This window comes from Orcinus orca, chromosome 1, assembly GCF_937001465.1.
Source record: "Orcinus orca chromosome 1, mOrcOrc1.1, whole genome shotgun sequence".
NCBI classification, from domain to species: domain Eukaryota; kingdom Metazoa; phylum Chordata; class Mammalia; order Artiodactyla; family Delphinidae; genus Orcinus; species Orcinus orca.
Window position 1 is genome coordinate 15,599,504 of NC_064559.1, and position 72,089 is coordinate 15,671,592.

At 36.4% G+C, this 72,089-nt stretch overlaps 1 protein-coding gene across 4 annotated transcripts; it reads right to left on the reverse strand.

Annotated features, from left to right (window-relative positions):
* Positions 1-19,696: 19,696 nt before the first annotated feature.
* LYPLAL1 (lysophospholipase like 1) lies at positions 19,697-56,245 on the reverse strand. Of its 4 annotated transcripts, none has more exons than XM_033430455.2 (6): positions 56,115-56,240; positions 51,554-51,653; positions 37,213-37,382; positions 27,991-28,106; positions 27,136-27,184; positions 19,697-20,600 (listed from the first exon to the last, which is right to left on the reverse strand). In XM_033430455.2, the coding sequence occupies exons 1-6, from the start codon at positions 56,206-56,208 to the stop codon at positions 20,545-20,547; spliced, it is 585 nt and encodes a 194-aa protein (XP_033286346.2). In that variant the 5' UTR covers positions 56,209-56,240; the 3' UTR covers positions 19,697-20,544. The 4 variants fall into 4 exon arrangements, with proteins under 4 accessions (XP_033286346.2, XP_033286347.1, XP_049562355.1 ...); XM_033430456.2 differs by having other exon boundaries at positions 27,123-27,184; XM_049706398.1 differs by adding an exon at positions 55,356-55,401 and having other exon boundaries at positions 19,697-27,184; positions 56,115-56,221.
* Positions 56,246-72,089: the final 15,844 nt, after the last annotated feature.

Here is a 72,089-nt window from a genome sequence, read left to right on the forward strand (position 1 = left end):
GTGTGCGGGCTTCTCTTTGCAGTGCCTTCTCTTGTTGCAGAGCACGGGCTCTAGGCACGCGGGCTTCAGTAGTTGTGGTGCACGGGCTTTGTTGCTCCGTGGCATGCGGGATCTGCCTGGACCAGGGCTCGAACCTGTGTCCCCTGCATTGGCAGACGGATTCTTAACCACTGCGCCACCAGGGAAGCCCCTGACCTGACTTTTTATGTTGCTTTAGCCATTAATTTCCTGATTATCAATATACTCAGTTAACAGCATTAGTTTCTTGTTAGTATTTTCTATGAACCCATACAGTCTTAAGGTTTTAAAACTAAAAAGTTCTTTCTCTTATATTCAACTGGCATTTACCTGAAAATTCATAAAAAGTTCAAATGGATTATTTAACTGTAATTAAGTCCATTATTTCAGTACTTTACACTTTCACAGAAGACTAGGGAAGCTCTGGGGTATGTAAAAAGGATTGTTACTTGGGTTATTTGAATGAATGGACTGTTTAGGTAGAGATACATAAAGTTATTATACATTTTTGTTTATTAGGAGACTCTTTTATTGCTAGGTGTTTGATAAAGGTTTTAAATGAATGAATGTCGGAAACTATAAGTGAATGTATGAAATTAACATGAAGTCTGATGTAGACAACCATGCAGGTTTTTGTAAGATAACTTTTTTTTTTTTGTAAGATAACTTTTGTAAAATAACAAAAACCATGCAGATATTTGTAAGGTAACTTCACACAAAATAGAGGCACCATTAGTTGCTTTGAGATAATAGTGAATGCTATAATTGTTAATACTTCCTATGCCCTGACTCTCAGTATCCCATTACCCAATAAAACGTGTTGAACAAAACTGTGGTAACTGTTGAAAACTTTGCCCCACCCCTTTTTCCCTCCACAGGAAACCACATCTTCTCACTTGCAACACCCCCAGACAGTAAGAGCGGTCCCCTGCCTGAAAGGATCTTGCACTCCTAAGTGGATAGAATCCAGACACACATGTTAGTGGATGACTTCAATCATCTCACATGGGACCCATATAGTGCACATTTTCCTTTTTAAAATTTTTAATGTCCATATGTTTGTTTGGCTGGAAATCAAGTTTCATTACATGCTCCTATTATTCCACTGTATAACAATTTTATTTATAGGCCATTCACATAAGGACTAATTTCTTTGATAGAAAGACTGTTAATACTTACTTAAGCTCACTATAATGAAAACAACATTGTTGGAACTCCAAACAAATGCCGAACCTTAAAGCCACGTCCTTGGTCCTTTCCCTGAAAATGGAACTTCACAATGTCAACCTATTCTCTTGGCTCCATACACAAATGTGCCAAAGGTGGACAAGGACTTTATGAAATGCTGGCAATTTGCGTAAATCTTATATAAAATAGGCATGGTGTGCTTAATCTCCATACTGGCTTTGAGAAGTCTTCCTGATGCCAAGACTATGCTCGAATTCAGAGGCTCACATACGTAATGAATATGTCTTAGAAAACCATGTAGGAAGTAGGTAATTTTATTTTTGAATACACTCTGTATGTGTATGCATACATAGTAGAAGGGGCAAGCTTGATTTCTGTGCTACTCTGCAAAAACATTTTTGGTCAAGTCACACACTCACTCCAAGGCTGAATGTAAAATAGATTGTCTGAAATTTTAAAAGCGCATTGATGTCAAGTCAGATCCTGGCCCATTTTACCACACTGATCCTTAGGTAATTAGATTATGCTCTGTAAACAAAGGCTTGGCTTGACAACCTCACTTTCTCATGCAGCGTGGTCTGGTAGTAATCAAAGATGCCTCAGTATTAACTTTAGAAAGTGTATGTTCTCAGTGAAAGAAGTTTTCTGTTTCAAGAATGTCACCTTTATGTTTCAGATGTTTACACTTTTGCTTACCGATGTAGCCGTGAGCAAGTACACCGGTTAGTGTGTGATTTAATGGTGTGGTTATTTCAACCTCTGCAAAGTGTCTTGTCAGCCATCAAAAACCATATGTTCAGCAGTCAAAGCCAAATAATATGTTAATTAAATTAATCTTTTCTTTTCCTCAAGACATTTTGGTCAAAGTGAATTATGATATACACAGATATCAGATTACATTATATAAGAAGTACATAGAAAGCCAGTGTGAAAAATTAGTACTTTTAAAAAATCACTTTGAGTGACTTTGATCTTTGTTGTATTCTTATTTACATCAAGTAGAAGGATAAAGAAATAAGTAATCTTCAACATTTAAAGGAAAGATATAACCCTCATTCTACCTCCGACCTAGAGGCTGCATGTACATTATCCATCATCTGTTTGCAGATAGAACTTCCTTAGGGCCTCCACAATGTGGACTCAATAAATATTTCTAAGTGATACAAATACCAAGTCAGCAGTAATCAAATGCTGTGTTTTATAAAGGATCCAAATACAAGATATTTCAAAAATTAGTAAGAATTCTACAGTAAGAAGATGTCCGCAGCCTCCAGTTGTTTTGTTGCAGTAGGTAGGAAAGAAAGCCCATGGAGTTATGGACAGTTACTAACATAGAAGCAATTGTTTTCTTCTTGTTCAATGTGCAGATTTTCATTATTATTTTTATAACTTTCAATATTCTCTAATTTCAAATTTATAGCATCTCTGATTATCTTTAGTTTATTCTTTGTGCCTAAGTAAATGTGAGACACTTTACACTTAGAATTCTATGAGTATTTGTTATTTGATTAGGGAAAGATACTATTATTTAAGGAAGTTATGTAATATTTTATACATTTTTAGACTCATCAATAATTTATCAATTTAATAACTTAGGCATAAGATTCTATTAAATATAAGCTCTGGTATGTTATTTATTTTCCAAAGTTCAAAACAATGTTTACTTGAAGCAAAACATTTTGATTTGAAGAACAGTGATAATGATAGTAAAAGCAACAACAATGTATTTGTATTTTCCTTGTTCCAGGATAGAACAAGCACACATATATCAATTAATCTTCAAAATAATCTTATAAGGTTTGTATATTTGCCATATATATAAGAGAACCCAGGATCAGAACACTTAGTGACCTTGGCTCAACATAACAATACTTAGCATGGTCAAGCCCTAGTATGACTGACCCCAGGTGTGACAGTCTTTCCACTGTATTATTTACTGCTTTCCCCACAATTATGTCACATCTCTTCTTCAAAATGCCTTTCACAGCCTGTCCCCCTTTTACATGGCAGTGCTTATAGGCAGAGATTATCACTCACTTGGAAAGCATCTTCCATTGTTATATCTAGCTACATTTTGTTACACTTTTTTTATCTACCATCTTAAACATTTTAGTGTACAGTTTAGTAGAGTTAAGTATGCAACCAATCTTCAGAAATTTTTAATCTTGCAAAATTGAAAATATATATCCTTTAAACCAGCAGTCCCCAAACTTTTTAGCACCAGGGACTGGTTTCCTGGAAGACAATTTTCCACGGACCGGTGGTGGGGGGATGGTTTCGGTATGATTCAAGTGCATTACATTTATTGTGCACTTTATTTCTATTATTATTACATTGTAATATATAATGAAATAATTATACAACTCATCATAATGCAGAATCAGTGGGAGCCCTGAGCTTGTTTTCACTTGCCATTCACTGATAGGGTTTTGATATGAGTCTGCAAGCAATTGATTTATTATGGTCTCTGTGCAGTTAAACCTCTCCGTTAATGATAATCTGTATTTGCAGCCACTCCCCAGCGCTAGCATCACCGCCTCAGCTCCACCTCAGATCATCAGGCATTAGATTCTCAGAAGAAGCCTGTGACCTAGATCCCTTGCAAGCTCAGTTCACAGTAGGGTTCGTGCTCCTATGAGAATCTAATGCCACCGCTGATCTGACAGGAGGTGGAGCTCAGGAGGTAATGCGAGCGATGGGGAGCGGCTGTAAATACAGGTGAAGATTTGCTCGCTCACCTGCCACTCACCTCCTGCTGTGTGGCCCAGTTCCTAACAGGCCACGGACCAGTACCGGTCTGTAGCCCGGGGGTTGGGGACCCCTGCTTTAAACAACAACTCCTCAATACGCTCTCTCTCGGTCCTGGGAAAACCACCATCCTAATTTCTGTTTCTATGAGTCTGACTACTCTAGATTCTTCACTTAAGAGGAATCATACAGTATTTACTGTTTGGTGACTGACATTTCCTTAGTATAATGTCCTCAAAGTTCATTCATGTTGTGGCATATATGTCAGAATTTCCTTCCCTTTTAAAGCTGAATAATATTCCATTGTACATATATACCATATTTTATTCATCCATCAAGGGACAATTGGGTTGCTTCACCTTTTTGGGTATTGTGAACAATGTTGCTGTGAACATGAATGTACAAATATCTCTTTGAGACCCTGCTTCCAATTCTTTTGGATATATACCCAGAAGGGAAATTGCTGGATCATAAAGTAATTCTATTTTTCATTTTCTAAGGAACTGTCATACTGTTTTCCATAGCAGCTGCACCATTTTACATTTACACCAAGTGTACACAAAGATTCCAGTTTCTCCACATCCTTGCCAACACTTGCCTTCCTTTTTTTTCTCTTTTTGGTGATAGCAGCCATCCTATTGGGTGTGAGGTGATTGCTCGCTGTGGTTTTAATTTGCATTTCTTTAAAGACTAGTGATGTTGAGCATCTTTTCATATGCTTTTTGGCCATTTCTATAGCTTCCTTGGAGAAATGTCTACTTAAGTAAGTCCTTTGTCCATTTTTTAATGTTTTTATTATTGTTGTTGACTTGTAGTTCTTTATATATTCTGGATATTAACCCCTTATCAGATATATAATTTGCAAATATTTTCTCCCATTTCATAGGTTGCCTTTTCACTCTGTTGTGTCCTTCAGTGTACAGAAGTTTTTGATTTTGATATAATCCAGTTCATCTATATTTACTTTTTTACCTGTGCTTTTGGTGTTATATTCAAGAAATCATTGCCAAATGAAATGTCATGAAGGTTTTCTCTATGTTTTCTTCTAAGAATTTTATAGTTTAGCTATTATGTTTAGGTCTTTGATCCATTTTGAGTTAATTTTTGTGTATAATGTAAGATAAGGGTCCAACTTCATGCTATACTGTATTTTAAAAAATGTGTGTGTGTGTGTGTGCTTAAGTGAACAGTAATCAGGTTATCTTAGCTTGGGCATTACTGTTGAGTTAGCAAAGAGTAAAAAATACCACTTTATTCCAACTCAGTGTAATAAATATCTCCCTAAAACCTCACAGATTTTAGCTGATATGGGTAATACTTGCTTATATAAAAGAAAAAGTTTTGTTTCTGAAACAAACATCATGACAGAGAAGAAATAAAAATTTAGAATTTCAAGAGAAAATTTGTCTCCTGAAAGCTGACAGCCAGTTTCATGGAAATAACTGTGGTAGAAACATACAGAATTTCAATTACATATATATGGACAGCTTCCACAGTATCATGAAAATTCTGTACTAAGTATTCTCTATGTATGTGTTATGGGGAACATCAGAAAAATCTCTATTTCTGAGACAGCTTAGTATTTAGTGAAAATAAGGCAGCTAGTATATGGCACATAGAAATACTTACATATACATATTTATTGGTGATTGTTTGACATAGCCTTTACCCTTATGAGAATATATATGTAGTTGCCCATAGATATTGATGCTCAACAAGGAAGGGAAGCATGCCAAGCTTGTCAAGGAATGCCAGATAGTCTGCAAAGAAACTGATGCAGACAAAACATCAGTCTGGTTGTACTTCCCCAGAGAGTGTATTTCCCATCTGTTTAAAAAAAATGAAGATCCTTTTTATTTTTATATTTTCTTGCTTTGGTGGTGGTGTTAAGAAAATAAAGGTTTGAAAATGAACATTTTCCATCAATTACCAGTGACATCTGTCCTCTAAAAATCCTACATACATATGAATACATGCAAACATATATATACACACATACATGCAATGTATGTAATATATGTAACATGTTGCATAAATGTGTTTATTAACGTGCATGTTTGTCTGAATATATTTATATATTCAAGTTTCATCTCTTCTTGAAAGGAAACACAAATATTTTTCGTCCAGAGAAAGACTAAATGAAGATGCCATGGGTTTTGATATCTTCATATTCTTGCATTGTTTCAGAGTTAGGACAGTTGCTTACAATCACAGTGTTTGATGTTTTCAATGTTCTCCTCTAATATGTTTCAAACAACCCTTTCTATGTTCTCGTCATCTGGATCTCATCCTCATGCATGCAAGATATTCACCCACGTGGCCCTCCATCTGTACAAAATTGTTAAGGGATCTTAAGGATGATTTACTTAAAATTCCAAGCGTTTCAATATACTGGCAAGAGGGACTAATTTAAAAGTAGAATTATATTTCTTTAGAAATGCCTTCTACAAGTTAGCTGTCATTGTTAGTAGTTTTATGAGCTATTTTCAGGGATTTATACAACTAAATTTTGACAAGTAATTTTTTAAAAGGGCCTATAAAATAACTTCTGAATCAGAACAATGTACATTTGGGTGAGTGACCAAGTGTGACTCTGGCATAAAGATTGGATTGAGACTTGCCCTGGCATGGTTTTCCCACAGAATTAAACTTTTCATCTAGAACAGCCTGAGTGAAAGCAACTTTGCACCAGCACCCTAAAAAGCTTCTTTGCACCAATTATTGGGGATTTAAAGTGAACAAATGCGGATCTCAGCTGAACATTTAGATAATGTCTCAGGCATTAAAAACCAACTGAGGTAATAGAATAAGGTTAAAGGAGACACAGATGGAGACAGATTTTTTCATTTGGGGATTGGAGGTTGTCTGCTAAACTTTAATTGCAATTACACCTAAGATTTTTTTTTTTTTTTTTTTGCGTTACGCGGGCCTCTCACTGTTGTGGCCTCTCCCGTTGCAGAGCACAGGCTCCGGACGCGCAGGCTCAGTGGCCATGGCTCACGGGCCCAGCCGCTCCATGGCATGTGGGATCCTCCCGGACCGGGGCACAAACCCGCGTCCCCTGCATTGGCAGGCGGACTCTCAACCACTGCGCCACCAGGGAAGCCCAAGATTTTTTAAATGACATGAGATTCACTTCATACATATTTTGCTTTTAGACACTATTGAAAACATATGGTCCAGGACAATACAATCCTAGTTAAACTAATTTTCTTTTGACCAATGTATTGACATTGCTAAACCAATCAAACAGCAGCGAGAACCCACTCGGCGGTTATTAAGTGGTCACTTCTTGAGCATCCATTTCCTCTCCTTCCAGCTTCTTCTTTCCTAGCAGAATCCAATTTCATTCAGGTATCTGCGCTCCACAAAGCGTGTCATGAGAAGATGATCCAGTCCCCAGTGCTGGGAAATGGACCCTGATTTAAGCAAATCAGGAGAACCCCACTTCTTGCCAGCAACTGGTTTAGAAATGGGCATATGACCCAAGTCTGGTCAGTAACATGTGAGAGGGAGTCTTCTGGGGACCTTTAGGGAAGTTTTCTCACTTCCAAAAAAGAATCAGAAAAAAGGGTGGTTCTTCTTCTTCCTCTTGATGATGCTGCATCTGAATGGAATGCCTGGAACTTCTGAGGCCATCACTCGACCAGAGAGGAGTTGGCCTGAGAGTACAGTCAGCCCTCTTGGGATGGCGGTGCCATGAGATGGAATGAATCTGTGTCCCTAACAGCCTGGCTGCACGGTGGAGGAGCCTGTGCAACTTCTGGACTTCTTGTTTTGTGAAGTAATACATTTATTTCTTTACTCAGTTTAAAAATATACTATAGGCTAAATGTTTTTGCTTCCCCCGTCAACCCCATTCCTGGTGCAGTCAAACGCATATTTGGAAACCCTAATGCCCTACGTAATGATGATAGGAGGTGGGGTCTTTGGGGGTGATTAGGTCATGAGGGAGGAGCGCTCATGAATGGGACTAATGACCTTATAAAAGAGACCCTAGAGAGCTCCCTCGCCCTTTCCATCATGTGAGGACACACTGAGAAGTCGTCACAACCCAGAAGAGGACCTTCACCAGAACCCCGCCATGCTGGCACCTTGATCTTGGACTTCAGGCCTTCAGAACTGTGAGAAATAAATTTCTGTCCTTTATAAGCCACCCAGCCTGTGGTATTTTGTTACAACAGCCCAAATGGACTAAGACGGAGTCTGTGTTTTCTATTTCATGCTGTTCCAAAGCATCCAAACTGATAATATGTCCTTTTAAAATAGACATTAAGCAGTAAGTTATTATTTAGTTAAACATATACTGTTCTCTTCTAAGAAAAGCATATCATGGAGAAAGAGTGATATAATAACATTCCCTCTTTTCTTCTCTAAGGTGTCAAAATCCGAGGATTATTTTTTAATGTCATTCTTTAACCAATTATTTTCATTGCCAAGTCCTATACAATCAAAAAACAATCCTGTGGCAATTTTCCAAAGCCATATTGTACAGCAAAAGTTTCCATTTAAAGTATGAGTTTCTTCCCAAGTGGGACACACTAAATTTAAGGAAGAGTGGCTGTTCAAAGAGCAGGACTACAGAATTCTCAACACTATAATTGACCAAAATGAACAAAAAGATGCAAAAATAGCATTGCAAATGTTAGTACTTAAAAGTAGGAAGAAGCCCAAATTCATTTCACAAACTCAGAAATATCAGCCAGGAAAAATATAATTTAGGTCAGAGTCAAATATACACCAGAAATGAACAGCCGACTTCTGTTTTTGAAAGAGTAAAGCAGAGTGATAGGAAGTAAGTAAAGGTAATTCTGAGAAGTCTTTTGATCTCCTCTGATCTGGATTTAGATTTCCTCTAATGGAGCACGCCACTAGAATGCAAGCTCCTTCAGGGCAGGAATTTCATATTCTAGCGTTTACAATACTATCCAGTGAATACTCATTGAATTAATAAATACATATTCTGTCACCTTGGTGGAACTGGGTCCCTGCATTGGAGTGTCAACAAGTTTAGAAAGCACACAAGTGGTTTTCTCTACATATTCACCCAGCAGAAAGACAGAAGAGTTAGTGTAAACTTCAAACTAAAAATGTGTGTGTATATATATATATATATTGTTAACAAAGTCAGAAAACTTTGGCTAAGCATGACTTTTTTTCTAAGGGATCTGGGGCCATGTAGCATAGTTCTGAAAACTAGTATGGAAGGAGGAGACAGTTGGGAGATTTCTGGGAAAGACTATGTTGCTTGAGAAAAGACAGACAAGTGATGAAGTCTTTCTTGGCCATGCCTTCTCTTTCTTCTTGCACTGAATGCTGCACTGTGAGGATGCACTGTTTGGTTCTCTGGCAGCCATTTTGTGACCATAGGATAACAGATGTCAGGAAAAAGGCCAACATGCTGGGGATGACAGCGTGAATAAATGGAAAAGTCTGGGTCCTTAATGACAGCATTGGACAGCTATACCAAACCAGAGAGCACTTCTCCAACTTTTCTTTGTGAGATTTATAACAGTTTTTACTGTTTAAGTCATAGTTGATCAGGATTTCTGCAGCTAAAGTCACTCTGTACTGATTACTTTAACTTTTAATACGTTTCAGCAAAGTCAGAAGGTATTCCATTATCATACACTATCTCTCATTCATGTATGAACTCATTCCATATATGTATATATGTATTTATACAACATAAATACATGTAAAGGTATGTCTATTGTATAACTCATAGAACATACATATACCTAAATATCGTTGTTAATGTGTGTGTGTGTATATATATATATATACACATACATTTATCCCCAGTTCTTTCCACTAAGGGCCTGGGAACAGCAATACCCTAATAGAATGAGTCTATTTAGTGCCCAGATCTTGGTTTCTAAATTTCATGTTTCACTAAATAGGAACCAGGAGTCTTTGGAGAAATGATTGATTCAGTGGCTTGGGCAAGAAAAGTGCGAGATGCACCTGAAACATCTTTGTGAGCTGTAAAATAACACAATGTTCAAAGAATGAAAGGGACCTGTGAAAAGACCATTGAAGCCAACTCAAAAAAGGCACTAACTGGCCAATTCTGGGAAAATTTTGGTATCAAAAGGAAATGACAGAAGCATATTACAATCCATTGAATAAAATAGGAAGCCATGAGTTGATTCTGATATAATAAACAAATGAAAATTTTAATGAGGAATATGATACTGCCATAGTCTCAAAGTATGTCCTCACAAAATACTTATTAACTGCCAAAGGGAAAGGAGTAACTTTACAGTGAATAACACTTACGTTACTATCCTTACTGATAAAATGATCAAAATGAACATTTCTAGTACTGGGATATATTGAATCCATGAGCCACTTGATAGGATACAATGAGGAGTATACACCATCACTTCTATATTTCTGCACAAGAGGAACTAACCCAAAGGTAATTGTGAGGAAACATCAGAATAATTCCGTTTACAAAACTAACTGGCCTAAAAGTTTCAAGAGTATCAAAGTGATAGAAATCAAGGAAAAAGTGAGGAACTGTTCCAGACCAAAGGCAATTAAACAGACATAACAAATAAATGTAACGTGTGATCTAGTGTGGATTTTTTTTCTATAAATGATATAATTGAACACTTGGTGAAACTTGAATGAGGGTCTAGTCTAATGAGGATTAAACTGTAGTAACGTATTATTTTGAACTCCTTGATTACTATGGTTGTACTATGGATGTGCAGAATGTTCTTGTCTGTAGAAAATATGCACCAAAGTATTCTGGATGATGGGGCATTCTGTTGGCAGCTTACTCTCGAATAGTTCAGGAAAAAAAGTTCTTTGTACGGTACTTGCAATTGATTTTTATACAAATTTTAAATTGTTTTAAAACATACACTGACCTATCCTACCTTCCTACTTGTTATTAACTAAACCAGAAGACACTAAATTAGTTTTACCAGTTAACTACCTCATCGTATATAATATTTTAACTTAACAAAGTTAAGGGCAGGAGATGAAGCTGAAATAGTAGGTAGGGACTAGATTGCAAAGGGATTTGCTGCTTAATTAAAAATTTTTAATTTTTTTCTGAAGACAGTGGGAAGCCCACCCAGACAGTGAGGTTGTTAGGTAGTAGAGAAGGCCATCCTGGAGAATGAACAGACAAAAGAGGGCAGAGGCAGACAGGTCCAAAGGGACAATGAGACCAGAACTAAGGCAGAGACGATTTAGAGGTTTAGAGGCGAAAACAGAAAGATGTTTCACTGATAGAACATCCAAAGGAATTGTTAACTGACATAATGAAAAGATGAGAGATGGAGAAGAGTAGGGTATGACACAAAGACATTGTTATGTGGAGGGAAGGTCATTGAAAACAGACCACAACAGGAGAAGTAGGTTCTGGAGTGGACAACAAAGCAATAACTCTCCACTTGCTGTGCTGGGCTCTTCACATTTAATCTCATAACAAATCCATTGTACAGGTGAGGGAACAGGAACTTGGAGAGATCAGTTTTTTTTTTTAACCCAAATCACACTTGGTAAATGTGAAAATTTTGCAATGTTGTGAATATATGACATGTATCTTGGTTGTCTGACAACCAGGTGGGAAGCTCCAGCAGGAAGTATAAAATGCACATGTGGAGCAACAAAGAGAGCTTGGGGCCAGAGATGTAGATAAGAAGCCAGCTTTCTGAAGCCATAAAAGTGGAAGATCACCCAGAGAGAGAATAAAGACAAAAATAGAACCAAAAGGAGTCTCCACATTAAGGGACTAACAGTAAAGAAACCATTGAAGGAGATAGAGAAATCATAGTCCAGAGATATTAGAAAAACCAGGCTGGAAGAGCTGTTTCCAGAATGAGGGGTTCATCAGCGTGTCACATTCTATAAAGATATTGAGTAAGATAAGGACTGAAGCAGGTTATGGGATTCAGAAATTAGAATTCTGATAGAAATGGTTCATAATCTTTAAAAACTCTTAAATCTGTACCATTACTTAAAAATGAGGCTGGGCCTGCTATTACATTGAGGCAAAGGGAGAGACCACTACATTCATTTAGCAAAACAGTACAAATGGAGCCAAAAGGAGCATGAATATAAAATGTCTACAAAGGTTTAAATCTAAGACATTTGAAATTTATGTGAATATTTCGCTATACTTTCTGAACAGTTACTGCTATGGCAATGTGGCATAGTGAAAAAAGCATCAGAAAGGGAAATTATGTTTTAGCCCTGCTTGTTCAGGACTATGGGTACATCACTGACTGTCTCTGAATCTCAGTTTCCATATGTGTAAAATGATCATCTCTGAATTCCCTCCAGCAGTAAAAATTGTTTGATTATATGGCAGAACTAAGACAATGTTAACCAGATGCCCTAAAGCACACTTGACATTTCACAGGATAATTAAGAAACGTTTAAAAAAAAAAAAAAGGATTTCAGCTACTATTTGAAATTGGTATAGTTTTCATTTGCCATTTAAAAATCCTGTTTTTAAGTTTAACTAGAGATTTATTGCTCTTGAAGTTAAATTTTTAAAGAGAACCATTTATTTGCCTCTGCCAATTGCATGCCATGAACTTTGGTTTTAACACTTCTCTCTTGTTATATGGTAGAGAAACTGGCTTAATACTTAATGCCTAAGGGAAAGACTTTGTTTCTCATAGAGACCCGCACGCAAATTTTCAATTGCAATAATTTCATTGGCAAAAGAAAGCATACCAGAAGTGGCCAAAATTAATATGTCAAGTAACTAATATGTCAAGTGTTTCTCTAGTTTCAATAGGACAAGCCACCAACTGACTAGAAAAAATTGAGGTGGGAAGAAAGAGAGAAACAGAAAATGAAAACAGAGTGATTTCCTTTTTTAATATTTATTTATTTATATAGGCTACACCGGGTCTTAGTTGCAGCATGCAGCGTCTTTTTAAGTTGTGGCATGTGGGCTTCTTAGTTGTGGCATGCAAACTCTTAGCTGTGGCATGCATGTGGGATCTAGTTCCCCTAACAGGGATTGAACCCAGGTCCCCCGCATTGGGAGCATGAAGTCTCAGCCACTGGACCACCAGCGAAGTCCCCAGAGTGATTTTTAATTAAAGTAATACTCTGCCCTTAAGTGTAGGTAGTGAAACACCAAAATAAAACAAAACAAAACAAAAAAAGTATGAATTTGTTACAATAACAAAAAATGAAGTAACAAGTTGTTTTGAAATCTCCCCTAAAACGAATTTAAAATAGAATGCAAAAGCATCAAACTTTCTCATTTCTTTAAAAAAAAAAAAAAAGAAAGAAAAGATCCCTGAGGCTCTGCACTAAACTATTGGCAAAAACATGTCTCTTATGGGCATTTTGCCCAAAATATGATTTCTTCAAAACAGGATGTCCACTATTCATCATAGACTCATTAATTCTATTCCCAATATAAAAATCACATATGGCTTTTGCAACCAATCCAAGACAAAAAGGCCTAAGTAAAATCACAAAGGTAATGCACATAATAACTTGAGGATAGCACAAAGAAAATGTATTTTAAGATAATATTTTACATTTTTGTAAAAGTGCACTCAATATTTCAAATTAAATTTCACACTCATTTTCTAAAATGCTGAAGTATGAGAAAGGAAGGAATGAAGGCTTTGCAGGATGATGAACAGAATTTGAGGGAAGTCCATGGGAAATGGCAGCAAACACATTGAAGAAATTGTATGTCAACTGGGCAATAAATGGTCTTCCAGTGTATTCATTCTTAATGAAAAGAAATTATGTAATAGAGAATAACAAATCTGACTCCATATTAGATCTGTTTTGTTGCCTGTGCTTAGTCATGCTGGCTCTGCACCTTTTGCAAAACAATGTTGCCTGAAATACACAGGATAGACTATTCTCATGGCTCTGATCTTTGAGTCCATTCATATAGAGATAAAAAGTTGCAGAACAGAGAATAATATTTGTCTTGTTGCAGGGTTACAGGAACATCGTGACCTGACAAACAGGGACAGCTGCAAGAACAAAGAAATCCTACCCCAAGAAGTCTGCAACAACTAACCATGCCCCTCCCTCACCTTGCCTTTAAAAGTGCTTTGCTGAAACCCTTCAAGAAGCTCGGAGTTTTTTGGGCACGAGCCACCCGTCTCCTTGCATGACCTTGCAATAAACCTTTCTCTGACCCAAACTCCAACCTTTCAGTTTGTTTGGCTGTGCATTGGGCACACAAACTTGTGTTCAGTAACAATTGGGGGGGGCCATTGCAGGCTAAGGAACGGGATCCAGACAGCTATCCAATTGGTACCCTATCCATTGCTAATTCTCCTTCAGTGGAAGGACCTCGGTCAACCTCAGCTTCGGGCCCACCCCTTTAGAATAACTGATACTAACATTCATTCTGTATGGGTAGAAGTATCTTTTCTCTTTCAGACAACAGTTACAGAGACACATATCTGCCTTGAGTGTGAAAGGAGCGAAATTCACAATCCCTAAGAGGAGAGACCAGGCAAATCTTTAGAACGTTCTCTGGTTCACCCGGTAGATAGAGAGCATCGTGCAAGGATGCTCCTTAAGGAGGAACAGAACAGCTGGGTTGGCTTATGGCTCAGACCCTCCTGTAGTCTGTTATGCCAACCTTAGATCCATTTGAAGATGGCAGTAAAAAGTCTCAGAGCTTTGTCTTATTGTTTTGCAGTGGGTCCTGCCTGCTTTCAGGAAGTTTTGGCCCCACTTACCTGAGACAATTTCCCATGGGAAACCACAGAGAGGGCATTGACTGGTATTCAGGCTTTTAGTGTCCTAGGTTCGGTTTACAATGCTTATGAGGCTGATCCTCTGAATGAGAAACTGACTCCAACAATCTAAATAAATTATTGCTTGCTGCTGACATGCCTCCCCAAAGTGAAATGTGACTTGCTTACTGCGTGGAGTCACCCTCCCTCTCCATACCCCTGTGACCCATCCTGTCTCCTTTCACTGACCTCAGCTGGTTTAAGGAGTAAGATGGTTGGGGCTAGGTGACATTGCTGTGTTCCCAAAAGGGATGAGAAGCCATAATCTATCAAAGGGGTTAGGGAATGTCGGGAAGAGAAGGGATTCAAACTTTTGTGGCTCTGGTGGATACTGGCACCTGAGTTACCATCCAACTGGGTCCCATTAGTGAGTTTATGTCCAAATTCAACTGCTGGGGTCGGGACAGGGTTCACAGTAAGAAAGGAACGTTAACGTGTCCAGGGAGTGGAGTCCTCTGTGTTAATGCAATGTATTGTTGTTCTGGCTTCCACTGCTGAATGTGTAATTGGTATTTATGTTTTATATGCTTATACTGTAAATGCCCATAAGATCCAAAAGGGATTCTCCTGTTTGGGAAGAGCTGCATGTAGAGAGGTACTGATGCTTCTGGGGCCTACATCCTCAATGATCCCTTTGAGCTACAAGTCTCTGTGAGTAATGATGCTGCCAGTTGGAGCTTCTGGCAAAGGGAGGTGGCCTCTATTTGGAGGTGCCTCATTGACTCATTGACTCCTTGACACAGCTACCAGTTTTACTTTTTTTGAAAGCAGCTCTTAGCTCACTATTGGGCTCTTACTGAAACTGAGTGCCTGACCCCTGGAGCAACTGTGACTCTCTGGCCTGGTATTTCCATTTTGGGATGGATCAATTCAGACTCAATGACTAACAAAGTGAAAAAGGATCTGGTAATGGAAATGGTACATTCAAGAATGTAGCCAGCCTGGTCCCAGAAGCATCTTGGCTCTACATGAAAAAATGGCAGCTATTCCACTCCACCGCCTGTAGCAAAGTTGCTGGCTCATCGGGGCCCTTGATTCACAGAGGTTCCCCATAATGTCTGGGACTGCTTCACTGATGGTTTGGCTAAGCTGACAGCTGGTGGTGTCCACTGGGTGGCTGCAATTGTTCAGGCTCAGGGCCAACTTATTCAGAACTCAAAGTGGACAGGGTCATTCTGCTCAGGGGGCAAAACCCAAGGTCATTCTTATAGCTCTGACAAATACGACACTTGATAAATCTCATTATATTTTTACTGACTCTTGGGTTGTTGCCATGGCCTGATTATTTGGACTGTCACTTGGAAAACCACAGACTGTAGGATTCAAGACTACCCCCTTTGGCACCGAAACCAACTGGAATCAAGCTGCTGGTTGAGTCTGCACTGCCAGACTGCAAGTGTTGCTTACTTGAACCATCATCAGACCAGACAGAGTGACACACCAACCATCGTGTTGGGTACAAGGTAAAACAGCTTCTGTTTTTGATACACAGGCTACCACTACATGCCAAACTTTTTGAGTCCTGACAAAAGCTGACCCAGTTGTCTGTCAGTGAAGGCAACCACATAGCAGGGGGCACTGCCCATACTTGTTCCTGACACACTGATTACATCTGACCTTTCACCTCTTCTTGGGGTTATAGGTGGTGCCTCACTACTTATTAACACTTTTTCAGGTTATATGTTGACGTTCCAGTGTGATAAGTTTACACTGGCCACACTATTGTGGGTCATGAAACTCATCTGTGTTATATTTTTGGCTTATATTTCTGGACGGCTTTCAGTCTGGCAATGGTGTGCCTTTTGTTGCAAAACAGTGGGCTGGTAGTCAGGTATTCGGTAGTCTTTGAACATTCCCTGCAATTCACTGGGATTTGGTATTGTTGAGAATTGGGGGATTCTTGTCAAAAATTGACTCAAAAGATGTCTGGCTCTACCTCCTTCACTTTCTTCTGGTCCAGGCACCTTGGTAAGGTCAAGGAATACACCTGTCCTCAGAAAGGGATCATCTCCTCTCAGCTGTTTCCTGGGTAAGGGTCAGAATAAAATTGTTGGGAGATTATATAAAGTGCTTTTGAAAATTTGTTGTTCCTCCTGACCACCGAGTGTAATGCTGCTTCTTTCCCCTAATGGCAACCCAGGCTGATCTGGTTGGTACACCTTCCTGGAGGTTGCTTAGTCAAAAGCAGGAAGGAGATTTAAACTTACTTCTGGTTTACAAGTATGGATTTATTTGTTTCAATGACATGATCTTGGAGAAACAAGATCATGACTAATTGGTTGAGCACAGTGTTTGCAGAGTCCCCCTATAGTGGTCCATGTGGCCCAAAGTGGGGGGCATAATGGGTCTCTGTAGGTTTTATAAAAATGCCTTTGCCCTTGTTGTACCCAACCCTTCTGGATGAAAGGTCTGGGCGTAAGGGGCAACTAGAAAAAAGATGAAGTTCTAGCTACTGGAATAGGACATAAATTATGTGTAAGTGGAGAGAAAGCAATAGGAGAGAGCATTTTAGACCCCAGGAACTTATGGGGAAGAGAGGGACATTAATGATTGTTGTCTTTTAGGACCACCCTGGAGCTTTCCTCAAGCTGGAAAACACCCTGGTGAGGTTTCCCACACTGTTACAAGCACCTTAGATTTAACTGACTGCCGGGTCTGCCATCTCTCTACAGAGGATTCAAGATTTGATCACCATTCTTCTTAACCTTACTAAGTCTGTGGAAACAGCAAAGGATGGCCCCAGCCCCTGTACCAAACCCTTCCCTCACAAAAGACAAAAACCAACCATCTGTCAGCACACTCCCCAGATATCTCCTCCATACCCATTCCCATAACTGTCACTTATTCAGTCTGTGGTATGGACAAATGCAACACAGCTCGTGGTGTGGACAAACAGCACAGGCTGGGGTGACTTCTCCTGGGCATTCTCTGCAAAAACAAGGACTAGACTCAATTGCTGAACTGAACTGGCCAGGAGTCATGCTGGAGACACTGTCACCTATGCCTTTGGCTGATGTAGGTCCCATTTGAGGGGGCCTCAGAATTGCGAAGTAGGTATTAACTTGTATCGCTGGAAAACATGGTGACTTTCACCTGTCATAATAGACTTTCAAGCGTTTTAGGAAATACCACAAACAGCTCATGCAGATCTAAGATGACTGGAGATCTCTCCAAAATGAAGCTACCTTGATCATTCGGGAAAGCTTTCTAGAGAGATGACAACCAGTTTGCTATTTATGTACAGCCTAAGGGCTGTGACCTTATCATGGGAACCATCCAATTGGAAAAACTGGTATGAAATTTGCGTGTATCTTTAGCTAAAATGATCAATGACACCTTCTTGTTCCTGGGAGCATTCAGGTCCACCTCAGTTCATGGCCATGGTTGCTGTGGAGGATACCTTGTCCTAGACTGTGTCCTCGCAGGCCAAGGTGGAGTCTGTGCAATTGCTCCTGCAATGCCTGGATTAATGCTTTGGTTCAAGTAGGAAGGTTAATACAGAAACTTAAGGAGAAGGACAGCTGGCCTCCTAAGGCACATCCTTACTAGGCCATGCAATTTGTTCAGCTGGGTAGCACCAGGGCCCTGGGGAGCACAGCTGAGAGCAGGGCTGTAGGTTGACCTCATTCTGGTGCTTGGAGTCCTGTTCATAGTCTTACTGCTGTATGAAACAAACTGAGCTGATCTGGTTGCAGCTAAATGGCAGAATTTAACAAATATGACAGAGAAAACACATGCATGGGTCTGCATCTTACCCTCAGTGTAGGAATATGCTGAGGCTACACTCCCTTCAGAAGACTGTACATGTGTATACTCCCAGAAACATAGTTCTAAAGGGTAAATTTTAAAGGAGAATCAAAACGTACATAACAGTACATTTGTTCTCTGTAAATATAATTCTAGCTTTTCATGTATTAAAATTATATACAAAGTCTTGTGAACCAGCGGTCTTTGTGTATCATATAATCTGACTTTTCTTGAAATGTTTACATGGCTTTCTGTTCTCTTATTGTATATCAGGAAATTCCTTTTATATGATAAAGACGTATTGTTTACATATATTCTGGCTAAGTGATATCTGGACTTTTTTTTTTAACGTATTAAAGTACTTTAAATTCTCAATAGCCAGATTGCCAGTCTGTTTCATATTTTGTTCTCAGTTCATTTTGTTAATTGAAATTCTTAACTTCCGATAAAGAATACATTTAATTTTCCTACCACTGATGGTGATCTTTCCTATTCAGTCCTTAGTTGAGAAAAACTGCCATCAATAAACATTTTGCTTCACTTTAAGGATTACAAAACCAATAAAGCTCATTATAAAAATTCAAACAGAAGAAATATATGGTAAAAAGTGAAACATCTCCCTTCACTTACATACTAGCTTTATCTCGCCTCTCTTGAAAAATTCCAGTCTCCCCAACATATAAACATATATAACTTACTGTGATACTGATTTATGCTTTCTTCTTGTTGCTATTCTTCCTCTCCCATGTAAGAAAGTATCAAGACCATTTCAACTCTCTTGCCTTAGGAAATGTTTATGTGGGTGAAGCAACAGAACATGAGGAAAATGGCTGAGCTGTTTCCTTAGGAGGATAAAACCTTAAACCCTCGTGTGTCTAGCCTTAGCAATGACTTTTCAGGATCAAATACTTGGCTTTAAGAGACCTCATGCGTATGGACAATAGGTGTCTCAAGGTGAGTGAGCACTGGATAATGGAGGGCCTCCCCTAAAGATACTGCCCTTTGCAAGGGGGCCCAGACTGGCATGATTTGGAATGAGGTAAAGCAGCAAATGTTAACTAAGATTGAATATCCTATCAGCCCAATGGGTAGGGGAGTAGAATTGGATCAAAGATTATCATATAAAATATTTAGATATATCTTCCATGCATAGATCAGTTTGTGGAGAAAGATTTATAACCATTACACACATACATCCCTCCATTTCTGGCAAAACAATACAGGTAATACCTTCAATGTCTTTAACTTTACATTTTATTAAAGGCTTTTACACATGCTCTACAACTTGATCCTCACACAACAATTTCACAAGAGTATACTGTAGCAGAGGCTGAGAGTTATCCAAGAATACATAATTATCAAGTGATAGGACAAATATTCACCAAAAAAATCTGGATTCCTTTCTCTTATATTTGGTATGTATATACTCAACACATATAAGCCTGACACCCTTATCTATGATATGTATATATGTTACTCTTAAGGCAAATTGCAGCCATAAGGGCTTTAAACATGAGTGATACCATGTATATTCAAGCCAGGGCATTTAAAATTTCAAGAAGTTGAAGGTCATTAAAAGCTTAAGATAATTAGAACACTGCACGAACTGAGTCTTCTCTGAGGGGATTTGGACTTTATTAGTTAAAGTCTCAGTCTCTGTCTCTCTTCCTCTCTCCTTCCTACCCTTTCTCCTTCCCTCCCTCTTCAAATTTACAGTTTATAGCTTCAAATAAAAGGGGAATGAAGGGACTTCCACTTATGACCAACACGGCCAAGGTGGAACAGGGACCAGATTTATTTTTTGACCTGAAACAACTGAAAAGGTGGGCCACATATATATTTTCAGATATTGGGCACTAGCAGTGCAGGAGAGTCATCCCTTAAGAAGGAGAAGCAAATGCAGTGAGCTCTACAATTGCCCAGCTTACTGTGTGAAGAGTTTCAAGGCTACAGCATGGAGACGGAGACCCAGATGGAGCTGAAGGAGGAGACAGAGTTGGGAGTCCAGAAAGTCAAGGAGCTTCGAGTTCACATGACAGAGTACTGGACGGCTGCAAGACTGCCAGAGATCTTCAGAGGGTCCCCCTCAAATCTTCAGCAGAGTACTAACCAACAGATTTGTGTAAGGCAAGTATGAACTACCTAGAAGGAACAGAAGGAATGATCACTGAGGCTCAGAGAGGACTGGGAAAAATTTGAGTTCCCACTAGTCAGAGTGTAAAACCTCACAATCCAGTGAGTATCAGCTAGAGTACTCAAACACGTGTTGCTTGAATGGTGGGGCAAAGTTAGTCCTGGAGCAAACACTGCTCTAGTACTACCTAAGAAAGCTTAAAAGGAAGCCTGAAAGGATCAAAATACTTCTAAGTACTTTCCAAGTAACTTAATTGCATTCCATGGCAAAGCTCATAAATATTTATAGAAATGCAAACCGATCTAGCACTTAACATTGTAGAATTCACAATGTCTGAAATCCAATAAAAAATCACTAGGCATATAAAGGAAGCAAAAAAATTTATCCTTAATAAAAAGAAAAATTAATTGAAACAAAGTCAAAAATGACAGAGATGACAGACTCAACAAATAAAGATATTAAAACTGCTGTTAAAACTATATCCCATATATTCCAGAAGGTGGAGAAAAGACTAAGCATATTAATTATATGAATTCAAGAAATTAAAAAAAAGAACTTCTAGAGATAGGCAATATCTGAGATAAAAAAGATGGGATTAATGACAAATAACTGCAGAAGAGAATATCAGTGAAATTCACAACAGGAATAGAAACTATCCAAAATAAAATGGAGAGTGAAAACAAATTTAAAAAAAGAAAAAAATAAGTACAAGTAAGTTGTGAAACAACTTCAAATACTCTAATATAAGTATAATTGAAATCCTACAAAAAAAGGGACAGGAGATAGGCAAACAAACATTTGAAAATGCAATGGCCAAAACGTCTCCAAATTTCATGAAAACGATAAATCCACAGATTAGAAACTCAAGAAATTCCAAGCACAAAGAAACTGGAGAAAACAACACCAACGCACATCATAATCAAATCGCTTAAAACTAAAAATAGAGAAAATTGTAAAAGCAGCCAGAGGATAAAAGATTAGAACAACAGTAGAAAAAATGCAAACTAGAAGATGACAGCATAAGATCTTTAAAGGAATGAAAGAAAGAAAACCCTGTCAAGTTAGAATTCTATACAGCTCTCAAAAATAAAAACAAAATAATACTTTTTCAGATAGAAAAATGTTGAAAGAATTTAACAGCAGCAGACATGTCTGTCATAAATGTTAATGTATTTCAGGCAGAAGGAAAATGATACCATATGGAAATCTGAAGCTATATTAAGGAATGAAGAACATTAGAAAAGGAAAGAGTATGGGTAAATATAAAAGACTTTAAAAAACTTAAAAAAATCTCTTTACAGGATAATTTAGCATTCAGACATAATGTTATTTATAAACAGGGACTAGATGGATTCTTTCACCTGAAACAAACAGAAAACAAAAACAAAACAAAACAAACAAAGGCAAAGTACTGGAGATAATGTTTTTCAAAGCAGCATACATCAGGCAATGAAGGATAGTGATCACTGAGAGAAGGAAAGGAAACACGGTGAGCCTTATAATGTCCCTAGCTTACTGCCTTGAGAGAGTTCCCAGACTGCAGAACAGAGAGGAAAAATCCATGCAGAGCCTGGTGGACTCCCTGAGTTGACATGCAGAGCTAAGAGTCTGAGTAGATGATGTTGGCTAGAATTGAGAGGACAGAGTACCAAAGAGTAAGTTTCACAGAGACAGAACTCCAGAGATCTAGAGATGGTCCACCTGGAGTATTCACAGAGTAAACTATCTGGGGCCAGAAAGAACCACCTAAAAAGATTAGAAGGAACCCCTGGGATAAGAAACATGAAAAACTATACCAACCAATATATGTCATAATCAAATTGCTCAATATCAGTGACAAGAGAAACTCAAAAACAGCAAGAGTAAAAACACATACCAGATATAGAAGAACATATTATTAACAGGCTAAAGAGAATAATTTTATATTATTAATAACTATAATATAATAATAAATTATATCATTAATAATTATACATAATTTTATCCCTTGTTGTGGAAAAAGCATTTGATAAAATTCAACAACCATTCATGATAAAAACTCTTAGAAAACTAGGAATAGAGAGGAGTTTCATTGACTTGATAAGAACATCTACAAAAAACCCTACAGCTAACATATTTACTAATGAAAGACTGAATGCTTTCCCCCTAAGGCTGGGAACAAGACAAGGATGTCTGCTTTCACTGTTCTCATCCAGCATGGTGCTGGAAGTTCTAGCCAGTGTAATAAGCAACGGAAAGGAAATACAAGGACTTCATTTGGAAAGGAAGAAATAAATTGATTCCAATTTGCAAGTGACATTTTCTTTGTAGAAAATCCCAAGGAATTTACAGAAAACCTCCTAGAATTAGTAACTGACCTAAACAAGATCATATAAGACACCCACACAAAAAACAACTGTATTTCAATAAGCTAGCAATGTACACAGGGAAACTGTATTTAATAATACAGTACCAATTATAATTCCTCAAAAAATAAAATACTCAGGTACAAATCTAACAAAACATGTACAGAACTTGTATGTTAAATGCTACAAAAAAATAATGAAAGAAACTACAGAAGACCTAAATAAGTGGAGTAATATATCATGTTCATGAATTGGAAGATTCAATATGGAAAGGATGTCAATTCTCTCTAAATTGTTATACAAATTTAACACACTTCCTTTCAAAATTCCAGCAAGATTTCTTGGGTGGATATAGATTAGTGTATTTTAAAATTTATATGGAAAGGAAAGGAACTAAAATAGCTAATACAATTTTGAAAAGGAGAATAAATTAGGAAGAATTAACTGTACCTGACTGCAAGAATTACATAACTATAGTAATTAACGTTATGTGGACAGACACAGAGATCAATGGAACAGAACAGATAAACAAGAAACAGACACACAAGCAACAGACAACTGATTTTTGATAAAGGTACAAAAATAATTCAATGGAGGAAGGATAGTTTTTTCACCAAACAGTGCTGGGCAACTTGGTATCTATAGGCAAAAACATAAAATGAATGTCAACCTAAATCTCACACCTTATACAAAAATTAACTCACAATAGCTCACTAACACCAAAAGCATAATCCATGAAAGAAAAAGTCAGTAAACTGGACTCCATTAAAATTTAGAACTTTTGCATAAAAGGACCTAAGAAGTTGCAAAGACAAGCTACAGACAGTGAAAAAATATTTGAAAACTATGTAACTAACAAAAGACTCACATCTAGAAGATATTAAAAGAAACTTTCAAAACTCAACAGTTAATGCAAACAAAAAAGAAAATCCAATTTGATCATGGGCAAAAGACATGAAGAAACATCTACCAAATAGGATATAGAGATGGCAAATAAGCTTATGAAAATAGGCTCAAAATCACTAGCCATTAGGGAATGCACATTTTGACCACAATGAGATTTCATTATATACCTATTAGAACAGCTAAAATAAAAAAAAATAGTGAAACTACAAAATGCTGATGAGGATGCAGAGAATATTTATCTCTCCTGCCTTGCTGGTAGGAATATAAGATGGCACAGCTACTCTGGAAAAGTCTGGTAGTTTCTTAAACATACACTTATTATACAACCCAGGAATCACTCTCTTGGGTATTTATCCCAGAGAGAAAAAAAATTACGGCTAGACAAAAATCTATACAGGAGTGTTCAAGGCAGTTTTATTCGTAATAGCCAAAAAAAACTGTGTTTTAATTGGAGAACAGTTTAACAAACTATAATACTGAATACATTCATGTCATGGCATACTACTCAGCAATAAAAAGAAGTAAACTATTGATGGTTGCAACAATTTGGATGGAGTGAAAAAAGTCAATCTCAAAATGTCACATACTGTATAGTTCTACTTCTATAACATTCTCACAATGTCCAGTTATAGAGATGGAGTACAAATCAGTGGTTGTTATGGGTTAGATGGTGACAGAGGAAGGGACTGATATGACTATAGGCAGCACAATGGGCCTCTTTGTGGTCATGGAACAGTTCTGCATATTGATTGTAGTGGTGGATACATGAATCCATGCAGCCATGTGAAAAAATGGCATATAACTATACACACACATTGTACCAATGTCAGTTTCCTGGTTTTGACATTATACTATAGTTACGTAAGATGTAACCATTGGGCGCAGGGTACATGGGACTCCTCTGTACTATCTTTAACACTTCCTGTGAGCTTGTAATTATTTCAAAATTTAAAAAAGTTTATAAAAATTATATGCTATAAACCCTAAAGTAATCATTAAAATAAAAGTACAAAGTATCATAACTAAGAAGCCAGCAAAAGAACACATAATCCAAGGAAAAAAGGGGGAGTAGAAAGAGAGGAATAAGGGAGCAAAGAAGAAGAGATGGAATATAGAGAAAATAAACAGCTAAGATGGTAGCTTGAAATCCAAACATGCCAACAATCACATTAAAGTGTTCTAAATAATCAATTAAAAAGCAGGGATGACCATACTGGATAGAAAAGGAAGGCCTAACTGTGTTCTGCCTGATGGAATTGCTCTTTACAGATAAAGACACAAATAGGTTAAAAGAGAAGTATGGAAAAAGATGCTAGGCTAAAGGGAGCTGGAAGGACTATATCAATATCACACAATGAGTATTTCAGAGCAAAAAAATCTATCACGGATAGAGATGATCATTTCATAAAGAAGAAGAGGCCAGTTCATCAGGGGAACATAATAGTCCTACATGTTTACGCATCTAATAATGGAGCCTCATAGTACATGAAGCGAAAACTGAGGGAATGGCAAAGTGAAACAAATTCAGTTATACTTGGAACTTTCAATATTCCCCTCTCAATAATTTATAAAACAAGCAGGCAGAAAATCAGCAAGGATATAGTAGATTTAAACAAGGATATCAACCAACTTGATCTGACTGATATGTAGAGAACACTCCACCCAACACTAGCATCATATATATTTTTCTAAAGTGCACACAAAACATTTACCAAGATAGACCATCTTCTGGGCTATAAAACAAGTCACAATAAATTTAAAAGGTTTCAAGCCATACAAAGTATGCTCTCTTGACCCACAATGGAATTAACTTAGACATCAATAGCAAAGATCTCTAGAAAATTCCCAATATACTGAAACAAAATAACACAATTTTAAGTAACCCAAGGGTTAAAGAAGAAATCAAAAGGGAATTTAGAAAGATTTGACCTGAATGAAAATGAAAACACAAAATATAAAAGATCGTGGGATGTTACTAATATAATACTTGTGGGAAGATTTATAGCACTAAAGGAGTGTATTAGTTGAAGAAAATATAAGAGAAAATCTTAGTGACCTAGGATTTCTTAAGAATGCTTAAATATGACATCAAAAGCACAAAGTATAAATGAAAAAAAATGAATAAACTGGACGTCATCAAATTAAAAACTTCTGCTCTTTTGAATTACACTGTAAAGAAAATAAGGCAAGCCACAGACTAAGAAAAAAAAAAAAGGTAAAACATCTGGCTAACAAAGAATTTCTATCCAGCATATATAAACAGCTTTTACAATGCAAGCTGTTACAATGCCCTAATAAAAAATGGGCAGAAGATCTGAATAGAGATATCATCAGAATTTATACAGATCACAAATAAGCATATAGAAATTGCTTAACACCATTAGGTTAGGAAAATGCAGATTAAACCCACAAATTGTTACCACTGTATACCCACCAGAATGGATAAAACTGAAAAGACTGGCCATACTGAGTGCTGACAAGGATCTGAAGAGCAACTGGAACCCTAGGACTGGAGCAGAGCAGCAATCTGGTCTCAGAGAAAGGGAGCTCCACTGGGACCAGAAGGTCTGGATTCCAGTTTTTACTCTAGAGGCTTTGGGAAAGTTTTCAATCCTTCTATCCCTATTATAAAATACCAGTAACAACTACTCAGTCTACTTCATCAAGCTCTTGTGATGGTCAGGTGAGGTAACGGGAAACTACTCTATAAATGTGGGGTACTAATGTTATTCTGTCAAAAACTACACGAGCATGAATATCTCCGGAAAGGCAATTTAAAGAAAGTGACAACAAAGATAAAATAATATCATGTTAAAACTTTTCCTGGTTTCTCATTGCCTTTATTTAAGCTAGTTTAATTACTTTCTAATATTTCAATATTTACTTACTTACAAGGCCTTCAAATATTTATAAAAATGTATCTGCCAAATAATACACAGATGTTTGCCTAAATTAACGTTATACTACTCTCTATGGTGCTAAGCATTTCAATAACTAATAAGTCAGTAAACTGCTGATATTTTTTAATATTTTAATTATTGTTTATCAAATTAGAATTTGGCAGTAAAAATCACTTTTCATAAAGACATTGCTTATATATTAACAAATCAATCTTGACTCATTCAGTCTGGCAGCTTTGTAAGAATCCATGACTTCAGTTTTTCTAGCTCAGCTTTGCTTAACTCATGGTAAACACCTGGGAAACTATGAAACTTTGTCCTCACGCCTAGAGATTTTAATACTGAGTTTGTCTCTTCACCCCAAGAATGAAGAACTAACTCATCTGCGGTACCATGACACTGAAATAATTCAGGGAGGACACCATCACTTTTCTGAAGAGCCTAGAGAAGAGAACATAAAAATGGAGAAGTTTAAGAAATTCATTTAAGAACATTATTCTCAGAAATCAGAGGGACAGAAAAACTCCAATTTAACCAAAGCTTCAATATTTAAAAGGGGAAGAAGAGGCAGTGGTAGAGCTCTCTGAGGTATATACTGATGGGCCAGGACCAGGAGCTTAGCTGGTTGCTGGCACCACTGGAGCTGCAGCTGTACGTGATCTGAATTTACTCCGTAGAGGACTGTCTCAAAAATGGTCAAAGCATTTCCCGCAGAAACCTTGTGTCTTGGGAAGACAAACCTCTTCACATGGAGTGGAAAGAGGGAGGAACACAGAGCTCAGGTACAATCAAGGAAAAAATAGCATTCTTGTTCTCATTTCCATACCTACTGGTTCTACTTCTGGTAATGAGGCTGCAGCACTGTAATATGCCATACTCATGAATCAGGGTATTGCTGAAAAATAGGTACCAGCCATGTAACTGATTCTTTGGTTTGATTATGTTCATGACATAATAAGCAAACCTAGTTGTAATCATCTATATTTTTAATATGTATGCAGGATACATATATAGCATACACATATTTTTTTATCCTTTTCTCTTTGACACTTTGCTTAACAATAATCTCTGTACAAGGCACTTCCTAAACATGAATGACCAGCTGGAATTTACCAATATAACTAATTTGAATTCCCAGGAATGCTCTGTGAATCAATTGTTATTGTGTAATTATCAATGTTGTTTTAGTTTCAATGTGTGAATGTCTCATTTTTTTTTCTGTTTTGTTTTTAAAATCTGGAACTTACCTGGTAAACAGCAGATGTCTTATTCAGAAAACTAGAAAGAGCAAATACTCCTGCCACATCCTGATGATTTCTGTATGCTAAATGCATTGCCATGCACCCTCCCATAGAAAATCCTCCTAAAAGAAGCAAAAATTCACTTGTCAGAAAAAGCAGAATATATGTAACGATAATTTAGAACAAGATATAGCTATGCCAATCTTCCATAAATATTTGGAGACATAAAAGAGATACAATGCTAAAGAGAAATTTAGCCTACTTTAGATCTCATGGAAAAAAACCTGCTATGAGTAAATAACACTGTTCTATCTATGCCATCACTGGTAAAATAATTTGTTATAAAAGGAGCTAGAATTGAAAAAATAAATTTTGGTCATCAAGTAAAAATATTTATTATATTTCAAAATATGAGTCATAGCACAAGTGTTATTTATTTAAACTTCTAGTGTCTACTTACATTTTGTTTATACTTATAGGAGTCCTCACACTGCAGCTACAATTAATAACATGCACCTTTCTGTCTTACTTGCCAAACTACAAGCTCCATGAGGATTATATTTCTAGAGTCTGCCATATAATAGATGCTTAGTGATCTCTGAATTAGGAAGGATGATCAAAAATTTGGTGAGAAAGATAAAACATCTTTGTATTATAATATTATTTTGAAAACTGACTTGTGATGGTATAATTCAAACATAGGTACCCATATGTCCTTTTAAAAAAGAGTTTGGGGAAAAAATATTCACTTGACAAACTTTTATTGTCTTTTATGTGCCAAACACTGTCACTGGAGTGACACCAGTCACCAGAGATATGCAGATTAAAATACCTGGACCCTTCTGTTCAAAGGCGAAAACCAACACAACACAGAATATGGAGGTAGGGACCTGACCGTGACATAGCAGAGAGGATGGCCCAGCTTCAGCTTAGAGACTCGGTGTGATATTCCCCAGCATGACTGAGAGTTAAAAGACATCTCATGATTTAAAAGAAATCCATATGTTAGAGATAACAAGGCTGTAGGAACACAGTTTTTATTTTTTGGAGAAATTCAAGAGCTTGAGTTATATTTTTTGCCAAATGTACCTAAGTAACATATTAAATGGGACTAGTATGACTGAGGAATTAAACATTTACTTTAATTTTACCTAGTTAAAATTTGAGTTTCAATACATGTGGCTAGGGGTTATCATATGGGACAATGAAGTTCTAGATAATCTAAGTTGCACCAATGATGGAAAAAAGCTTTAAATTTCATAAATGGAGCAAAATGAAATTAATGTTCCATAAAAAACATAATGTGGCTAATATCATTAAATGTGATCTTTTAATGTGATCTTTTAAAAAAATCATACAAAGATAAAATGTGAATAAAAATAGACCAGTGAGCAAAAACATATTTAAAAATTATTATAAAAGCACACCTACTGAGACAATTTTTACACATTAAATGCACCCACCCCATCACTGCGCTTTTATTGACTAGGGTAACTTAATCACTTTATGGGATTTCCGAGCCCCTCGGGGGGACCAGCCTCACAGCAAGAACAGCAACAAGAACAGCAACAAAACTAAGAAAGAAAACACTTTCCCACGTATGAAATGCCATTATGAACAAAGGCATCCTTGAGACATTTAACCTCATGTTCAATTCTCCTAATTTATAATGAAGAAAAATGTACTCGTTGAAAACTCATTATTTTAAGATTCAATCTAAGTTCCTTGTCCATTTATAATCTCGTGAGGTAGCCTGCAATTCCTCACCAGCGATCTTTGACAATACAGTCACCTTTAACGTTGCGGACACCGGTGTGAAAGGGACTTTATGTATTTTTTTCTAATGGAAGAAAATTTAACACAAAAGACTAGTTATTTCAATTTTCATCTAAGTGTTTAAAATGCAATATAAAATATACTGCTCAATAAGTAAATACCAATGAGTAAACTCATTGTAGGTAATAGTTATGATGTATATTTATAGTCGCTGGTGAAGCATTAAAATGTCAAGAGTTAACATTTCAACATACATTTAAGATTAATAGGCTGAATAAAAAACATGTTAAAAAATAACCTAGTTTTTATGAACTCTTTAAATTAAATAAAACAGTAATAATGTATAAAAACTGTACTGGGAAAACTAAGCTAATCTATCTGAAAACAAAGTCTGGGGGTGGGGGGGTGCGGGGGGGAGGCAGGGAACTTACAATTCAAGTTTACCGTCAAGTGAATGGGATTTTAAAAATGGAATAAAATCCACCCTCCAACCAAATTGCAACAATTTTTCCACTTTATATATAATTATTTTTCAGAATGAACTGTGGTAAAGTCTCAAAAATTTGGGAATATATAAATTATGCCCACCATATTTGTATATTTTCTCTCATATAAAATTGACAGGGTAAACAAAATATTTATCATCTTCTATGGAAAGCTATTAAAACAGCAGTCCCAAGCCTTAAAAGTTCTGATAGTTGTTGCTGAAGAAACGTACATTATTTAAGATATATATATGTTAAAAGAAAGTAGAAGGATGCTATCATTCTCCAGTTCCCTCCAAGAGCTTCAAAAGAAACATATAATGTCAGGAAAGTCAGCCTGGAAATTGTGGAGCTAGGTTTCATCTTGGTAACTACAACTATCCCTTCATTTTAATTTTAAATCTTATTATAAAATTAATATGTGAATATATGCCCACTGTGTAAAGTATTTCCACCACACAAAAATAAAGAAAATGCGTTATCCAAAATCTCACTACTCACATATAATTTTGACATGTTTTTAAAAATTCATTTTAACAGTTAAACTCACTCTATATGTACAATTTTATACCTTACTTTCATGTAATACTGATTTGAATGTCTTTAAACAGAATTACAAAATTCCACAATTATTTTTTTACTCCTTGAACACATACTAAGTATACTAAGTACCTTCTAAATGTATGTATATAGTATATAATGGTTACATAATAGTCAGTTGTATTAACAGACCATTACTCCCTTAACCGCTTTCCTCATGATGGGTATTTAGAGCATCATAATGGGTATGTAGAGCATCCATGTAAATTATTCAGGTGTAATTCCAGAAGCACTTGATTATCCCTGCTTCAAAATTCTAATAATATTATCAGAGAACATGAAAAACTATACCAATAATCTGGTCATTATCATTTGTCAGGTTCTATACATCCTAGATCAAAGTTAAATCTAAATTATGTCAGTTTTCTCTTAACAACAAATTATCACCACCTAGTGGTTAGAAAAAGGAATCTCATTATGGTACAAAGTTCCTAAGTCAATGCATAGGATCTGGGTTCTAGTCCCAACTCTATTTTAGCCAGCAGTCTCTTTGAACTTTAGTTTCTTCTTATCTGAAATGAGAATAATAATTTCCTACTTCACCTATTACAAGGGTCAAGAAAGATACTGTATATGAAAAAATGTGTATAATTTAAACACATTATAGTGTCAAACTATATTCTTAATAATTTTTTCAGAATACAGAATCTGAATCCAGGTTTTAACAATAGCTATGTTGCCAAATTCAGAAAGTAATTTAAAAGTCACTATTTTATTGCCTGTGTTTCCCCTAATTTTTACCATACCCTCTGTAGAATCATGTGTGGTATTATTATATAAAAATAAATAAACTTTCTTATACCTGATCTTCTTAACATGCATAGTAAGGATTCACGAATGTCTCCAAGGAACACATTTAAAGCTTTTGCCCAGTTCCTCCTTTCTAACCAAAGTTTATTCTTTCCATTAAGAAAGAAATATATTTCCATTGTTGAAAACAAGAAAACAAAGGATTTTTCTTAGCTAAACTCGCAGTTGACTGCAATGTTCTTTAGTGTAATCTTACTCATCCTTTGTTTCCAAAGTCGTGAAACACTGTACGTGTTGGTCTTTCATCATTCTACTGGATCTATTGCATTTGCCATCTTCCTATTCCCCCGGACTTCAGACTAGCCAGCCTCCACAGTGTTGTCAGTGTAATCTTTTTAAAATGCTCATCTGATCATGTCATTCTCTGTATATAATTCAATAATCCTGGGAGTTGAAGCGCATATCAAACTAGTAGTCCCTGAGAGATTTTAATGTGTCCCTTGTTTTCTTTCATGAATGTGTTTCCCTATTTGTTTACCAGTCATATTCTCACTCATTCTTTAAAACTCAATTGGAGATTATCTCTTCTAAGAAGCAGTTCCTAGCTCCCCCCAAAATCGACTTGTTCTTTAGAACACTTTACTTCTGTTATCTCCCTCATTATACTGTAAAGCTTTTGATAGTTTTTGGTACTCCAGCACTTATTAACAATTTGGAAATTAAATTTAGTATGAGAAGTTTCATTTTTGACCTGACTAAGCTGTGTAAACTACCTAGAAAAGGTGGTATATCATACTCTATAAAAACATTGTTTTTAAACTAAGTTTAATATAATATCACTAATCAAAACAAAACCACAGAAAAAGAATGGGCTGCCACCTATGCAAATATAGAGAATAGTTTTGTTTACAAAGCTATATTTATTAAAATTACAATCTCAGAGAAAAGGGTTCCATGAGGACACAATGTGTGATATTAAATCTGAAATTTTATCACATATTAAACAAAATCAACAAGGGTAACAATTTTGTACTATTATCTCTATTTTTTCCTTTTTTTAAAAAAAATTATTTATGTTTGGCTGTATTGGGTCTTCACTGCTGCCTGCGGGCTTTCTCTAGTTGTGGTGAGCGGGGGCTACCCTTCGTTGTGGTGCGTGGGCTTCTCATTGTGGTGGCTTCTCTTGTTGTAGAGCACGGGCTCTAGGTGTGTGGGTAGTTGTGGCGTGTGGGCTCAGTAGTTGTGGCTCGTGGGCTCTAGAGCACAGGCTCAGTAGTTGTGGCACACGGGCTTAGTTGCTCCGCGGCATGTGGGATCTTCCCAGACCAGGGCTCGAACCCATGTCCCCTGCACTGGCAGGCAGATTCTTAGCACTGCTCCACCAGGGAAGTCCCTTTCCTTTTTAATCTTGTAATTTTTCTAGTTTTTCCTCTTATAATTAATTTTTTAAAATAACCTATGTTGTTTGTATATGTGTGTCTAGCATCTCAAATGCACTTTGCTTTGACGTCCCACTAGATCCCTCCTTCATTAAAATGTTATATCATTTAAATCTTACTTAATTTAAAATGTTCTATAATAGACACTTGACAAAAGTATTAAACCAGTAGAAAAATATGAAGCAGTACTTCTGTTTAAAGAATCTATGAGCAATGAAAAAGAAAGAGGGAAGCACAGCACGTATACTACTGAGAAAAGAAAACAGCTGGTAGGGAAGGAACAGTGAGCTCCCTAAGTCTCCATAGGCAGCACTGGTCCAGTACGGCCTTTCTGTTGTCTGGAGAGACCATGGGGAAGGTGGTATAGAGAGTGTTTAATAACAGCAAGAAAATTTCTTCAACATTACCTGCCAGGCATATTTCTAAGTGTTTCACATGAATTGACTAACTGAATCATCACACCTCTGTAAGATAAGTACTATTATTATCATCCACACACAGAGGTTAAGGAAACTCATATACCTACAAAATAGTGAATCTAGGATTAGAAACCTGCAGTCTGAGTCCAGAGCCCAAGTTCTTAACCATGTTATACTGCTGTCAGTTGCACTCATGCATTTGCAATTATGATATTCACAACTCAAGAAATGCATGTACAAATATTTGAATACATAATGATATTTTGCTTCATGTGCCATGTTTTCAAATAAGTGAGAAGTTCAGTTAGATCAATAAGACAAAAAAATAAAAAACAACTACAAGAGAAAATCCCTATAGGACTAGAATGCTATTTCCTCTATGCATCAATAGCTAATCCATGTAAAGAAAAAGGAGGTAGTAAAGTAATGTTTTGTCATAATAAAAGAAGGTCAAGAATCACGTGTATTTTGGCACACTTGTTTAACTCTACAGAAATGTAAGTGAAGATTTATTTTCATTGACTGCTTAAATAACTAAAAGTAAAGTAACAAGGACAAACAACCTTGGATCTGCACTTGTCGTCTATTTCATATCCCAAGCTAGGAAAGAGGCTTTATAGGAGTTCATAAGCTCATCTCACAAATTCTAAAAAAGCATTTTTTTCTTTCCCAATTTTTATATTCATAAGTGTATATAAATATCCTATTATACGCACTTTGTAATAAATTTCAAATTTTATAATTTTATAATAGTTTATAACCCTTCCAAAATGAAATTTTGTTAAAAATTCAGTGGAGCTTTGATAAAACATCGACTACATTACTGATTGCTTTATAAATAAGATCATCTTTTAACAAGGTTCTCTTGGTACTTCAGAAAATAATTAAAACCTTCCATGATATGGTAGAAAGAAACTAAAAAAAAATTCCAGATGAATCAAATAATTAAATATTTAAAAAATTATAGAAAAGCCAGAAGAACACCTATTTGAATATTTATTCAAGTTCTAGAGAAATACCTTCTTAAACTGAGAAATCATTTGGAAAAAAATAGACAAGTAAAAATAGCTTTCTTGTGTCAAAACATAAACAGAATTAAAAGAAAAATAAATTAAGTGCATATTGATTACTTTTGTTTACTTAATTTTAGCAAATATTTTTCAAGACAATATTATTCAGTGAGGTATAATAAGATGGACATTCTAATATAGGTGGGAGAAGTATCAACTGGTACAGTTTTTTCACAAAAGGAATTTGACAAGATGTATTAAGAATTTTACAAACGTTCAGTTAAATGGAAGAACCATGGGCTCTGAAATGAAGTAAACCCAGATTCAAAATTCTTATCAGCTCTCCGACCTTACAACAATCCATAACCTCTTTTCAAAGATGAATAAGATGAAGTAACTGATGGATACAGGGAAGGGCGAGGAGGAGGGATGGGGCAGGAGACAAGCATATAAGCAATTACAATTCAACGTGATACGTTCTTTAACACATATACATTAGAAGTACGATTTGTATGTTTTCTACGTTTTTATGTATGAAGATTTTATAATTTTAATTTAAAGCAATTTCTTACAGTACTAATATTTTGTTTTCCCACTGTCATTACGTGACTTCAGGATCTCATTACCCTATAATCATAAATTCAGTAACTGGTTTTCCCATACCCAAATTGTTATCTCTTCACTTACCCCTTCTGCCAGATTAATTTTCCTAAAGCACAGTTCTAACTATATGACTCAAAGACATACTTTAATCATCTCTCCTCAATTACCTACAGAATAAAGGATAAAAGGGGAACCAGAAAGTATTTATTGAGAGTGTAAAATGAGCCAACTGTTTTACAAACATCATATCCCAGTAAAATAGTATTTTTATAGTATCATTATTCCCACTTTGCAGATGAGGTAGCAGAAATTCAGTGTAGGCAATTAAGTGATGAACCAGCTAGGCAGTGGTGGACTTTAGATTCGACCCATTTTGGTCACTATACCATTTGCTCTTCAGGTTGTTAGTCCAGCTAACAGATCAATAGGCATTTTCCAGTCAGACAACAAACTTTCTGCTAAAGCCATCTGACATCCAGACAGATAAAAACAAGCACTATTTTTTTTTTACTTCTATTTACCATTCATATTACTCTCTATGTTTAGACCTCTACACTATAATAGTTAAAATTTTACTTATTTGCACATCTCAAAATCTCAAATGCCTCTGATACTTTCCTATTAAATTGTTCTCTAATAGCCCCAAATACTTATGACCTCTTTTCATCTGAATTCCTGTGATACTTAACTACTTAAGTCATCAATTTACAGATCAGGTCATGCTGCTCATTATAAATGTTTAGCTCTGTGCTAAGCGTTGCGATGGGTCCTGAGAAATAAAAATACATACAGATGATCATTCCCTTTGAAGAGCTGTCAGTTATATTGCTTTAGGGCAATCATCAAGGCTGGCTGGCCTTACAGTTACCATTTTAAGTACCTCATGGGCTCTTCTAGGTTGTAAGCAACTGTGGCATTCCTGTTCTATTTATCGGTGTGTCTCTTTGAGCATCTAACTTACTGCCAGACACACAGTACTTAGAAACTTAGAAAATATTTGCTAAATCATTGAATGACAGAATCTGTTACACATTCACATATTTTGAATTCTATCTTGTAACTGTTTCATGATGCCCTAGACTGAATTGGTGCCCCTTCACTATGCTCTTCCCAGTACTCCCATAACGTTCTGTATTTATCTCTATGACACAGATGTTAAACACAGAAACACAGAAATATAGAGTTAAACACTGATGAGGAAACAGAGGCCTAGAAAGGTGATGTTACTGCACTGGAGGGCACACTGCTTTTAACTAACAAAAGTGAATGCTGAAGCCAAGACAGAAAAATGTATTCCATCCATTATATCATATTGCTTCTCAACTCAATGAATAGTTTAGTACTTCAATAAACACAAAGGAAGTTTATTAATTTGCCCAAATCCTGTCTACACAGGATTTCAATGTACATTTTAATGTTATTTAGAACATGATGAAGATACTTAATTTGCTTTATAATTTCAACATTAAATACAACTCATTATAAATTAAATAGTTATTTGGAAATAACTCTTTAACAAAAATCCATCCTGTATCATTCACATTCTATACAGTTTATCTTATTTTTGCATGTATTATAAAATGGTTTATGTATTTTATGACTGCAGAAAAGGAAAGGGGTGTAAGTAGAATAAAGCTTATATAAAGGCATGCTATATCCCCTTGGGAAGAGAGATTGCTAACAACATGTTTAACAAAAGTTTATGAATACCTTATTCCTACAGTATTAACTCTGAAGAGTTTACTTTTCACGAATTTGCTGTTATATTTTGACTATGTACTCGAATTTATCTTAATTATGGCGATAGTGGTTTAAACATATAAAACTTAAGCTAATTAAAATAAAATGTTTTAAAAACTGGAATGAATAATCTCTTAATTGAAAATTAAAGTAGAAAGAAAATTTTAACTGCCATGGGAGTCTTAAAGTATGTTATTATTAAAAAGAAAATCATTTAAAGTTTCATTAGTTTTTGCTTATAATTCTATTACCCTTAAAATTCTTAATATGTAAAGTTTATCTGAAACTGTGAATAGGTCAAATGATATACAAAGTGCTTCCAAATAATGTTCCAAGTAAAATTCAATGTATAGAATTACACAAAAGTGAAAAAAATATTTAAATTCTCAACATCTAAAGATCTTACCTACTAATATCCTGTTCTTCTTGATACCACTTTTTACTTCACCATCAATCAAATCTGTAAGCACCTGACACATTACATCAATTGATTCAAGGTGTTCTGGGCAGTCATTAGATATTTGAAATCTGTCAAACCATACATTGGAGAATCCTCCTTTCAAAGGAGTATATGGCCTGTTTAAAACCAAAAAAAGAAAAAGAAAAAATTAAAATAGATGTTTTAATTTCTAAAAAATTAGTGTTTTGAATAATTACAATTTCCTCCAAGTTTTAAAAGTTAAATAATTCACATTAAAAATATTCCCATGCTGATTGCCTTAACTCTCCTATACTTACCTTGGTTCTATTAACATTTATTAATGCCAGTTCATCATCTTAGTTTCTCTCTATCTTTTAAGTTTCATAAATTCTCCAGAAAATCCCCATGAAAAAAGGGTAATTATTTATTGCGTGTGTATGTTATTTTTTCCACTCAATTTAAATGATTATTTAACTATTTACAGCTAAATAAATAATGTCTGGCCATGCAAAAAGTCAATGCCTCAAGAGTAGAAAATATGATTTACCAAAATGCTTTTCAAAAGGTGGTTAGTTTGTAGCACATAAGTATGAAGGCTACGTTAGTAATTTAAAGGTTTCTTGATCACACCCAGGTAGATTATCCTTAGAATAGGAGTCTTCAGTATTTTTGTTTTGTTTTGTTTTGTTAATCAAGAGTTGGAGCTATTTTATTTTTAAATCTTCTCAGGAACCTTGAAATGAGTTTAATGGGATACAAATAATCTTTGGAAGTGCTTATCATACAGATATTCCACACTGTTTGCATCATTTGGATCTCAAATTGGGTGCCTTGTTGGACTTAAAAACATTTTATGTGATAAGATGCCCTGAACTCAGTGTCTTGTTGAACAAGACTGATATTATAAGATGCTTTACATTTAAGTATGAGATGGGGTGGTTACAGTATTAGTGAATCTTGCTCTGGATGCTGTTATTTTAAGTATACATGTGTGTATGCACACGTTTGTGTGTATCCCAAGGTATTCCAAATATTCTGTTTTAATCAATTATAATGGGGTCAAGGGGTCCTGTATCAAGTCTTATGTTGGTAAAGGTAAATGAAGGGAATGAAAACACTCTTAGAGCTTCCTGTAGCAAACACACAGACGTTTATGGGGATATATAAGACACACATGGAGAACAATAGTTTTCCAAAGATGAGGAATAGAAAGTTTAATAAAAGATACAGCTTTTCACTTAGCAAATCTTGCTTTCTCCTCATGTGACCGTGAAAAAGTTTTATGTTATAAGAAGACCACAGAAAACACAAACAGTGACAAAAGTATACATTATAATTTGAAAGAAATCTAAACCAGTGATGACCACAGATGCAGGGTTTCTCCTAGACCAACACCTCTACTACTTTGCTCCATCTCAAATTTAGCTACATATACTCACCCTCCAGAGTCAGTGAAATAAAAGCATAAAATGTACAGCCAGAACAAAAAAATGGAGGGCTGAAAGACACCAGCTGAGATCTGAATGTGCTTCTTTGCATTTTCTTTAGTGAAAAACCAAGTGGAATCCTGGCAAACCCAAGGAGATAGAACTATTCAATTCTCATTCTCTCAACCACTGTAGCAAAAGGACTCTGCAGTCTGTGCAGATCCGACCATCAGAAACATCCAACTGTTAGGACCAAAGGGTGGTGCTGAAGGGAATAGGAGAACTACACAACTGTTGTTCTGTATTGGTCTTAACACTCTAAAATAAACGGATATCCACTTAAGGAGCCTAAAAGTCAACAGAAATATTTTGGAAACTTTCTCAGAGAAAGTGAAAGAAATCTGGAAACAAGGCAGTTGCTCTGACTCAGATTTAACAAGAACTCATCTTCAGAGAACCTCGTATTTACTAAAATATAATCGTGTTATAAACTTTACTTGGTAACATACTTTCTAAAATTTGAATGTATATTACAAATATCTCTGTAAGTCAGTACATAAAACCCTAACATTTTCTCCTAGTTTATGCACATGCATGAAATCTTGCAAATACAGGCTATTTTGTCTGTGTGTGTATTGTTTTGATGTCTTCCAATTAAGTCCTTTTTATTTTTTTGTTCAACTCTCCATTCCTCCTCTCCTCTCCCACCCCATTGTACATCCTGCCCTTCACATTAGGTAAACTATGTTAATGATCTGGAATGTTTTTCTTTGCACATACATTAAAACATGTTTCTTTACATTATAGTTTTTAGAGCATTTGCTTTTCAAAAATGAAATAAGCCTATTTGGTTTTCTTATGTGTGTCATACTTTTCTCCTTTAACAATACCTCATGGAAATCCTTTCATCTGATATAGCTCTTACCTATCCTTTTAAACAGCTATATAATATAATAAAGATGTTCCACAATTTAATCTGCCCTTCACCTACTAATGGGCATTTATTTGGTACCCAGATTTTAGCCACTAAGAACAATTCTGCATCAAACATATTCACGTACATGTTTTTACATACTGAGACTTTTATTCCTATGGAACAGAGTCTGTGAAATAGGACCACTGGATGGAGAGGTATGATTTTTACCTTAATAGATGTTTCAAAGTTGCTTCCACAAAGGCTATAAAAATTCACCTTTCTACAAGAAAGGTCTGAGAACATCCTTTTGCCCAACAGCCCTACCCTAATTACAACAGGTACTAACATACTTTAAAATATTACCATTGAAGGGTATCAACTATGGTTTTAAAATCAACTTTACTGAGGTATAGTTTACATATATAAATGCACACATTTTAAATACAAAGTTCAAAGACCTTTGACAATGTATTTCCATTATGATACAGAACATTTACTTTACTTCAGAAAATTCCATCATGCCCACTTACAAGCAAGTTCCATTCACTTCCCAGGAAACCGCTGACTGATTTCTATCACTATAGATTAGTGCTGCCTTTCCAGAACTCCACAAAAAGGAATTACTTATTCATAACGTTGGCTACTTTATTCTATTGGGGTTTTGATTTTTTTTATTAGTTTAGAACCGCATCTGTGTATTATTGCCATAGAGATTTTTCATTTGTATTTCAAGTATTTTTTTCAAATCAATTTCTGTATATTGACGTAATGTATTTAAAGTATCTATCTTTTTTTAAAAAGCCAAATAAAAGACTTTTACAATTGATATAATCTGTCCATTTTTTTTGTATTAAACTAAATTTCTGGGTCTTCTGATTTATTTAAGGTATTCTCAGTCCATACATTTTTACATATAGAATCCAAGATTTTCTTCTAAGGTTTTTTTTTTTTTTTAGTGGTACGCGGGCCTCTCACTGTTGTGGCCTCTCCCGTTGCGGAGCACAGGCTCCGGACGCGCAGGCTCAGCGGCCATGGCTCACGGGACCAGCCGCTCCGTGGCATGTGGGATCTTCCGGGACCGGGGCACAAACCTGTGTCCCCTGCATCGGCAGGCGGACTCTCAACCACTGCGCCACCAGGGAAGCCCCCTTCTAAGATTTTTGTTTTCATTCTTACATTTAAGTTTTGAATTTTTCTGGAATTTACTTCATACATGAAGTGACCTAAGGGTTCAAATTCATTTTCTCCCAAATGGATAGCCAGTTGTGCCTGCACTACTACAAAAAACCAAAAACTTTTCTCATAAAGGTGAAATTCTACCTTTGCCATATTATAGTTCTGAATTATCTAGTCTGTGTCAACCTAGGTAAATAAGAGAATTAAACCCTAATACCTAATAACATTTACTGTCTATAATGAATGGGCTTCTCTCCAAAGCATCTAGATTGGTACTAGTTCTGTTCCATCCTAGGCAAAAATCAAGAAAACGACAAGCCATTTGTGTGTTCTGTGATTCAGGTGGAAAATTCTGGTTGGGAAAGGCTCTATTTTGTTCCACTGATCTGTTTATCTACTCCTGTGTTAGGATCATGTCGACTGTATTTACAGTGGTTTTAGAATATGTTCTGAGGTGGAGTCAGGTGGGCCACCTCTCCCTACCATCATTACCACATGTCTTCCAGACTTGTCCTGCCTATTCTCAGATATCTAATCTTCTTTCTCTCTCTAAGAAATTAATCAAATATTTAGTAAATTCTTAAATAATTCCCCTTAAAAGTCCTTGTGGGATTTCAGGACTTCCCTGGTGGCGCAGTGGTTAAGAATCTGCCTGCCAATGCAGGGGACATGGGTTCGATCCCTGGTCCGGGAAGATCCCACATGCCGTGGAGCAACTAAGCCCGTGTGCTACAACTACTGAGCCTGCACCCTAGAGGCCATGAGCCACAACTACTGAAGCCCGCACACCCAGAGCCCGTGCTCTGCAACAAGAGAAGCCACTGCAATGAAGAGTAGCCCCCGCTCGCCACAATTAGAGAAAGCCTGTGCACAGCAACGAAGACCCAACGCAACCAAAAAAAAAAAAAAAAAAAAAATGTCTTGTGGGAATTAACATTTTATGACATGAATCTGGGAGGTGGGAAGATTTCTGCAGACTGTGCTCTTCCCAGGATCAGCCACATTCTGGGCCTTACCTAAGGCTTCTCCTGCCTCGTTCCCCAGGCTCTAAGTGGGTACACTGGGTGCAGCAAAGATAAAATCCTGCGCCAGCTCTCTATGGGGACCCCCACAGAGCCTAAATTCTCCCTCATTCCTGTAGGCCTTCTGACTTCAGAAGCTGCTTGGCTCAAGAGAGGTAGATAAATTGGAATCAGAAAGGGAGAGAAGACATAAAGCATTCTACCCTCCCACCTCCCAGAATCCCTTCTCAGGATTAACTTTCTTAAAGTACTCTGAAAATGAAAGCAGGTGCTTTCCATATAGCATTTATGTCACTGTTAGAGAAAAAGAATTCTCAAACTATTGAAATTGTCACTTAAATCACAGTGATCTTCTGAATGAAAACAATATACAACACTCATAGTAAAGCCTGAATTAGACTGGTACTTTTTTGACTTGTTTCTACTTTCCTTTTCATTTTCTTCTGTTTCTCTAAGGGTTTATTTGCCTGTCGAAGCACTTAAATAAGGATGATATCATAGGCTAGAATATGAATCATTCTGGGAACTCAGCCATTAATAGAAAAAAAATGACATTCACTTAACTTTTTGTCTTTGACAGTACCTTACTTAATTAGAGATAGATGCTCCATAGAATATAAGTTTTACTAATATAGTAGCCTTTTGTCCTCTCAGTTCTCTAAGAAAATTAATTCTGTTCAAAGGAGATAATAGGAAAAATGTGATGAGACAAAGAATAATTTTGAACTTTTTTTGTTAATAAAACCATCAAGAATGCATAATTCTCCTAAGATGTTAGAAAAACCTTTCAATAAAGCATGAAAGTAAGATTGTCTTTTAAAGCAGGTAAACAAACTGGCACATATATTACACTCATTCACCTTCTTCCTCAAATAAACCACTTTATTAGCTGGTATAAAACAGCTCAGACACTACCACCATAAATGAATATGTTTGGCAAAGAACATCCGTCTGGCTCCTCAATCAATCAATCAATCAAACCATTATACACTGGTAAAATATTAAGCGGGAATGAATGTCCAAGGTCTAAAAAAATAAAGAGTTGACATTTCAGCTTGACACCAGATTTTGTTCCCTATAAGTCATAAAATCGAAAGGTCATTCATAAACTTTCAGATAACATCATCGGGTTCCAGGCTTCCTCTCTGTGCTCATTTCACTGCTCTTCCCCCAACATTCACTAGGTTCCAGTCACATTTCCCTCATTTTTCTTCAGGACCACCTCACTACTGATCCAGGGACTTAGCACCTGACATTCCCTCTCCTTGTAATGCTCTTTTCCACAGTGATACCCCCAGTGCCAAGAACAAGTATTTGTTGAACGATGAATGCCAATAATCATTTGTGATTTGGGAATCATTTTTGTCAGCAGAATACCTAAAATTATTTTATTTTGCTCTGAATATCTTTTGACTTTAATTCTTGTAATATCCATTCTGTGATTTCCAGAAAAAGGTCAAAATTTTCTTTTGTTCGTTTTTTTTAAAAAGAACATGTTTCTAAGAAAATAAGCTTTTACATACTAATAGATATTTAAATGTACCATTTAAAATACTTACCAAAGAAGTATACTATTTCTTCAAAATAGCATTTTTTAATGAGGGTTCCTTGGCAGTGGAGTGTACTTATAGTACAGATCCACCGTTCTCAGGAGAGAGATCTCCTAATATCATGCTTCAGGTATGAATCCTAAGTGATGGAGTAAAGATGAACCCATTACTAAACCTAAATCAAGAGTGCCTAACCCTGTTTCAGAATATATGTTTAGTGAAAAATATAAACATGCACTTCATGTGGAAAAACAGTGGATCTAAAAGTAGAAGCACTACTGACTGAATCTTATTACTTTTAGAATTTTTCAAAACACCGAGAAACTATATCATCATATAAATTACTGATGGCCCGTTAAAAATTACTGTTATTTTTTAAATGGAAATTCTACTAGTAAACCCAAACCAAGAAAACCTCTAATTACAAATACAGCTAAAGTACGTCACAAAATAAAAACCTTTATTGAGCACTTCAATTAAATATAGTCTAAATTAACATAATAAAACAATGAAGCAATATTTTCCATTTAAATCAACACAGCAACTAAATGCTGATTTTAATATGCCCCTCACTCAGCTGATTAAAAACATCTATTAAATAGGGTTGAGAAAAGGAATACCTTATAGTCAAAGTGGCAATTCACAATTTAATCAAAACATACTGATACGTTGTAACAGGCCACACCTGGGTAACCATAATAGACTATTGTTCTCTTCTTAAGTTCTTTAAAACATGTATGATGTTTGAAAGCAAAAATTATTAACTTTGTTTGACAGAGTTTTCAATGTACATTGATAAAACATATACAACAAACATAAAGGTGGGGAGGATAAAGGAAACTATATGGTTGTAAGGCTTCAACATCTTGTGTAAAGTGGTAAAAAGTAAACAGGTGAAAGGTGTGATATGTATCTTATAATCCCTAGAACAATCAGGAAAAAAAGGAATAAATGAAAATAGAGTATTAATTTTCTTAAATCCAAAAAAGATGGAAAAGGAAAAAAGAGTAACAAAAAGCAATAAATTTAAACATATCAATAGTTACAGTAAATGCAAATGGTCTAAACAAATCACTTAAAAGATAGAAACTGACAGATTCGTTAAAGAAAAAACAAAGCCCAAATATATGTTATCTATAAGAAACCTACCTTAAATATAATGATACAGGTGTTAAAAGTAAAAAGATGAAAAATATACGCTATATAAACAGTAAAGATAAAAGCTGATATATACTATATTATTATTAAACAAAGTACACTTTGAGGAATTACCAGAGATAAAAACGAACATTAAAATATACAAGTAGCTATTAATGAGGAAGACAATAATCCTACCTGGGAATGTACATAATACAGCTTAAAAACCATGAAGAGAAAACTGACAGGACTAAAGGGAGAAATAACCAACCTACAATCATAGTTGGAGATGTTAATACCCATTCGTTACTAATAGAATGACTTAGAATTACTAAGAAACTATAACATTTGACTAATACTATAGCCACCTTATTAAGCCACTGACATTATTGAACCCTATACACAAAGGCACAGAATAACAGTCACCAAGAAGACCTTATGCAAGACCATAATACAAGTGCCAAAGAGTATCAGAAGACTGAAACTGTACAGAATATTGGCAGCAGTAGAATGAAATCAGAAGTCAACAGCAATAAGAGATTGAGAATAGCCCCAAATATTTGGAAATTAACAACATATTTCTAAATAACTTACGGGTTAAAGAAGCTTGCAGAACTCTGTTTTCCATATCTGGCCAGAACAATATCTTTCATCCCACATGCTCTTCTTGAGGAAACAGCACTATGTAACTTCTAAGACTATGTCTTAAAAGGCAATACAGCTCCTTTCTGGTTCTCCTTAGGGCATTTGTTCTTGGAACTCAGCCTCCACTCTGCCAGGAAGCCCAAGACACCAGATAATGAGAACTCATGCAGGTGTCACAGTAACAAGACCAAAGGAAGGTCCCAGCTAATATCTAGTATTAAGTGCCAGATATGAGTGAACCTTCAGATGATTCCAGTCCCTAGCAGTTGCCCAGTCATCCCCAGCCTTCAAGTTTTCCCAGCAGAGGCCCCAATTATCATAGAACAGAATCAAGACATTAGTGCCATGCCCTTTCTGAATTTCTAACCCATAGATGTTTCACCGTAATAAAAGTTGTTTGGGGTGGTTTGTTACACAGGAATAATAATGGGAAAATAAGAGAGATTAGAAAATATTTCAATATAAATAATACTAAAAATACAAAAGAGAAAACTAGTGGGAATTAGCTAAGGCAGTAATTAGTGAGAAATTTAGAGCTTTAATGTAATAAATAGGAGGAACTAATAAATATAAGAGCAAATATAAATGACATAGAAAACAAATAAGAGAGCAAATTAACAAAGCCAAAGCTGGTTCGATGAAAAGATTAATAAAATTAATAACCCCTTGGCAAGATAAAGCAAGAAAAAAGAGAAAAGTATACAAATTATTAATATCAGCAATGGAATAAAAGATATCAACACACATCCTAAAGGCATTAAAAGGAAATATCACAAACAACTTTATGCCAATAAATTTTGTAAATTAGATAAAAATTCCATGAGAAACACAAATGATCAAAACTGACAGAAAAAGAAACAGAAAATCTTAATATTCTCATTATATGAAAGAAATTATCAAAATCTTCACAGAAGAAAACTTCAGGTCCAGATAATTCCACTAGTGAATTTTATCAAACATTGAAGGAAAAAATAGCACAAACTCAGAAAACAGAGAAGGTAACATTTCCTAACACATTTTAAGAGACAGTATGACCTAGATAACAAAACTTTATAAAGACATTAAAGAAAACTACAGATCAATATCCCTCATGAACACAGACACAAAATTTCTCAACAAAATAACAGCAAATCAAATTCAGCTATATATAAAAAGGATAATACATTATGACCACGCAGGGTTTATAATAGGAATGAATAGTTGGTTTAACATTTGAAAGTCCACCAGTGTAACTCACCATGCTGACAAAATGAAAGATAAAAATCAAGATTATCTCAAAACAATATAGAAAAAGCATCTAACTAGTTCATAAAGAAAACTCTCAGCTAATTAGGCAAAGAAATAAATTTCCTTAATAAAAGGTGCAAAGAAAAAACCTATTGACTAACATCATACTTAATGGTGAAATACTGGACACTTCCCCTCTAAGATTACACAGGAAGGCATTCCCTGATTCTATTAAACACTTTATCAGAAGTTCAAACAAGCACAATAAGGCAAGACAATAAAATAAAATAAAAGGAAGACTGGGAAGGAGAAAGTAACACTGCCTTTATTCATAGATGATATGATTGTTTATATAAAAATCATAAGGAATCTACTAAATAACTACTAGAAATAAGTGAATTTAGGAAGATAGCAAGATAAAAGCACAAGATACAAATATAAAATGTTTCTATGTACTTGTAACAATCAAATTAGAGATTTAAATTAAAAAAATTCCATTTACAATAACAAAAAAACATAAAATATTTGTGAATCAATTTGGCAAAAGACCTCTATACTGAAAACTCTAAACCACTGCAGAGAGAAGTGAATAGAGATCTAAATAAATGGTGACACACCATGTGCATGGACTGGAAGACATCAATTTTCTGTAAATAAACCTGCTATGGATTACATGCAATTCTAATCAAAATCCAAACAGGTGTTTTGTAAAATTGGTAAGTGGATTCTAAAATTTACATACAAATGCAAAGAACCTAGGATGAAAAAGTGTTAAAGAGAACTTATACAATTTGATTTCAAAGTTCCCTATAAAGCTATATTAATCAGAACAGTTTTATATTGGCATAAAATTCAAAAAATAGACCAATGAAACAGAACAGAGTTCAGGTAAGAATCCATTAAAATATGTTCACAAAAACACAAAAGTACTTATAGCAGTGACATACATTGTTTTCAAAAACTGGAAATAATCCAAATGTCTATCAACAGTAGAATGGATAAATAAATGTGTGGTACATTCACATATAATATCTACTCAAAAATTTTTAAATGAACTACTGATAAGCACATAAACACTATGTTGAGTGAAAGAAGCCAGACACAGAAGGTTAAATTATCCCATTTAGTTGAAATTCAAGAACAGGCGAAACTATACTACAGTGATAGAAATCAGAACAATGGTAATCTATGTGTGGTAGGAATTGATTGGAAGGAGGCACAAAAAAACTTTCTGGGGTGGTGGGAACATTCTCTATATTTGAAGTAAACAAGTGCATATATTCATAAAAACTGATTGACCTGTATGCTTAAGATGTTTGCATTTCACTGTAAATTTTACTTTTAAAGAAACGTATTAGGACTTCTGGTCACAGGATTTCATTAAGAGAGTGACAATGCAAACCAGACAGGGACAAGATATTTGAACGCGTACATCTAACAACAACAAGCTGTATCTAAAAATATACAGAGCTTTAACAAATCAGTAAGTAAAGGATAGACAACCAAATAAAAACATGGGCAAACAACATGACTGGGCATTTCTTTTGAGGATATCATCTGGAAATTTGAGCACTGTCTCCTCACCTAAATTAAAATAAAGCTTCAAACCCAAATAAGGCTTAAGAATACAACCCGGAAACACAGATCTGGAAAATTTCCTCAAGGATTATCGGTAATTCTTTGGATATCTCTATATCTCGCCCACAAGGATATCATAGACTACTCTAAGTAACTAACATTTATTGAGTGCTTATTTTATGTCAGACTTCGTGCTGAAGAATTTATGTGCATTATACGTCCAATTCTCACAACTCTGAGGTAGATACAATTATCTCTACTTCAGTGCTCAAGAAACTGGGACACCATTAGGGAGGCAATATACCTTTGCTCAAAATCTTATAGCATTAAGTAGAGAAATCAGGATTCAATCACAGGTCTGCCTAATCCAAAAACTGCATTCTTAAATACTGTACCACAATACTTCCATGTATCTTCAATCTCCTACTGAATAATATTATCATCTTGGGCATTTCCCTGACCTACTGGCCTAACAAGTACAGCAAAGAAGACGATGAGTATTACACTACTGGTTCTTTTTTTTTAAATGATTTTTGTTTAGCGTGGTTTTGAACTTCATATAAACCCAGTTTGTTTTTTATTTTATTTATTTATTTAGACATTTTTAAATTTTTTATTTCTATTGTTGGCTGCGTTGGGTCTTTGTTGCTGCACACAGGCTTTCTCTAGTTGCGGCGAGCGGGAGCTACTCTTCATTGCAGTGCATGGGCTTCTCATTGCAGTGGCTTCACTGCGGAGCATGGGCTCCAGGCACGTGGGTTTCAGTAGTTGTGGCATGTGGGCTCAGCAGTTGTGCCTCACAGGCTCTAGAGCGCAGGCTCAGTGGTTGTAGTGCACAGGCTTAGTTGCTCTGCGGGATGTGGTATCTTCCCGGACCAGGGCTTGAACCTGTGTCCCCTGCATTGGCAGGTGGACTCTTAACCAGTACGCAACCAGGAAAGTCCCACACTACTGGTTCTTACTCTATCTTTACTAGATAAAATCTGAAGGGTCCCCAAATCCAAAAAGTTAATCATTGTAAGTGATTTTAGAGATCTAGTCAAATCTGTTAATTTCTGACGTGAAAATTAAGACACAGAACTGACAAATTCTTCATTAATAGTCCTTATAATTTTATTTTAATTAAGAATTAGATGACCTATTTCTAAAAGTCTTCACTTCTCCTCTTTAACTGAAGTACTGGTTTCTCAAAGATTCCACGTTGTATAGTACATACCAGATTTTTCATTCAAACTAATTACAAGGAATAACAAGTGGATTTATTTTTCATTTATTACTATATTTGTCACTTAGATATGTATTACATATGCTTCACTCTTATTAATTTATGATATATTGAAATATAAATGGTATTAAAAATGTCTAACTATAACATAAAAGTGACTTCAAATATATTTCCAAAGCACATACCCGTTAACTAAGCTTAAAATTGATCAACAAATTAGTAGTCTGTTCTTATTTTGACACAACTCTATATTTTTCTTTTCAGTCTTCTTTGAGAGGCTGTTAAATTATAAAGTAGGTATCATTGTAAAGGCAACAATTAATTTTGTGACCAAGAAAAAATATTTAAAAATTTTTGAGTGTACAAGAAAAAAAAATCACACATCTATACCTATTTATCTAACTACCTACCTATCTATCTACTTTTGTTTTTTTTTTTTGGCCGTGCCACGTGGCTTGTGGGATCTTAGTTCCCCAACCAGGGATCGAACCTGGAGCCCTGGCAGTGACAGCACTGATTCCTAACCACTGGAAAGCCAGGGAATTCCCAATCTACTATTTTTTTAACCTAACCACATTACATTAATAACAGGCTAAGTTAAATAATGCAAATTGTTCCATTTTTGGAAAATAATTTGGAAAAGCTAATCCCCTAAACAAAAAGCAATTGACTTTAAGATCTCTGAGCACTTTCTAGGAATTTTTCCTGAAGGAAAATAAGAAATAAGATAAATAGGTATGCATAGTGATAAACTGAGGATAAAAACTAAAATGGTCTACGACACGAAAATGGACAAAAGAATGTAAAATATCATTTTAATAATTTCATATTGATTACATGTTGAAATGACAGTATTTTGGATATAAGGGTTAAATAAAATAAGCTATTAAAATTAATTTTAGCTGTTTCTTCTTCCTTTTTTTTAATTTGGTGCCAAAAATTTAAAATGTATATATGTAGCTTATAGTATATTCCATTGATAGCATGGTCTAAAATGTCTGTTGATCTGTCCAAATAGCTATTGACTATGAAAACATATAATAAAAAGTTACTATGAATTCAGTAAAAAATTTCAATGCTTTTATATTTTATTAAATCACAACAGCACCTACAAATAATGCTTTAGAGCACATGGAGATTTCTGGACTCTCAGAAACATCTGTGGCCTAAGTATAAGGTACACTGGTCTAGAATTCCTATCATAATTGGTGATGACATGATATTCATAAGCAAAAAATAGTAATTCCTAGAATCATGCTTCCAATGATCTTCCATTCAATTTTATCAGCCAATTACATTTATATTTAGCCAAAACTGAACTTATCTTTCCCATTCCCATGGGAAATACCACTGTCTTCCTCCCTCTTAACTTCACTCACCCTAAAAGCCAATAGTAAATAATAAGCTCTTTGGACATTTTCAAAGACCTTCAATTTACAGCACAAAAATAACCCACTGGCCATTAGGTCTTTTATCTTCACTACCAAAATACTAAACTGCTCCAAAATTATATTAAAATAATAACTTTTCTTTGAATCTTAAATCTTACAACAAAATTACCATTTTATTGTTCTACCTTTTTCAATTCTATCAACTCAGGTAAGTAAATTTTTAACAGTAGATATGAAAAGGTCCTTGAAGTTCTGCTTCTATCAATACTTCTCCTTAATACTAAGTTTCAGAAAAATAAATCAAAGCATTTGCATAAGCACACAGTGTGCTAATAAGACCAAATCAAGAACAGATTATTGGAAGTCAGATTGGGTTGCATAGTTCAGCACAATATTTCACTTACACACAAAAAAAAACTTGTAAATCCCAGTTTAAAAGACCATGTGGATGTTAATTTAATAATCATAGAAAAGCAGTTTGACTTCAAAACTATACCATGATTGTGCATTTTGTTAAACACGTCTACAGGTTGTATAAATATGGATTAAGTAGTTGATTCCATGTTCCTATTCTGGTTTACTGATTCAAAAAGCTTAAAATTATTTCTAAAACCTTCTACGTGTAGAAAGAATGCCACAAAAGCCTTTTTCCAGAGATTATGAACTCTGGTTTAACTGAATTATTAGAAAGATTATCCTTGTTTGAGTTATTAGTTTCTTTAGGGGGTGAATGAAGGGGAAAAGAGTTTGAAAGATGAGCAATCTGCAGGGCCACAGAAAGCAGAGTCCTGTAAACCATGCCTGGGACAAAGTTTAAGTTAACTTCAGGGAATGCTTTTCAAAGAATAAATTACCTAGCAAAACTTGGTCTAACAGAGTAATTGCTACAACAAAAAAAAAGTTCTGGAAAAAAGAACCCCAATTTAAAATATTTTAAATACAGAATTAAGCTGTAAAACCATCTAGCTGGTACATTTATATATATTTTATGCCACAGAGTTATACTGAGTAATGAATTAAATTACTGCATACCTGGGAGGAGCTGTTGGATAAATAACTTTTACATGTTGGAATGTGAAATCTTGATTTAAAACTTGCTCGATCCACGTTCTCAATCCTTGTCCAGAATCACCTGATGAATCACAAAATCTAGATTAGGTTAAAACAGTTTGACAATACAGTGTATTTAAAAGCAGTCTATAACTTTCATGTCACACAGAGGCCGGAACACAGAATAAAAAAATCTTCATAAATAAAAATAACTGTATAGAAACAGATTTATTAATGGGAAATAACTGATCAGCCATCAATAGTTAGAAATATTTTTGATTATTTTACTCGTGACTTCACTTTAAAGACCTGTTTAACTTTGAGTTTTAAGTTTCCTCATTTGTTTAAAGGATACAATAGGAACAAATAAAGCAATTGATTTTTCTAAAAAAGAAATCCTTTCCATATCTGATTTTAAACACTGTCATTTATTTTTTTTACTCTTAAAAATAGTAAATTCCTAAAGTGCTTATAAAATTTTGTAATTGTAACAACCTAAAACAATTTTCTTGGTTAAAACACCAAATTTCTTCAAAAGGGGTATTCAGCATACTTTTATTTTTTACCTGAAGAAATGAGAATTTAATTTTGGCGATGTTTAATCTAAAATAATGACTGTACATCCCATGGCTGAAAAACAACCAAGCCTCATGCAAGAATTAATATATGTGTATTTCCATAAAAAAATGGAAGGAATTATAAGTTTACTTTATGTGGTCCTAAAGAGAAAATTTTCAAGTTAACAACTCTAGTTTTTAATCAATCAATTCATTAAGGCAGCAATTAAAAAAGTATCTATTGAATACCTACTAATGTGTCAGACACTGTGCTTACTGCTAGAGAGGCAGTGATGGGAAGGTGATGGGGAGAAAGAATTCCTATACTCATGGAGTGTATAGTTTATTGTGAGAAACAGACATTAGTCAAATAATCATATAAATAAATGTGAAAGACAAATGTAACCACTGCAAAGGTAAGACACTTCGTACCTCAAGGGTTTATTAGATTCAGAATTGACCCAGTTAAGGATTCAGGGATAACTTCACTAGAATATAAACTCCACAAGGCAAGGTTCATTTTGTGTTTCAGCCAGTGAGTTACTTGTTCATCTGATGCCTAGGACAGTGCTGACACAAACTAGGCATCCAGTAGATAGTCGCTGAATGGTCTGAACTGCGATCTACAGGATGGTAAAAACTGAAGTGCACAGGGAAAAGCATCTCAGACAGGATATGGCAAATGCTGAAATGCTGTACAGGAAGCAGTATGGCATTGAAATGAAAAGCAGAAAATGAGAGGAAAAGCAGTGAATGCAGGATGGATCCTAACGTCCCGACAAAGCCTGAGAGCATGGAGAAGCCATGAAGGTTTTTTGGGGGCAGAAAGGGGGCATGCTTCTAAGGATTACTCTGGAAGCTATGTTAAGACAGACCTGAAGGAGGACAAAGATAGACGTGGAAGGATAGTTAGGAGGCTACTGTTCAGAAGACAGATGCTTAGACTACAGTGATAGCAGTGGAGTATACAGAAATAGATACTAGAAATATTTAGGAGATAAAATTAAAAGAAACTGGCAAGATTAGTTATGAGGGGTCAATTATGAAGGGTTTCTAGGGTGATGGCAAGGGTTTTGGCCAGAGCTATATACACCAAGACAGGAAACACAGGAGGCAGCAGGTCTATACACACTGAGTGTGAGGTACCCTCTTTGTAATGCATTCTAGGTCCTACACGAAGGGTCCTACACGAAGGGTCCTACAACCAGGTGGAGGACAAAATCCCAGTTCTTAGGAGCTGAGAGCGTAGAACAGTGCTTTGCACAGTGGCCATGTAATAGATATTTCTTGAATGCATAGATTAATGCATGAATGACTATTAGGCAGTTGGATAACCAGGTCTAGAGCTCAAAGGAGATCTAAAATGGAGACACATATTTGTGTCACATGAACGGAGATAAAAATAGAATCTGTGGGCTTGTATGGAATTTAGCCTGAGGAGAAAAATGTAGAGGGAGAAGAAAAGAGAACCTAGGAACGAATTTTGAGGAAGCCCAACATTAAGGGCCAGGGAGAGGAGAATGAGTGTGCAAAATACATATAAAGATACAAAGAACCAGGAGAGTGTTTCAAGAAGAAAGGTGAATGCTGCTGACAGTTCAAATAAAATGATGACTGAAAAATGTCCATTACATTTAGCAACACAGAGGTTACTGGCGAATTTAGTAAGAGCCAACTCAGTCAATTTGCTGAGACTTACTCTACGGGGAGAAAGCAAGTCATGCATGATTTGGGCCTGTGTGAACCTTAGAGCTCAGTGTGGAATACAGACATTAAATTAGGTAATTACAAATACGGTGAATGCCACTGGAAGAAGAACCACAGTGTCCTAATGGAGCGTATAATAGTGAATTTATCTAATCTGAGAAGCTGAGCAAAGCTAATTAAGCTATCATTTGTTTTCATCATCCTGAAAGAAGAAGGTACTTTTTTGGTATTTTAGTAGTTGGAAACACTCAAATTAAGTTGGCTAGATATAACTTCTATTCCTATATGATGTTCTATGGCTGCCACAGCCTAGAAGAGAACCTCAAGTTTTCAAGATTTTTTAAAAAAACAAAATCTGCCTCGAAACACTTTTTCAACCTTGAAAAGCAAAACTAAATGCTACAAAACAACATGCATCCATCCATTCATAAAGTCCGCTCTTTAAAAAGCCAGCACCTTATTCCAAGAGTATGGTAAAACTGTTAAAATCGGTTTGCCCACATTTGTATTAACCAGAAGCCAAACATATCCTATAACATAACCACATATATTATTGTCTAATGTAAAATCATATTCCCAATAAGTTGGAGCTCAAAATACACAGGAACTGCATAATACTTGCATAACTGGCAGGATTCTTTGGATAAACTCTTCGTTCAAAACACAGAGGGAAAAAATATATACGTACAACTTTGGCTTTCAGAGACATATGGTTACAAATTTTAAAATGTCAGTAATTTGAAATTGAAAAGAGTGAGGATAGGAACTTTAAGCAAAGCTGTCCAGGGAAAAAAGAAGTCTCAGACTTTTTATGAAATTATTTACTTATTAAAAGGACTATGGTATTGGGGAATTTCTGGGTGCTTATAAACACCCTTGGAGCCCCAAATAATATTAGTATTAGTCTCCGAGTTATAAGCATTGCTGTCATCTTAGACCCCTCATCTTCTAAGTATATTTCATTAGTCAAGTCTTTCCCTTCAAACATCTTTGGTCTTTTTCTTCCCTATTTCCAAAATGATACACCCTAATTCAGAGTTTTTTCAACTTACCTCTCCAGAGCACTGATTCTGGAGTCAGAGATCTGGGTTCAAATCCCAGTTCCACCACCACTCACAGTAATAGCCGAGTGACCATGGACAAACTATTCAATCTACCCAGACTCATTTTTAAAATGAGAATATTTCCTACAACTGCCCATTTCCAGGTTTCCACCCTGTACCTTTACAATCCGCTCCACTATCCAATGACTGTCCTCTTTAAGCCTACATAAGTCCCAGTTTAAAGACCACTTCCTCTGGCAAACCTAACAAGCTCTTCATTTTCCAAAAGCCTTAACAATGCCTATCCAAAGTTTTTTTCCTTACAATTCACTTGGCAGTAAATCACGCACCATCTTGTGATCTCTTGTGATCTCCACTGCTGAGTCAAACTAAATGAATTGTTTTTAAATTTAGGTAGGCCCCCTGAGGACACAGGCTGCATTTCATTGCTTTAAAAAACACTTCCCAAGAACTTACCCTGGGCCGCACTAGGGATGCAAAGATTCAAACAAGCGTCCTTACTCTTGAGGAAGAAGTGAAGTGGGGAAGACAGAAGTAACTACAGGTAAGTGTAAGAAACGCTATACAGAATTAAACACATCACTAAAGGCAGGCGGTGGAAGGAGAATACCACCCCTGGGACTCAGAGTTGACTCTGTGCTTTATCTTGGGGTCTGAAAGACAAGGGGGGGTGGGAAAGGAGAAGGAAGGGGGAGCAGGAAAGAGTGAAGGGGGAAAGGCACTCCAGCCCTGGCATGGTCCCTCACAGAAAGGAGATAAATAATCCACTGCGGTTGAAAATTCCAATCGCTAGTAGCTGACTCTGAAAAGTACTAGATAATGTTATTTGTCTCTAGCAAAAGACTTACCTTTCTAACTTGCTCTGTTTAACTTTGGGGGAGAGACATGGGGCGGGGGAATGTGTGGCAATGGTGAGAATGTAAACAGAGGGCCTCTGGCCGAATGACGGGACACAAAGGCCAGAACAGCGGGCCAGTGACTGCAAGACAGGCAAAAGGAAGACAAGGGTGGGGTGGGGGGTAAGGACGGCCGGGGACAGGTTACCAGACCCGTGTGTCCACAGCCGCGGGGCTACCGAGGGGAGAGTCACACTCTCCGAGTCCACCGCGCCCTACTGGGGCCAGCGCTTCCCCCACTAGGGCAACACTGGGGGAACCGAGTGGGTGGGGGGCGATTCCCATGCTGCAGTAACCGGGACGGAAAACTGTAGTCCACCTGAGCCATGCAGGAAGATCAGAGAGGCGCTGTGCCTCCCAGCCGGCGACACCACGCAGCGCTGTAGGCGAACTGAACCCGACGCAGCCGCCATGACTGCCGCCACGACTAGAGATTCACAAGCCCCGCCCTTACGCTGTTCCGCGGGCCCGCGCACGTAGGCCGGCAGGGAGCGCGCCTCGAGACGCGCATGCGCACTCGGGCTGCGCAGTCCCGCCTCCGGGTCAAGTCTGAGGCAGTTTAGGCTGTACTGAGGCTTTGGTTTTGCCAAGACTGGTATCATACAGGTGACCCCTTCGGTAAGGCACGGATATACTTCTTTGCTGTAGGATTTTCAACTGCAGTTCGAAAACTCTGGATTGCTTTTGATTTGGAGAAATATTGGTGTTAGGATGTTTAAAATTTAACATATAATAACCATATTTTACCTTCTCCTGTGAGACTTACACAGGATGTTTGTAGCATTTTATATACAGGATAAGACAGCCGTGTAATAATAACTCTTCGTGTAGTTTATAAAAATAGTTTGCTTAGGATAATCTGATTGAAAGAGGTACCATTTCATACCTATTAGGGGCCTTTTTTTTTTTTTTTTTTTGCGGTACGCGGACCTCTCACTGCTGTGGCCTCTCCCGTTGTGGAGCACAGGCTCCGGACGCGCAGGCTCAGCGGCCATGGCTCACGGGCCCAGCCGCTCTGCGGCATGTGGACCTTCCCGGTACGGGGCACGAACCCGTGTCCCCTGCATCGGCAGGCGGACTCTCAACCACTGCGCCACGGAAGCCCTAGGGGCCATTTTTTAAAAAATTTAATTTAATTTATTTTTTATACCACAGGGTCTTTCTTATTAGTTATCTGTTTTATACATATTAGTGGTTTTATGTCAATCCCAATCTCCCAATTCATCCCCCCTGCCCCACTTTCCCCCCTTGGTGTCCATAGTTTGTTCTCTACCTCTGTGTCTCATTTCTGAAGGTGGCCATTATTGAAAAAACAAAATAAGTGTTTGTGGAGAAGTTGGAAAACTTGTAGATTGCTGAGGGGAATGTAAAATGGTGCAGCAGCTGTGGAAAAGTTTGGCAGTTCCTTAAAAAGTTAAACAGAATTACCATATGATTTAGCAATGCTCCTTCTAGGTATACATACAAAAGAAATGGAAGCACAGCCTCAGATACTTGCACACCAGTGTTGATAGCATTATTCGCAATAGCTAAAAGGTGGAAACAACGAAAGTGTCCATGGATGGGTGGATGGAAAAGAAAATGTGGTATACACATACAATGGAATATTATTCAGCCTTAAAAAGGAATGAAATTCTGACACATGCTACAACACAGATGAACCTTGAAAATAAACTGGACATAAAAGACAAATATTTTATGATCCCACCTGTACGTGGTCTCTAGAATAGACAGATTCTTAAAGGCAGAGTCGAGTAGAATAGTGGTTACCAAGGGCTTTAAGCCAGGGCGGGGGGCTGGAGGGGAATGATGGGAAGTTGTTGTTTAATGAGTACAGAGTTTCTGTTTGGGATGATGAAAAATTTCTGGAAATGGTGATGGTTATACAACATTGTGAATGTGCTTAATGCCACTGAAACTATACACTTAAAAATGGTTAAAATGGTAAATTTTTTGTTATGTATATTTTATCACAATTTTTAAAGTACCAAAAAAAAAAAAAAAAGGAATTGCTTTCTATATCAAAGCCTAATCATAGGCATCTTTTAATACTGAGGGCTTCAGTCCCAGCAGGTGGCTCACTCCTCATGTAAAATTCAGCAAACAACCCAGTGGAACTTTAAGAGCCATTAAACACCAGCCTTCCATTCATTGTAGTCTGCTCCATATTTAAGCAATTGCAACATATCTTTTATTTGTTCAGGGTAATTATGCTACTCCCAGGTGACTAAACTGCTTATCTTCAGATGCCAAGATAAGCTGTATGCTATCAGTGTTATACCAATGCTGTCCCTGGGAATGGCCCTACATGCCATTAGTTAACCAGATCAAAAAGGAACTCTAAATGTTCAGCAGAGAGTACTGAGAATGAAGTCATTAATGAGGACAGGCTGGGATGGGCAGAGCTCTGATAGCCAATTCTCAAAAATTGCTTCTAGATGAGGATTGACATATATACGCTACCATGTGTAAAATAGATAGCTAGTGGGAATCTGCTGTAAAGCACAGGAAGCTCAGCTTGGTGCTCTGTGATGACCTAGATGGGTGGGATGGGGGCTGGGCTGGGAGGGAGATCCAAGAGGGAAGGGATATATGTATACATACAGCTGATTCACTTCATTGTACAGCAGAAACTAACACACCATTGTAAAGCAGCTATACTCCAAGTTAAAAAAAAAAAAATTACTTCTGTCTCTAGATTGGCCTTCCCCACTTGAATTCTCGATAACTTTCAAGAGCCAGGTGAGAAGAGGGCAGGGCTGTATGAGGAGTGACCACTGGAGATATGCCAGGTAAGGCTTTGAGTTCTACTCTTAGAACTCCATTTACTGCCGGAAAAACTTTTTGTGCACTACTCCATGCTTTTGAAATGGCAAAAAAATCAGAAACATAATTATTATGATTATTATTGCTAATAATAGTAAAATAGTAATAGTAAAAAAGAGTAAAACATTGGGACTTAACTAGGTATCATAAGTACATTCCCATAAAACTGAGACAGGCTGGAATCTGGGACCCTTTGCTGCAGTACTTGCACCTGGACAGACGTCTCCTACAAAATACAAAGAAACTATAAGGGACTAAAAATAACTGCTTGCATGCCAGTTGGGTCAAATAATGAACAACAAGATACAAAAAGACCAAAAACCCAGTTGCCACTTCTGAAGAGCCAGGAGCAAAATCAGGGGACTGCACATGCCCCCTGCACACAGCACCACCAAAGGGGTAGGCAGACCATCTAAGGCACCCCTCCGGCCTGACCCTTGGACACATCCCTTCCCTCACCCCATATAAGGAACTAGCTCCCCCCCCACCCCCGCCGCCTCCAGGGAGGAAGCAAGGGGACCTGTTGCTTGTTCTTGCTGCCCGCGGCTGCAGCAGGGGCCCCAGTAAAGCCTTGCCTGAATTTCTTGTCTGGTTTCTTATCAATTTCTATTGATTAAGGAGGCCAAGAACCCTGGTCGGTAAGAAAACTGTGCCCTGTTACTATCTGCTTTTGCCAGTGAGGCTCAGAGGGGTAAAGAACTTGGCTCAAGCTCATACTACCAGTCATTTGTAGAGCCTTGATTTGTATATTGGTTCTATCTGACGCCAAAGTCCAGTCACACACATTTACACAGTAGCTCACAAAAATTAGGGTATGTACCAACTCTTCTATTTTAGGAAAAAAAATGCTTCTGGGATTTAGATTGTAGCCCTTTAGAGTCTCTATCGATTAGGAGTTCTGTGTTTCTTCAGATTATCCCCAAGTCTCCTGGTTTTCATTCCTGGTTTGCTCCTCCACCTTGAATGAGCACCAGTTTGCCTTGAATGAGCATCACTTTGAGCAAGTAGATAAGCAGTACCTGAATGCTGGGATTCTGAGTTTCACCTAGAACTTGAGCCTTCCCACATTTAGGATCATTATTGGAATAAGCCAGATTCTTATAAACCTAATCAAAATACTCTTTTATTTCCAGTGATTTCAATGCTTAGCTATTGTTGCTATTCCTTTCATCTTTATTCATAGAACAAACAGAAGGTTTTAGATTACTGTATTTAGAAATGCCATCTGGTAGGAAACTGTTGAACAAAAATGTTTTGTTCCTTTCATGTAACTTGTTTTGTAACTTTCATGATCCTTTCATGCATTACTTTGCAATGTAATTAAGTCCCAGGATGGTTGTTTGCTTCTTTTCTGGTGGATCTTTTGCTCTTTTGAACTTGGGGGAAGAGTTATCTCTGGAGGATTTTTCTTCATACATTCTTTTACTCTTTGTGTATCTCTTAATTTTTTTGTTTTTCACTCATTTCCTTTCAGCCAATCTATATGCCCATTATTGATGCACTGCCTTTTTGGTAACTTCAGTGTTTAACCTCAGAAAAACAAGTAAATAAAATAAAAGCGAAAAACAAACAAACAAAAACAAAAACCCTCCCTTTTTGCAGTGTTTCAATATCTGTTGGGATCTAAAGATAAATGGTAAGGTGAGAGTTTAGTTTGCTGTGACACTATGTGTTTAGAAATCCTTTAGGACACACTTACTGGCTTCAGAAAGATGATTGTAACGTAAGCCATTTAGAGTAGTATATTTGGTACTTTCAAATGATCACAGTTAATTGGAATCACTTTAGTCATCAGACAATACACAGTTTATGCATTTGTTGTTTTCCTCATTCTTGAGCATCAAATCTTACCCTCTTTGCGTTGGTTGGTTTTTATCTGTTGCATTATTCAGAGAGAGAAACACATATACATTAACAGTACGTACAAATTGGACAAAATATCTCAGTGTTAGGTAATACTTAAAATTTTATAAACTAACAAAGTAAGTTCCTTTATACTTTTCCCTTATCCATTTATGAAAGTAAAACTAGAAAATACTTAAAAGTCCTGAATTCTTATTAAACAATAAGAATGAACTTTTTGGAAATGAATGGCTATATGAGATTATAAACTTTAGTATAGCCATTTCCTCAGTTCTAGGGACCTTAAGTTTTTTCAGTTCAGTCCTTCTAAATGCAGGTGTGGGGAATCCTCCTTTTTTCACCCACTACTCCTACTAGATATGCATGGCAGACATGGGGCCATTTCACAGCAGATGGGTCACCTGGGGTATTGTGAGCTAGGCTGAGGCAGCATGGGGGGATGACACATGAGTTACTCAGATACAGACTAAATACAGTCTTGGAGCATGGGCACTTGTCACTCCTGATGGACTATTCACAGTCAGAGTGATTCACACCAAAGCAGTGTACAGGACTTGGTTGAGGACGGTGGAAGTTTCTGCCTCAGACGTAGGCTGGGTGGTCAGTGTATGTGACTGGAAACTGCAACAATGTTGTTTGCGTTGCGACGTGACTCTTCTTTAGGAAGGGGATCACCTCCCTTTTGAGCACTTCCCATGACTGGTTCTCATATTCCTAAGCTCTTGATACTTTCTGGAAATGCTTCCTAGTCACCTTCCTCTACGTCCTCACATCCCTCATGGGAATCCCTCCATTGATCTTCGGAATGTCTGTGTACCCTAGCATCCATTCTTTGCCTTCTATAACAGATCCTGATGGCTCTTCAAATTCAGAGCAAGAGGTATTAGCAACGCCTAACCAGATCTTGTTCCCTTGAGGGCAGGAAAGTCTCAATCTTCAAACCATCCCATAGGCTGAGGGAAAGATGATGCATTCCGTACACATGTTTTAAAAAAAAACAAAGCAAAGCAGAAAGAGTAATTTCCCTATTAATACAGTCTGAACATCTATGTCCTGCTACGTTCATTTAAGAGCAGATGAAATATATATGTAATCATAATAGCATAATGGCACAGTAGCATGCAGTGAGCAGAATATTGAAGTGATGTTCCAGCTTCAGGAGTAACAAGCTATGTAACATTAAACAGACCATTAGTCTCTTTGAACCGGTTTATCCAACTGAGAAATCAGGGAGTAGGGCTTGATAAGCTTTCAAGTTCTATGATTCTAAGATGATGAAGGAGTTTAAATTTGTGACACATGCCACTTTTATAAGTATACCTCTGATATTTAATTATGCTTGGCTCAAAACTCTTAATTGTACTGCACAAACTTTTATTTAGTAGTATCAGAAATATCAGCAAATATAATTCTCCTCCTTTCTTGTGTGGCTGATTTTAGTACCTTTCCTCTCTCTTTCTACTCTCTTCCTGATGATTTCTAAAGCCAGGAAAAAAAGAATTAAAAAAGATCTTTTAAGAAGACAATCAGATCATATGAACCAATCTTTGCAATTTAGAAAGTAAGTGCAATTTATTCTGAAGTGGACTATTTTCTGCCTATCTATCTGTCTATATTATTGACCAATGGAAAATATTTTATGTAAAGGTATGACAATGGATTTTCTATTGTCATCTCTATTTTATTAAGAAAATACAGAAACTGTAAAATTCTCCTTAATTCATATTCTAAAGGCAAATACCATTCCTTTGTCTAATTATACTTTCAGAGAATTTTTTATAAAATGCTGGCAAAATGTAACTCTTTAGGAGAAAATTTTCTTTGTATAGGTTAAAAATGGATGCAAGTGAATATATTCAAAATAACTGAAAGCAGGGTCTTGAAGAGATATTTGCACTCCTATGTTTATAGTGGTATTATTCAAAATAGTCAAGAGATGGAAGCAGCCCAAATGTCCATCAAGAGATGAGTGGATAGAGTAAGGTATATGATACAATGGAATATTATTCAGCCTTAAAAAGGAAGGAAATTCTGTCACATGCTACAGCATGAGGGAAACTTGAGGACATTATGGTGAGTGAAATAAGCCTTTCACAAGAGGACACATACTGTATGATTCCACATATACGAGGTGTCTAGAGTAGTCAAATTCATAGAAACAGAAAGTAGGATGGTGGTTACTAGGGGCTGAGGCAAGAGGGAAAAGAAGAGTTGCTGTTTAATGAGTATAGGATTTCAGATAGAGCTTCAGATTTAAAAAAGAAATGTTTTTATTAAACAGTGTTGAAAAATCTACAAACCCACACACAGTTCCCACCTGGTTTGGACAAAATTGTCAGTGTTGTATGGTGGAAGGTGCAATGGCTTTGAGGTATGAAACCTAAGTTTAAATACTTTTCCTGCTATCCCTGTGATCTTCTCAACTGTAGTTTCCTTAAGTGCAAGACCTATTTTACTTGCAGGACCTATTTTACTTATATCTTCCTGAGATGCCTAGAATGGAATCGTAAATATTACTTGTTGGAATTGAATTATGCTTTTAATTGAGTTATATTTTGAAGGAAAAGCCTGAAGGAAGAATTAAACTCTACACCCCTTCAGACATCTACCTGTCATTGGTCGTGTTGGCAGTAGCCAGGAAGAGCCAGAGAGCTGGACAGGCCAAAACTTGGAGGAAACCAGACAAGGGCAGAGCCAGGATCACAATATTAGGACTGGTTCTGGCTTCACTTGGGAAGCAGAATTTTTTGAAAATCAGAGAGCGCATTGTCAAGAGATCGTGTAGTGGGAATAAAACAAAACTAGGACGTAAACCTGAATGAGAAGAAATAGGTCATAAGGACAAGGAATGAGCCATAATCCAGGAAGACTGGTTGCTTAAAATGTGGCGTATGTGATTGGAGCACACGGGTCAGCCAACCCACAAAGATAAGATTTCGTCCTGTGATAAGTCTGTTAAATTGTTGGTGGTGTTGGGTAGGGGCTGGTCATGGTCTCCCTAAGATTCAGCTTAAAGTTATGGGCCATTTCAAGTGAAAGGGAGACACACACACACACACGCACGCACACCCCAGTGCACTTTGGGGGTTTTCTGAATCCACCAAAGGACTGCCTAGAAATATATGGACCTCAGGTGTGACTACCTTGCTCCATGCTTTTATAGTTTTGAAAGCAACAACATATAAGATTAATGGTGACAAGATCATTCCGATTCCCAGCAAAAAAAAAGCTTATGAGAAGCCCTGTGCTTTATATCTTCAGCTAAACCAAAGCAGCACTCTCCACCTGGTGCTAGCTACCATATCATCCAGCTTAATTGGTAGGAGAAAAATACTAACTTCTATAGAGATCGTCTCCAGAACTTTTCTGTTATATATGCCCTATCACTAAAAAGTTTTTAGCACACCTCTTGTATATGTATATTTATTTACTTATAAGTTATATGAATACATTATTTAGTAATACATTCTGTGTACACAAAACATAAATAAAAGTAGAAATTTAAAAGCTTGGGATAAAAATAAGATGTAAACAAGTTTTAATATCTTCTTTCCACATTCCAAAGGACTGTCTTGTACACTCTTGAGGTCAAGTTACTCTGCTTAGAAAACACTTTTCTTGAAGATGATACTTGCAGATCTGAGCATGGCAAGAACAAGGAAATGAGGTCATTTTTATGGGAATGCCTCACTTTAAGAAAGAAAGCATCATATACTTCTCAAAGTCTATATGTACAAGACAAATTACATATGGCATAATTTATATTTCATTGAGTATATTTCGTTGACCTTTCTGAAGGCAGATTGGATTTTTTCCATCTTTGCAGTCCCAGTGCCTAGACAATAAAAGGATTCTTCACAGTCCTTTTTTTAGGTGCTTTTACGTCTGGTATAAAGGTTGATTTTACAAAGCAATTTTCAAAACACTCTTCAGGAACATACCTCTTTATTTTTCCCGTTTATTTCTGGAGACAGCCAATCTGTTCTACTCTTTTCATGATGTTGAACAGCAAGAGTTCTCCCAATGTGCTGTGCCACCCTGGGCCCCTTTGCCTTTGCCCATTCTGATCTCTCAGCCAGGCATAGCTCTCCCCTCCTTTACTAACCTATTCATTCTTCAAATCTCAAATCTATCTTCTCTTCCTTTGTCTAGTCTTTATTGAGCTCAAATGCCCCTCTTACCTGTTCCTCCAGCACGCATGGCCATTACAAACACTGCATATGCACATTTAACCATTTACTTTTCTGTCTTTCCCACTTCCCACTCCCCTACTCTGGCCCTAAAAAACAATGCCAACAAAAGTAAAGAGCTTCCATTTAATGTTGCCACCATGCTACAAAATTTACAATGATTCTCTCACTTGAAGGCAGGCTGCAGATGTGTATTTGTGTGTGTGTGTTTGTGTGTGTGTGCACATGTGTGGAGAACGCATTGTCATTTACTTTTTTCTCCCATACTCCCCACTAGTTTATATTTACGCGGTTGTTATAGAATGTGTAATAGCCAAAGGACGTTCAAAAAATATCATTCACTACATTTGTGTCAATAGTAAAAGTACAAGAGAGAAATAAGCAATCTATTCAATAATTTACATTTTTAAAACACCCGCTAAACATTAGCTTTTGGAAATTCCACTAGCAAAAATCTCAACTTCTTGCTTCAATTTGTACCAATGATAGTCTTTGAAAAACTGTTTATCTGAGTAGTTTATTTCTTTCTTCTAAAAATTTGTATGTTCTTCTTACCAGCATTGAAGTCTAAATGGAAAAACGTTAACAATATTTTGTTTATGAAGACAAGTGGGTTGACTCTAATAAAAATACTGATTCATGTCTTGCGTCTCAGTGAGAAATGCCACCCACGAAGTCTGCTGGCACTTGCTTCCAATGGTATAATTTAACGAAAGCCAGAAAAAGTACATACCTTCACTTGCAAAAGTGTAAATTATTTATTTTTCTTAACAAAAAAATAGAAAGTGCACCAGTGTTCAATGTTAGCTGAAAACAATTTAAAAGCAGATTTTTACCTAGACTATGTAATAAGACATCAAAAGGGCTTGTCATAGCTTAACATAGACTGTAAGAATGTACATGCCTTTCTATAGAGCATAAGCACAAAATTTAGTCTTAAAAAAGTGTAAAACATTAAAAGATAAATAATAACCAGCTTTCATTGTTAGTTTATTTTTTGTTTTAAAAAAAGAAAGATTCACATATGCTATATAGATTTAAATCTTCCTCTTTCCCATAAAAAGTATCCCATTTATGTAGGTTTTTTACATTGTGCAGGTGGAGTTGATAGACAAAAAAGTGTGCTTAATGGTTATTAAAATCATCACATATACTAACAATTCCCATCACTTGCCTCTCTTGTCAGAGAATAGTTCTGTTCAGTCACATGGTTAACATCTGGAAACCACTTGGGGTAATAGCTACCACCAATTTGTTGCTTATTCAGGGAGAACATACTAGAATGGGAGTAGAGAAGGTAAATTCCATGTTTTCTTCAGTACACACACACACAGACTCAAGTCTTATCATTGTCTTTAAGCCATTCATTAGAGCAATGAAAAGACTGAACTATCAATAAATATGTTCCTTGTCTTAAAACAAACTTCCAGAAAACATAAAAATGCACTGCAAATGAAATCTTTTGATTATTTCATTTTGACCCATGGCTCTGGTCATAAACACAAGGTACATGCAGTTTTTCCTACAAGTTGTGCATTGTATAAAGAAAGCACCAAGTTTCCCTCATCGCATCATTCAGGGGCTTGTTCACTTCTGAGTAAGGAAAAGAAGAGAAGAAAAATAGAACGTGTGGTATTAAAAGTTCAGTCAGACTCTTCGTACTCAACAGCAACCATTTCTTAACTGTGTTCCACACGTCTCTAAGGCATTCTCAATAGGGGCAATCCAAGAAGCTTCTCTAGGGATTTTATTTAAAAGATCATATGAGTTTAAAAAAAAAAAGGAAAATAAAAGGCACACAAATACTGTAAAGAAACAAGAAACAACTATTTCTTTTTTTTCCTTTTCTGTAGTGGTCCATATCACAGGTTAGAAAAAAGGTTGTTCTTTATATTCAAAGGTTATGCTAATCATGCCAATTATTTTGGGATCTGAAGCTTAATATGAAGTCCTTTGAAGAGTGAACTTTAATTTGTGGCTATGGCTGTTGTTCTCCGAGATTGTCACTGTTTATAATTATTTCCTTTCTTGACCTGTGGTTGACTAAATCCTTTCCTCAAAAGATGTCACCACATGCCACATGGCTATAGTCCAAGCTGTTCTGCTGAAGTGTCTTGCCCACCTCCCACATTGTTTGAAAAAAGTGCTTTATTGCATCCCTAAGAGTGTTTTTGTCATGCCTTGCTGTTTTGCTGTTGATTCACTTAAGCTCACTTAAGCCTTTTGCTTATTTTGTGCCTAGTCCAGTGAAGTTGTATTGTGATGGTCATCATTTGAATTCAAGTGGAGGAACAAAATCTCATAGTAAGTGATATAAAATCAGTGATTTCTCACATATCCATATGTCTCATGTTAATTTAAAGTTTTCTGGTGTTCACCACTTCCCCAATGTGAACATTCCGAGTCTTAGAATAACATATATATAGATATTCACACCTATCTATCTATTTAAAATAATCCTCTCTTCCGGAGTGAAATTACTTAGCCAAGTTAGACAAAATGTCAATAGCACCGCTAGATTGCCAGCTATATCCGGTGCACTAAAGCAAAGATAACTGACAAGTCTATATTCTTAAAGAACTCATGGTTCCTCTCTGTAGCTCAGAGTATAGCAGCAGGGTGATGAGAAAAAAAATACATTTTAAAGCCATCTGTTTAATAGTTAGAACCTACTACAATGAACCAAAATCCTTCTTGTTTTTACCATTTCAGTGTATATAATGGTAAACTGAGTAGTAACTCAGTAGTAGTAACACTGGGATTAATAATAGTGATGGGGGAATAGATTTGTTCCTGGAAACCATCTGCCATTTGCAGAATTTGCATTTGTTTGTGAGGAAAATACTCCAGTGATGCATTTTATTAAATTACGGAACATAAAAATGATAATATGTCTCTGCGCATGTAACTGTAGTCTTCGGTTGTGTCCTATAAAATATATTCAGATACTTTGGGGAATTTGGGAAAAGTCACTTTTCAGTGGCTTCTTCATGTAATTCCACATTTTAAAAACTGTAATCAGAGTTCCCTCATTTCTCCTATCACTTATTGATCGGCACATGATTTAGACTGCCTAAATAGTATTTCTCCCAAATATTAGGCATGCTTTTTAGTTTTCTCAATTAGTATTTATGTTTTTGTCTTTATTTACTACTGAAGTAAGTATTATCTGATGCTGTGAGTATTAGATTATGTATTGTTTGACTCCATTGAGGACATTTATTCAACCAAATGACAGAATAATCAAAATGCACCATGCTAAATACTGTTGGTGAATGAAAGATACATCAGACTTCGGTCCTACCCTTAGGAGTTTACATTTTGTAGTGAGACAAGAGGTATACATATCTATAACGTAAGATACATACTAGTAACTTCTATAAGAAGGTTACAGATACAATTTTAATAAGTTCAGAGGAAAGAATATGTTTCTAGCTATGGAAAATCAGGGAAGGCATGTATAGAATAGACAATCACAGTTCTTTAAATATAATCAGAAATTCCCAGCCACTGGACCCTAACAACACCTAGAAGCCTTAGGAGAGGGTCGTGAGCTGCTCTGTCTCCTCTCTTCACTGAAGTTCAGTGCTTCTCTGTGGGGAAGGAATGTACCCTAACAGTGTATGCTCTTGGCTCTCTTTCCTTGCTTACGTTGTTCTGGCTCCATCAGGTTGATTACTAGCCCCTGAATGAAGGGATTTCTCCTCATGATCAGTTTGGGCCATCTTGCTATAATTATGAAACTCTCATGACTTAGGAGGCCTGTGTGACTTGGACATGGTAAACCTGTACTAGATCTTTGCAGATTGAGTGCTGAATGAATGGCGAGTAAGTGAGAATGAGTGAATGGCCATCAGATAGGAAACATAGCAGCCCAAGAAAATCAGCTGGATCCTGATTTCAATATTGAATGTAAATTACATGGGAGCACTTAGCCTCACTCTGAATTCTGTGTAGTTGTTCGATAAATATTTGTTGAGCATGGTATTCCTCAAAATCCTCGAAGTGTGCATTCATATTACAGTATTTATATTGTTAGGGAAAGCTCAGTCTCCTTGTAAAAGGGATAATCCCGTTTCGCTACTGGATAAATAGATCATTAGGCAGTGTTTCCAACAGCTTTTCTGGAAATTACTGCTTTGAGGTTCAAAAAGGAACAAAAAGTGATTAGATTTTATAAATGTTATGCCACTTCTAATTACATATAGTATTCAATAAAAAGAAAATCCCACAAGACCCGTTTGTCCCACAAGTCTAATACCATAAAGTTTCATTCTTACAGCATCTACATTTTGGCATTTGTTTGTCAAAAATGGGGTTGAGGTAAAAGTATTATTTTCGCCAGTTTATGTGATGGCATAAAGCAGCATTTTTCATTTTTCAACACTTATTAGCTCAGCTCCCCAGCTGTGTAGCACCACGCCCTGGTATGAAATTGAGAGGGAGAACTCTGACAAGTTTATATTGGCCTAAATTTTGGATGGGGGAAGGGTTGTGTTTTTTTTTTAAAGGATACTATAATTGTGTGATTTTTGTATCACAGAACTTCTATAACATGGAATAATAGCTTATGAAAATGATTATATCATGTTTGGCTCTCCTAAACAAATATTAACAGCTATGTAATTAGAGAAAAAGTGAAGCAGGAAGTTAATTAATTAGTTAATGAACTGATTGAGCCATTTAATCTAGGTGTTTTTATATGCTGCAAAATACATATAGCCCAGTGCCTTGCATGACAAATATGCTAAAAATTGTGAGCCAGTAGTGAAAAATATGTTCAAACTCTACTTAAATAGTTGGATTTTGCTGTAATTATTTGTATAATCACTTCAAATCTTTATTTCCCTTATTTTCTGGAGAAAAATTTCAAAGAAAAACTTGAAATTGATTTCACAGAAGGTTTGGTCTGGCCAGCAGGAAACGGGTTAAAACAATTACTGTAGCATGATGTAGCACATTAAAATGAAATGATTGACGACAAGCTAAAAATTTTAAGATAAACAAACTTAATCCTTGGCTTTTTCTTTCCTACTCTCACACACACCCTAACACGTGACGAGCAAGGGGGAGATTCTTAAAGCATTTTTAAGATCCGTCTTGAGTGAGACAGTACAAGTAAACTCAGATAAAGCTTTTTATATTTATGTTGTGTGAAAGGCTTAAAAATCAACATAAAATAAGGCTTTCAGTCTTCTGTGAAGTAATGCTTTACATTGGGAGGTAGAGTAGAAGAACCTTTACAACTCCTACACAAGGCTTGAAAAATATGCTTAAATTATCCCAGCCACAGCTGTTGGTGGTGGGGACAGGGAGATTCATGCATCAAGACTTGGTTAATGCCCAGGCTGGCACTGACAGCAAATAAGCACCTTCATGTGTAGTCAGAGTAAACCGGAAGCAGCTTTAATTGGCGTTATAGCTTTGTTCGCACGTGTAAAATGCAAAATAACAATAGGAAGTCTTCTAAAATAATCTAAAAAATCCAGAGCCATCTTCAATTAGGTGAGTCCTTTTGATCCTAATCATAATCTTATTCTAGATGGAAAGCCAGGACACTGGGCATTTCAATTTCAGCCAGTATTTATAAAAGAGACATTAATTTTTATGCCAAGTGGAAAGACTGTTCTATAGAAATAAATGAGACATCTTTAAGAAAGGTCACTGAAGCCCACATTCCATCACTTAACCACGGTTTCCTTGAAGTACAAGGAAACTGCAAGAGCAGGCAAATGAAGATGGGATGTCACCACTGACATGGAGAAACCCATTTTGGAGCAGAGCAAACTGCATCTGGAAAGAGGAAGAAATGGTTTCACAGATGTCACCTGGTACTTTGAGCAACAGAAGAAAATAGGAAGCATCTCTCAAGTAAAACCCACATGGCCAAAGTTATACACTGGTCTTCTCAACCAGCCTGTATATGTAGACCATATTTTAACTTGGGAAGACACAAAGGACAAACTAGCTTTTAGAAACGTATCTCAGATCCGAGCTGATTTTTCTTTTTAAATAGAGGAGTGACGTGGTCATATATGTAACAAGATAGCTCTGGCAACACAGAAATAACTTAAGGGACAATATATTGGGTAGATTGAAAGAGGCTATAGGGAGGGACTCATTAGAAGTCTTTTTCAATAGACTAGAGAGAGACAGGGATTACCTGAATTTAGGTAGTGGTTTTCAGGATGGAGGTGAGGGCAGATTGGGAAGTTGGAATGGGTTAGGACTGGGTTACCCACTGGACTTGGAGATGAAAGAAAAAGTCTAAAATGACTGTCTCCAAGTGTTCTGGTGAAGTTATTAACAAAGATAAAGAATATAGAAGAAGGAACAAGTATAGAGTAAAGATAGTGAGTCTGGCTTTTCCCAGGTTATTTGAGGTGTCAGCAGAAGTTGGTGACTGTTGGAAATATGGGTCTAAAGCTTAGATTGAGGGTGGAAGTAAATTTTGGGAGTCATCAGTGTCTAGGAATCAGATGAAACCATAGGAATTGAAGAAATCACTTTTAGAGAAAATTAGTAGTAGGAGGGAAGAGAAACTAAGAATAATTTTTCTTTAAAAGACCCACATTTAAAGGCTAGGCCAAAGAAGAGAAGTCAGGAAAACCTCTCAGGAGGAATCATGAAGGTAGAAGGAAGTATGGAGGAATGTCATGAAAGCAAAGAAGACAATTATTTTGAGACAGTTATTTAGGTAAATACCCATGGGTGCTATATGAGAATGAAATGAGGCCACTGGATTTGGTAGGTAGGAGGGAGGTGACCAGCAACGTTTTTTTTTCAGTTTTATTGAGATAGAATTGACATACAGCACTGTATAAGTTTAAGGTGTACAGAATAATGACATATATATTGTAAAATGATTATCACAATAAGTTTAGTTAACATATATCATCTCATAGAGATACAGAAAAAAATTTTCTTTTCCTTGCGGTGAGAACTTTTAGGATTTAACTCCCTTTGCAACTTTCAAATATACCACGCGGCAATGTTAACTATAGGCATCATGTTGTATATTACACCCCCAGTACTCATTTATCTTATAACTGGAAGTTGGTAACCACAAATCTGATCTCTTTTTCTATGAGTTCGTTTGTTTTTAGATTCCACATATAAGAGGGATTATAGTGTTTGTCTTTCTCTGTCTGACTTACTTCACTTAGCATCATGCCTTGAAAGTCCATCCATGTTGTCTCATATGGCATGCTTTCCTTCTTTTTTGTGGTTGAATAGTATTCTAATGTACATATGTACATTTTGGAGAGCATTTTCTGTGGAGCAGTAGGGCTAGGCATCCAGTTTCTGTGACTCAGTTTGGGAATCTGGAGTAAAAAAGTGAGTGCAGCAAGTGTAGTCTTTAAAAAGTTTACTTGTAAAGTCAAGAAGGAGACAGAGCTGAGAAAAGGGGTATT

What these genes read in the sequence shown, in the direction of transcription:
- LYPLAL1 (XM_004271026.3), bottom strand. Translation starts at nt 56,208, where the DNA reads ATGGCGGCTGCGTCGGGTTCAGTTCGCCTACAGCGCTGCGTGGTGTCG. An exon ending in GATCTTCCTGCATGGCTCAG is followed by an intron (nt 51,654 to 56,114) that starts GTGGACTACAGT and finishes GTGATTCATCAG; the next exon opens with GTGATTCTGGACAAGGATTG. An exon ending in AGACATCTGCTGTTTACCAG is followed by an intron (nt 27,185 to 27,990) that starts GTAAGTTCCAGA and finishes TCTCTTCTCTAG; the next exon opens with GCTCTTCAGAAAAGTGATGG.